The sequence below is a fragment of the Schistocerca americana genome, chromosome 7, assembly GCF_021461395.2.
Source record: "Schistocerca americana isolate TAMUIC-IGC-003095 chromosome 7, iqSchAmer2.1, whole genome shotgun sequence".
Taxonomy (NCBI): Eukaryota; Metazoa; Arthropoda; class Insecta; order Orthoptera; family Acrididae; genus Schistocerca; species Schistocerca americana.
This window is the reverse complement of record NC_060125.1, coordinates 551966197-552038285: the sequence shown is the minus strand read 5'-3', so window position 1 is coordinate 552038285 and position 72089 is coordinate 551966197. Positions and strand designations below refer to the sequence as shown.

The 72089-nt window shown below is 39.0% G+C and overlaps 1 protein-coding gene across 1 annotated transcript; it reads right to left on the bottom strand.

Moving 5' to 3' along the window:
* Positions 1 to 17566: 17566 nt before the first annotated feature.
* LOC124622325 (alpha-N-acetylgalactosaminidase-like) lies at positions 17567 to 71767 on the bottom strand. Its single transcript, XM_047148002.1, has 10 exons — positions 71746 to 71767; positions 71406 to 71565; positions 61408 to 61582; positions 60727 to 60901; positions 47089 to 47183; positions 46670 to 46831; positions 32079 to 32276; positions 25279 to 25443; positions 25107 to 25179; positions 17567 to 17833 (listed from the first exon to the last, which is right to left on the bottom strand). The coding sequence occupies exons 2-10, from the start codon at positions 71561 to 71563 to the stop codon at positions 17799 to 17801; spliced, it is 1236 nt and encodes a 411-aa protein (XP_047003958.1). The 5' UTR covers positions 71564 to 71565; positions 71746 to 71767; the 3' UTR covers positions 17567 to 17798.
* Positions 71768 to 72089: the final 322 nt, after the last annotated feature.

The window sequence follows — 72089 nt, the reverse complement described above, 5'->3', positions numbered from 1 at the left end:
TGAGCACATTGTATTTAATATGTCAATTATATAATAATCAACATTTAACAAGTAAGTGAAGCTTGTAAAAATTTATTCATATCTTAAAATATCTGAAAGTTTTATTAATATGTGTAGATTAATAAATGAAGTACTATGCAAAGTTAAGCTGATAATTGTAAATGACTGGTCTAGCATCAAGGGACATTTATTATGTTGAATTCGAGTTTTTAAGTATAGAGTGGAAGAGAATAGAGGATGAGTGAGCCTGGAGGGCAGGTAGCAAGTACATGCAGTATGTGATGTCATATACAGAAAGTGTATGGAACGAAATGTGTATTTATGTGTGATAAAACAATAATATAACAATCTGCAGAATTATGTGACAATATTTTGCACAATGTTAAGTTGTCTCTAAAATTTAATAGCTGTAGAGGCAAGAATTTCTGGACATATGCTGTAGTTAAATAATTACACCACAGTCATTTTAAGAACAGTGGCTTTGGTTAGCAACATGGTGGATCATATTTGAGTCATGAAGAAGTTGTGTAACATATTTGCCACCAGCAACAACATCTGCACAACTGATATAGGGTTACCATACACCCTCTCTTTCTCGGAGATGTCCTCCATTTGCACAAAGAAATCTGTTTGGGAGGATTTCATAAAAATCTACAAAAAGTTCTCCTTTTTGGGCTCAGAGAGAAATACACGAGATTTGAACAAATGAAATCAATCGTGGCTGCAAATAATCGCAAATGAATGCAACTGTAATGCTTTCGACAAAAAATCCATCTTTGATTTGGTAACTTTATTCTTGCATCATTGGCAACATCGTTAGGAAGTTGTGTATTCTGTATTAAACTGGTATGTTCTGCCCTCCACTTATGTTCTTTGGTGTTGAGTCCGCTAGCCTTGGAAGGTGAGACTACTGTTATTTATTTGAGATAGCAGTGTGTCTTTCGCATTAAATTAAGTTATGAATTTAAATACAAAATGCTGAAAAAAAGTCAGTGATTAATGATGTGCTTATGGTGAAATACAAATCATTCAAAAGAGGTAGAAACGAACAGGAAGCAAACACGTTTCGCATTTCCACGTGTAATGTAGCTGCCAGACCTAGGTTCATGCAAAATCTCAAGGTCGTCAGTCAACTGCAAGGCACCAAACCGGTCAATAATTGAATTTTCGATAGCAAAAACTTGACTTCTACTACTTCTTTCTTGCCGATTGCATCAACTTAGAAGCTTCTGTCTTGTTGCTTGTAGTGCCACCGCATACCTCCGCACACGATATAAGTTTCCAGACGATAAATGAAAACATTTCCGAGAGAAAGGCGACCAATGTGACGATCTGGCATTACGTCATTACGAAAGCAAATGACGAAAACGGGAGGTTTTCTTAGGTTTCTACTACATATTAACACATTTCGCATTTTCACATGTATGGTAGCTGCCAGTCCTAGGTACTTGAAAAATTTTAAGGTCCTCGGTCAACTGCAAGGCACCAAAACCGCCCAATAATTGAATTTTCGATAGCTAAAACTTGACTTGTACTACTTCTTTCTTGCCGATTGCATCAACTTAGAAGTTTCTATTTTGTTGCTTGTAGTGCCACCGCATACCTCAGCACGCGACATACGTTTCCAGACGATAAATGTAAACGTTTCCGAGAGAAAGGCGACCAATGTGACGATCTGGCATTACGTCATTACGAAAGCAAATGACGAAAACGGGAGGTTTTCTTAGTTTTTTACTACATATAAGCACGTTTCGCATTTTCTCGTGTAATGTGGCTGCCAGACCTATATTTATGCAAAATCGTAATATCCTCGGTCAACTGCAAGGCAAAAAAACCGGCCAATAATTGAATTGTCGATAGCTAAAACTTGACTTGTACTACTTCTTTCTTGCCAATTGAATCAACTTAGAAGCGTCTATTAAGTTTCCAGACGATAAATGTAAACGTTTCCGCGAGAAAGGCGACTAATGTGACGATCTGGTTTTATGTCATTACGAAAGTAAATGACGAAAACGAGAGATTTTCTTAGGTTTTTACTACATATAAACACGTTTCACATTTTTTCGTGTAATGTGGCTGTTGGACCACCGTTCATACAAAATCTAAAGTTTCTCGGTCAACTGCAGCGCACCAAAACCGGCTAATAACTGAAATTTCGATATCTAAAACTTGTCTTGTACTACTTCTCAATCGCTGATTGCAACTTAAGGTTCTATTTTGATGCATGTGGTGCCACCGAACCTCAGCACACGTCATAAGATTCCAGACGATAAATGTAAACGTTTTCGAGATAAATGTGACCAATGTGACGATCTGATATTACGTCGTTACAAAAGCAAATGAGGAAAACTGTTGGTTTTCTTAGGTTTGTACTACATATTAACACGTTTCGAATTTTTTCGGGTAATGTGGCTGTGAGACCCAGGTTCATGCAATATCCTAAGGTCCTCGGTCAACTGCAAGCCACCAAAACCGGCCAATAACTGAATTTTCGATAACTAAAACTTGACTTGGACTACTTCTTGCTTGTCAATTGCATCAACTTAGAAGCTTCAGTTTTGTTGCTTTTAGTGCCAACATATACCTCAGCATGTGACATAAGTTTCCCGACGATAAATGTAAACGTTTCCGAGAGAAAAGCGACCAATGTGGCGATCTGGCATTACGTCATTACGAAAGCAAATGACGAAAACGGAAGGTTTTCTTAGGTTATTACCTCATATTAACACGTTTCGCATTTTATCATCTGATGTGGCTGCCACACCTCGGTTCATTCAAGATCTTAAGCTCCTCAGTAAGCTACAAGGCACCAAAACCTGCCAATAACTGAATTTTCGATAACTAAAACTTGAATTGTACTACTTCTTACTTGCCGATTGCATCAACTTAGAAGCTTCTGTATTGTTGCTTGTACTGCCACTGTGTACCTCAGCACGTGACACTAGTTTCCAGACGATACATGTAAACGTTTCCGAGAGAAAAGTGACCAATTTGACAATCTGGCATTATCCAATTTCGAAAGCAAATGACGAAAACGGGAGGTTTTCTTAGGTTTTTACTAGATACTAACACGTTTCGCATTTTCTCGTGTAATGTGGCTGCCAGGCCTAAGTTCATGCAAAATCTAAAGCTTCTCGGTCAACTGCAAGCCACCAAAACCTGCCAATAACTGAAATTTGGATAACTAAAACTTGACTTGTACTAAAGTGCGCGTCATTTATGACGGCGGCCGAGTTTAGGTTCGTTCTGCGCATCTGACGTCACAAAACACAGCCAGCCAATAAACAGAGAACGACGTTGCCAGAGCTCGACTGCAATGCAGAGCACAGTTTTAGAAACATTCAGTCATAAATAAAGTAATTGAACAAGAGCAATGTCTTGATAGCAGACTTCCTATTATAGAAAGTTTGGAAAAAGCGTTCTTTACACCAATTGCTTCATATTCTATTAATTAATTAAACAAAACAAGCAAAAAGCCTCCTAATTCAGGCGATAGCAAGGAGAGGTGTTTGTATCATTCTCACTAACCATTTTTTCGCAATAAAGAACAACGGTCATTGTTTATTTCCTATTGTACTTCGACGAAACGTGAGTAATTCATAATCATACCAACAGTGTTTGTCAGTATTTTGCGTGATATTTTAAAGTTCTCTGGGAGATATATTAAATGAAGAGCTGTGTTAGTGTAATGGTTAAAGTGTATGGCAGCTAAGCAAAAGGTTCTGAGTTCAAACTTTACATGGTGCTTAATATTTTCTTTCTTTGAAAACAATATCAAAGTGTCTTACTTCATGAATTTTATTCGTTTGAATGTAATTTTTTGAAATTTCTAGTGTCAACTAAAATCGACCATACGGAAAGTATACGCTATGGACTTTTACCTCTGCAAACTCTTCAATATTTCGTGCAATGGTTTACTACAGCTAATGCTGCACAATAACTCCGTTGAACATCGAAGCAAAATTAAGCATTTATGGGGGGAAGGTATCAGTCAAGAAGATATGTAAAAATCAAATTTTTGGGCAAAACAGTTTTTGTGAAATCGAATGATAAAGTATGTCAAAGCAGTCGAAACACCATGTGTCTGCACAGGCGAGCAGTGCAATGATGACAAAATCGCGCACATCGCGGAATGCGGGGAGCACGTCTCTGTAGCAGCGAAAGGGTTAATGCGGCCGAGGTGGCTTTACTTCATAAACTGCGCGCTCCCCCCTAAATGTAAGTTTGGGAACTATACTATGGCGCTGCTTCTCTTGGCGCGTACAACTGGCAATGCAGCAATCTCCCACGTCTGGGTGGGCACGCGCGAAATGCCAAGATAAAAGAATTGAACTATAGTTCCTACTTGCCGATTGCATCAACTTAGAAGCTTCTATTTTGTTGATTGTAGTGCCACCGCATACCTCAGCACGTGACATAAGTTTCCAGACAATAAATGTAAATGTTTCCGAAAGGAAAGCGACCAATGTGACGATCTGGCATTACGTCATTACGAAAGCAAATCGTCGCTAGGCAATGAAAACCTCGTAACTCCATCTGACAATGAAATCCACGTAACTGCATTATCAAATGTAGAAAATTATGCCACATAGGCTGTTGAAACCTTCCTTCTTCGAGTTGAACGGTCTTGCCATCTAGCGGCAATAATGAAAAACTCACATCTCCAGCGATATGTAGTTTGTGCTGTAAACCTCGCATCTCCGATAATCGCCATTGTTAGTGTGCAGGGCGAACACATACTCCGAGATTAAAACGTTTTTTGATGTGATAGTAACTTTTTTGACTGACAGACCCAACACTGCTTTATTGCTACAGGTACGTGTTAGTATTTCTAGGTAATTATGTATTGTATTTTAATATACAGAATTAATAATGACCTCGTTAAATACAATGTTGACTTACGAGTTTTTCATCGCGCGTAAAGCAGTCTACACTCGGTACATACGAGGTTCTAATTTTAGAACTGAACAGAATCCTATACATTCTACAGTAACTACTTTGTTTTCAGCTATGGGTAAAAAGAGTAAATTCACTCTTCACCTTGTGAAACAAGCCGACAACGGATCATATCGTATAAAATCACCGGAAGAAGATTCTAGTCAGGTTCCTCCTTGTCCTGTACCAAAAGAAAGGGTAGACCTACAAAATGAAGGTAAACCGTAGTTTATATTGTTGTAACTGGAAGTAAGATCCTTGTTTGGAAGTTGAGGTGATTAAATTATTTAAATGTTATTGATGACGTTATGGTTTACACTACAGGTAATGCGGAAAAAGAAGCCAATACAGAGGCGAATTCCACTTCTGAGTTTGAAAGTCTTTTCGAACACAGCAGCGAGGATGATATCTCCAGTGGCAGTAGTGATGCGTACGATCCCGATAAAAACAAAAATGACCATAGCAGTAACAACAGCACGGAAGACGACGATGACGACGTTGATGTGGGACTAAAAAGTACTAAGCAGCGCCATAATAGGAAAAGCAATCAATCACTTCAAAGTTTGCAGAAAGAAAAACGTACGGGGGGACAGGATTATTTAGGAATGCAAAAAGATGAATTTGGCAAGAAGAGACCAACAATGAGCAGAAGTAGGAGGGAAATGAAACCACGATGTACTTGTAAACATTCTTCCTTCAATCGGAACAGGAATTGCAAGGATATTACAGAAGAGCAGAGACAGCTAATATTTAATCATTTCTGGCAGGATATATCTTGGGGTGAAAGAAAATTTTTTGTTAGAAGCCATGTCTACTACGTTCCAGTTAAAAGACGCAGAAATAATTCAGAATCTAATAAATCTCACCGTTCTAACACACTATATTACAATTTTGTAATAGAAGGACAGAGAAAAACTGTCTGCAAGACTATGTTTCTGGATACTTTGTGCTTAGGCGAATGGAGTGTCAGAACATGGGCATCTAGTGCATCAGGAAGAACGCTTGCAGAAGAGGAGAGACCAACGAAAGTTTCAGGTGGACGACAATCAGCATCAGATTTTTTTGCAGAGTTGCCGAAACTGGAATCGCATTACTGCCGTCGTTCTTCCACAAAACTCTACTTGGAACCTAACTGGCAGAGTAAATCAGAACTACATAGGGAATATATACAATTTTGCAAGAAAAGAGGACAAATCCCAGCTGCTTACAAACAGTTCTGCGAGGTTTTCGATGAAAATAATGTTAACTTATTTTCCCCTAAAAAGGACCAGTGCGATCTTTGTTGTTCTCACCAGACAGGAAATCTGTCAGACAATGAATACTCTTTGCATATGGCCCGAAAAACTGAGGCAAAGGAAGCGAAAAACAGTGATAAATTAGGATCAGCCTGAGTGTTTACAATGGACCTTCAAGCACTTCTCCTTTCTCCCAGACTAAAAGCATCTGCACTGTACTATAAAAGCAAACTGAAGGTCCACAACTTTACCATCTATGATTTAAAAAGTAACGATGGTAATTGTTACGTTTGGCACGAAAGTGAAGGTGGACTAACAGCTTCGGAATTTGCCAGTATAGTCGTGCATTTTATAGAAACGTACGTCCAAAATGATTCAGAAGCTATTTTCTATAGCGACGGATGCACGTACCAGAGTCGAAACTCAGTCATCAGTAATGCACTGGCTTATCTCGCCAATCAGAAAGGCATTACAATAGTGCAAAAATTTCCGGAGAAAGGTCACACTCAAATGGAGTGTGATTCTATGCACTCCACCATAGAAAGGAAGTTAAAAAACAGACACATTTATACTCCTGCTGGCTATGTAGAAGTTTGTGCTACCGCAAGACAAAGTCCTAGACCTTATGTTGTCAATTATTTGGATCACACGTTTTCCAAGTCCTATGATAAACTCTCGTTGTATTCGTCTATTCGGCCAGGATCCAAAATTGGGGATCCAACAGTGACTGATATCCGGTGTCTCAAGTATGATCCCTCCGGAAAAATGGAATATAAATTGAAATTCAGCGATACATGGGAACTACTTCCAAGAAGGATGTCAAACATACCCAGCTCATTTACAGTGCCCCCTCTCTACAGTTCACCACTAAAGATCAGCGCAGAAAAGTTTACGCATTTGCAACAACTAAAGCTAGTCCTTCCTAAGGATGTGCATTTATTTTATGACACACTGCCTCACATTTGTAATGATAGAACATGTCCGTGTCTAAAAAAATGCAGCCGAAAATAAACTTGTTTACAGCCACCTATGACTGTCAGTGTAGCAGCAATAGTAACAATAATAAATGTTAATAAACTGCACAAATGTTTACAGTAAGAAAAGGTTAATTAAAGCTAACATCATTGTTTGTATGTTTTTTAAACACTGTAATTTATTAACATCCAGATTCCAATATTTTGATCAAAGTGAAATTATTCATTTCACTTTATATCTGTAACAATGTATCGTTACAGACGTTTCATAATACACAAGTAATGCAAAATTTAAGTAAGTTTAAAAAAAAAAAATTCATTTCAATTCTTAACCGTGCACTCGTTACATGCCTCTTATCTCCATCACTACCAAAAAAAAAAAAAAAAACTGTGAAAACCTCGTAACTCCAAAAGCCGGCAGACAATTTGAAGTGCATAATAAAGTCTTATGTACCAATGACCGGATCCATATTGTGTAGCAGAAACCACTACATTTGACTAATCAGGTCCTCATGTGATTTCTATAATTAGTTTTTTGTTTCTCCTGTAAAATTTGACCAATTTGAGTTACGAGGTTTTCACTGCCTAGCGACGAAATGACGAAAACGGGAGGTTTTCTTAGGTTTTTACTACATACTAACACGTTTCGCATTTGCTCGTGTAATGTGGCTGCCAGACCTTGGTTCATGCAAAATCTGAAGGTCCTCGGTCAACTGCAAGGCACCAAAACCGGCCAATAATTGAATTTTCGATGGCTGAAACTTGCCTTGTACTACTTGTTACTTGCCGATTGCATCAACTTAGAAGCTTCTGTTTGTAGTCCCACCGCGTACCTCAGCACGCGACATTAAGTTTCCAGACGATAAATGTAAACGTTTCCGAGAGAAAAAGTGACCAATGTGACGATTTGGCACTGCGTCATTACGAAAGCAAATGACGAAAACGGGAGGTTTTCTTTGGTTTTTACTACATATTAACACGTTTCGCATTTTCTCGTGTAATGTGGCTGCCAGACCCCGTTTCATGCAAATTTCTAAGGTCCTCGGTCAACTGCAAGGCCCCAAAACCGGCTAATAATTGAATTTTCGATAACTAAAACTTGACTTGTACTACTTCTTACTTGCCGATTGCATCAACTTAGAAGCTCCTATTTGGTTGCTTGTAGTGCCACCGCATACCTTAGCACGTGATATAAACTTCCAGACGATAAATGTAAACGTTTCCGAAAGAAAAGCGACCAATGTAACGATCTGGCATTACGTTACTATTTATTTATTTTATTTTTATTGATTTATTTATTGTTCCGTGGGACCAAATTAAGAAGAAATCTCCATGGTCATGGAACGAGTCAATACATGAAATTATAACATGATAGTTGAAACAGATAAAATGAAATAAAAGAAACGTATTCAGGCGACAATTCGTAAGTTTTAATAAAGAAAATCAACAATGTAACACTGGAATTTGCTCAATTTTTCGCCTCTTCCAGGAGCTCCTCGACAGAATAGAAGGAGTGAGCCACGTGGAAACTCTTCAGTTGAGACTTAAAAGCGTTTGGACTACTGCTAAGAATTTTGAGTTCTTGTGGTAGCTTATTGAAAATGGATGCAGCAGAATAGTGCACTCCTTTCTGCACAAGAGTCTGGGAAGTGCATTCCACATGCAGATTTGAGTTCTGCCTAGTATTAACTGAGTGAAAGCTGCTAACTCCTGGGTATAAGGTAATATAGCTAACAACAAACGACATTAAAAAAAAATATATACTGTGAGGGCATTGTCAGAATTCCCAGACTATTGAGTAGGGGTCGACAAGAGGTACTCGAACCCCGTTTTTGAGCCAAAAATACCCTTTTTGAATCAGAAGAATTACCCCAAAAAATAATAGCATATGACATAAGCGTATGAAAATATGCGATGTATACTACTTTTCGTGTTGAACTGTCGCTTATTTCAGATACTGTTCTAATGGTAAATAAAGCAGCATTTAGTTTCTGAACAAGATCCTGAACATGGGTTTTCCACAACAGCTTACTATCTATCCAAACGCCTAGGAACTTTAACTGTTCCGTCTTGCTTATGGTATACCCATTCTGTCTGATCAAAATATCAGTTCTTGTTGAATTGTGAGTTAGAAACTGTAAAAACCGAGTCTTACTGTGATTTAGCGTCAAATTATTTTCCACAAGCCACAAATGTATTTCATGAATTGCGTTATTTGATAATGTTTCAGTATTACACACAAGATCCTTCACTACCAAGCTGGTGTCATCAGCAAACAGAAATATTTTTGAATCACTTGTAATACTAGAGGGCATATCATTTATATAAATAAGAAACAACAGTGGCCCCACCACCGACCCTTGGGGAACGCCCCACTTAACAGTGCCCCATTGGGACTGAACATAGGTACCACTCTCAATATTGCGGAGAATTACCTTCTGCTTTCTGTTCTTAAAGTAAGAGGCGAACCAATTGTAAGCTACTCCCCTTACTCCATAATGGTCCAACTTCTGCAGTAATATTTTGAGGTCAACATAGTCAAAAGCCTTCGTTCAAAAAAAGAAAACACCTAGCGTTCGCAACCTTTTATTTAATCCGTCCAAAACCCACAGAGAAAAGAGAATATAGCATTTTCAGTTGTTAAACCATTTCTAAAACCAAACTGTACATATGACAGCAAATTATGTGAATTTAAATGCTCCAGTAACCTTGTATATACAACTTTCTTGATAACCTTAGCAAACACCGATGGCATAGAAATAGGTCTATAATTGTCAACATTATCCCTGTATCCCTCTCAAAATACACCGAGGGTCTCACTGAAGCCTTCACTGACCACAATTATCTACCCAACCTTGTATAAAAACAAATCTCCCATGGCTTATCTTTCCAGTCTCCCACCACCTCCCAAAGCCCACCACCTGGCCACAGAGGAGCATTCCCCTCGTAACTCAGTACCACCCAGGACTAGAGTAACTGAATTACGTTCCCTGCCAGGGTTTCAATTACCTCTTATCGTGCCCTGAAATGAGAAATACCCTGCCCACTATCCTTCCCACCCCTCCCACAGTGGTATTCCACCATCCACCGAACCTACACAATATACTCGTCCATCCTTACACCACCGCCTGTACCATATGGATCCTTCCCACCAACACCAGCTTTTCTGAATTTCACGGGTGGGAACTTTCCCTGCAATACATCCTATGTTCCCGTAACCCTCCTGGCCTCAGCCTTCGTTAGTCGCTGTCCTCACACATCCAGCCCCCTGTTCCCACTCCAGCACTACACAGCTGTCATTCCACCACCACATCCAGTCTTTTTTTATTTATTTTATTTTATTTTTATTTATTTCTCTCTATTTCTCTCCTTTTCCGCTACTCCCCCCCCCCCCCCCCTCCCCACCTCACGCCTGGCCACTGTCCAACCTGCAGCACTTCACTGTCTGCCATCTCCACCATACTATCCCTCCCCCTCCCCACCCCAGCTTCCTCCTTTCCTCCACTCAGTCCCCACTCCCATCATGGACTGGTGCTATTGCTCGCAGTGTGGTTTCAGTTGCCTGAGATTGCAGTCATGTGTGTGAGTTGAGTTTGCATGAATGTGTGTGTGTGTGTGTGTGTGTGTGTGTGTACGTATGTGTGTCTGTTGTTGACAAAGGCCATCGACCGAAAGCTTTAAGTGTGAAAATCTTTTTGTTGTGCCTACCTGCCACTCAGTATGTCCACTATATAGTGCGCACAGAAATTTTTACAAGATGGAGCAAGGTTCTAAAATTGTCAGTTTTGATACACCATGTGATCAAAAGTATCCAGACACCCTGAAAAACATACGTTTTTCATATTAGGTGCATTGTGCTGCCACCTACTGCTAGGTACTCCATATCACCATCCTCAGTAATCACTAGACACCCAACTACATGACCACGTTCCCTGGAGAACCTCAGCTCCATGGAACTCATGGACTTCGAATGTGGTCAGGTGATTGAGTGTCCCTTGTGTCATATGTATGTATGCGACATTTGCACACTCCTAAACATCCCTAGGTCCCTTGTTTCCAATGTGATAGTGAAGTGGAAAAGTGAAGGAACACATACAGCACAAAATCATATGGCCGACCTCATCTGTTGACTGACAGAGGCTGCAGACAGTTGAAGAGGGTCATAATGTGTGATAGGCAGACATCTATCCAGACCATCACACAGTAATTACAAACTGCATCAGGATCGACTGCAAGCACTATGAGAGTTAGGCGGGAGGTAAGAAAACTTGGATTTCATGGTTGAGTGGCTGCTCATAAGCCACACATCACACTGGTGAATGCCAAAAGATGCCTTGCTTCATGTAAGGAGTGTAAACATTGGATGATTGAACAGTCAAAATACATTGTTTAGCGTGACCCCTTGTTGTTTTGCATTGCACTATCACAGCACAGACCTGCATTGATGTCTTAAGAACCTTCCTGCTTCCCACTTTGAAAGGCAATTCGGGGGTGGTGATTGCATTTTCAACATGATCGAGCACATGTTTATAGTGCACGGCCTGTAGTGGGGTGGTTACATGACAATAACATCCCTGTAATGGACTGGCCTACACTGAGTTCTGACCTGAATCCTACAGAACACCTTTGGAATGTTTTGGAACGCTGACTTTGTGCCAGGGCTCACCGACCGACATCATTACCTTTCCTCAGTGCAGCACTCCATGAAGAAAGGGCTGCCATTCCCCAAGAAACCTTCCAGCACCTCATTGAATGTATACCTGTGGGAATGGAAGCTGTCATCAAGGCTAATGGTGGGCCAACACCATATTGAATTCCAGCATTACCGATGGAGGGCCCCACGAACTTGTAAGTAATTTTCAGCCACGTGTCTGGATACTTTTGGTCACATAGTGTATCATGGGTTCAGTGACATTGAAAATGTGTCATACCACAACATCAAAATTTGACAAGAAGCACAGAAAATGTATTGCACCTAAAAATTGATAGTTATCCACTATTTTTAAGATAGAGTACTTTGATACCTAAACGGAAAGTGTATTTCAATAATATATGGAAAGTACATTTTTTCCACACACTGTTCATGAGTGGAAAAGAGAGGAAATAGCTTGAATGTAGTTCAGTGAACCCTCTGGCAAGCACTTAATTGTGTACTGTAGAGTAATCATGTAAATAGAGATGTAGATGTAGAAAATCATATTTTTCAACATTATCTCCATTCACTGTGACAGCTTTACACCAAATTGCTGGGAGAACCTGTATGGTCACATGGTACAACTGTACTAGTGGAAGCTGGAGCCTATGTCTTGCTGCATGAATAGCCTCCCCATCATCCATGTACTGCTTCAAGTTGAATGCATCCTTCATTAGGCCAAACAGATGGAAGTAGAAAGGTGCAAGACTGGGGCTGTAAGGTGGATGAGGAAGAACAGTCCCATGAAATTTTATGAGCTGCTCTCAGGTGTGCAGATGTCATGGAGAAGGAAAATTTCATTTGCATTTTTGTAGTGATGAGCACAGTGATGACATTCTTCAATTTCCTGGAAGTGGCACAATACACTTCCGAACTGATTGTTGCACCATGATGGAGGATATCAAACAGAATAACCCCTTCAGAGTCCCAGAAAACCATCCCCATGACTTTACTGTCTGAGGGTGCGGGTTTGAACTTTTGGTTCAGAGGAGCAGTGGTGGGGTGCCATCTATGGATTGCCATTTTGTTTCCAGTTCAAGTGATGAACCCGTGTTTAGTCATGTGTGATAATGTTACACAAAAAACTGGCAAGATCAGCCTCATAGGGAAAAAGCAATTCCACACAGATGGTCCTTTGTGTCTTCTTCTAGTCAAATGTTCAAATGTGTGTGAAATCTCACGGGACTTAACTGCTAAGGTCATCTGTCCCTATGCTTACACACTATTGCATTTCTGGATGAGGTATCAAATATATTACTTCCCCCTACTTATACCTCCTGAGGAGATCACCAATGTAAAATTAGAGAGATTCGAGCATGCACGGAGGCTTTCCGGCAGTCGTTCTTCCTGCAAACCATACGCGGCTGGAACAGGAAAGGGAGGTAATGACAGTGGCATGTAAAGTGCCCTCCACCACACACCGTTGGGTGGCTTGCGGAGTATAAATGTAGATGTAGATGTACTTAACCTAAATTATCCTAAGGACAAACACACACACCCATGCCTGAGGGAGGACTCGAACCTCTGCCGGGACCTGCTGCACAGTCCATGACTGCAGCGCCTAAGACCGCTCGGCTAATCACGTGTGGCTTTCTGCTAGTCACATAGGAACCCTGAGGACACACACCTTTAGATTACCCCAACTTGCTGATGAGTGAGTCAGCACTACCAAAGGAAGACATCCAGTTGTACAGCTAGTGTTGATTGTAGCCATTGATCATCTTGAAGGGGAGTGTCTGCACTTTCCAACATTCCATGAGTCACAGCTGTGTGTGGCTAGCCAGTACCCGGGAGCTCGAACAAGTTTGCGCAACCTTGCGATGATGACAGACGGCTTCCCTAATGGCTCACCATGCTTTTGTTCAGTGACAGGTCTCCAAAGACATTCTGCAAGCTCCTACGAATATCTGCAATCCTCTGGTTTTCCACCAAAAGAAACCCACCAGCTCTTTGTTTGGAACACACCTTTGTTGCAGATGCAATTTTGAAGGCTACGTATAGTGCCACCATCTATAGAAAGTTCATAAAACTATAGGGGTTAAAGCAAGAATATTCCACAATGTCCCACAACAAACTCAGCATTTTTCAACCAAAACTGCTGAGAAAAAAAAGTGTTGCATTACTTACTGAAGCACACTATTAATACTGTATTCAAACATTAGGATTGTTTTTCCTACTCATATGCTTTAATTCAAATTTTTCTACATTAAACAATAGCTACCATTTTCTTTGGTTACTGATGTCTTTGAGCTGTGGATTAAATATAGATATATACATGTACATTATTGGGTTCTTCAGAGTCTTTTACAGTAGTTGTGCCATGTAAAACTGGATGTAGAATTAGCAAGCCATTATAATCTTTATTGCAGGTGCATACGAACGAGTATCACAAGTAATATTATGCAAAATAGTGGCAGTTTATTGTTAACATTCTGCCATCCAGCAATACCACAAAATAGTGATCAATGGCCGGTGACACCACAGTGGTGTCGTGTGCATAGTATCACTCAGTGGCTGATGACACCACAGTGGGGTCATGAGCATAGTATTGGGCAGTGTCTGACAACAGCACTTTTGTATCTTTTGCATTCTGTTGGTGTTTTGTTGAGGTAACAATAAGTTACACATGTCAAAAAGTTTTTTGTTTTTATAGGTACTTGTGCCCTTTCATTGTGGCAGTCAAAAGAGATGATATGATTATTTACGATAAATGTGCAGAACAAAACTTGGAGTTTGCCACTACATCATGTATGTCTCATCATGATCTGTTTGACAGACTTTCCAGTCATGTAAAGCAACACCAACTAATAGGCCTATGTATTTCCAAAACCAATAAATGAAAACGAAGAAACTGCCATGTATGTTACAAAAACAAAGAAAAAAAGAACAATAAACTTAATGTGCAAGTCTTGTGGAGTTGGATTACATCTTGGAGACTGTTTTGCTACGTGTCATATAAAAGAGAAATATTAAGTACCAAAGAGAATGCAAATAAACAAATATATGAAACAAACAAATTTTGTATTTATTTACATATGTATATCTTAGAAATCCCATGAAAGTAGAGGAACAGGGTTAAGAACTTATGAGAACTAATGATGAGATTAGTAAAACGTAACAATTTATAATCTCCCGATAATATCAAGAATGGCCAGCAACAAGCCAAGTAATCCAAGTTAGTGCTGCCAGCGCCAAGTGAATAAATTTGTACAAGACGTGCGGATGGCAAAGTGTTAATACTGTGTACAGTAAGTTTCTATAGATATATTTATTGACTCAGTCTGCATCCATGAAGGTTCTCTTTCGTAATGGTATCTATGGAACAAAAATGATAAATGAACTGAATGAATGATTGTTTCTACACTACGCTGCAATAACACTAGTCAGGATGCAGGACTAGGAGACAACAGTGGTTTCTTGTTGTGTGTGTGTGTGTGTGTGTGTGTGTGTGTGTGTGTGTGTCTGTGTGTGTGTGTGTGTGTGTGTGTGTGTGAAGACAGTTTGATTAGATACAGTTTTCATTCATTGGACCCCAAAAATGGAATGATTCTCGTGGGCGTGGAACATGTCAAAAAGTATAACATAAAAAAATTGAATATAATACTTACTAGCCTGATCATTTGTCAGGAGATAGTTGAAATAGGTTAATACAATGCAGTAAAATTGAGCAGCTAATATTTACAGAATTAATGCGCTGTCAGAATGAAACACTGTTATGCACTATTAATAAATGTATCATACACAAAATACCTAATCTTGACTGTGGTGACCAAGTGTTGTCAAAACTGAAATCTAAACAATATTTTTACTTAAGCTGGCTTAACAGTCTCTGTTAAGATATTCATCTATGGAGTAGAAGGAGTTGCCTATCAAAAAGTATTTCAAACTCTGTTCAAACCATGCTTTATCTGAAACATCTGACATTAGGAAATTCATAATTGAATTACAAGGACCTATCCTTCTAAAATTTAACCAAATATTTAGATTCTGAGTCTGCAAATCCCTGTTACCGCTGTAGCAACCACATTTACTGAAACTAAAACTTCATTCCCCCAATAATTACACCTATTATGATTCATAATGCTTACATAATTGTTAATTATATACAAGGTCTGTTCAAAAATTTTGTACCAATGGTAAGTTGGAGTGAAATTCAGTTGGCATCCCTGCACACTTCTGTGTTTAATGTATAACTGCCATTTTTCAGTGCTGTATTGAGTAGAAAATTGTGTCATACAGTTAGCAAATTTTGGGATGGCAGAATTAGAGGACCAACATATCTGCATTAAATTTTCCATGAAACTCAAGAAAACCTTTACATAGATACACCAAATTATGCAGGAAACCTACGTTGATGAGTGCTTAACCCATATACAATGTAAAAAATGGTTCACATGGCTTAAAAATGGCCAGGTGGAAGTTAAAGGTCACCCTCATTCAGCATGTCTACTGATGAAGCTCATGTCAAGAATGTAATGAAACTGTGCATGCCAATCATAGATGACTGTCTGAGAGATTGCAGAAGAATTTAACATTTCAGTTGAATTATGTCATGAAATCCTGATACAGCATCTTCGAATGGATCATGCTGCCGCCAAGTTTGTCCCATGACTCATGAATCAAGACTGGAAAGATCTTCACCTCACAATCTGTGAAGAGCTTTTGGATTGCACAAATGAGAATGAGATGTCCCTTAAGAGAATCATAACTGGTGATGAGACATGGGTCTATGGTTATGATGTTGAGGCCAAGGTTCAATCTTCAAAATGGGTAGGGAAAGGTTCTCCAACACCAAAAAAAGTTTGTCAAGTCAGGTTAAATGTCAAAGCCATGCTAATAGTTTTCTTTTACTTTGAAGGATTAGTTCATCATTAACTTGTGCAATGGGGACAAACTGTTAATCAATGGTACTATCAGAAATAGTTGCAATGCCTGTGAGAAAATGTGAGAAAGAAATGGTCTGAAAAGTGCGAGGTGATTCAAGGCACTTGTATCATGATAATGCACCCGCACATTCAACCCTGTTAGTCCATGACTGCTGCATAAAAAACGAAATACCTGTGCTGCTCATCCTCAAACTCATCAGACCTGGAACCTGTGGACTTTTTTTGTTTATTTCCAAAGTTGAATACCCCATTGAAAGGAGAAAGATTTGCGATGATAGATGAGATAAAGGAAAATTTGCAGACAGCGTTTTGTGCAATCCAGCAGGAGGCATAACAAGACCACTTCTAGAAGTGGAAACGGTGTTGGCAGCAGTGTGTCGATTGTCGAGGAAAGTATTTCAAAGGAGACCATATACAATAAGTGAAAGGTAAGTGTAGAAAAATTTAGTGGGCAAAGTCCTGGGATGTTTCGAACAAACCTGGTGCTAATAGATAGACAGAAGTCTTTTTCCCCAACTGAGTTAATTTTATGCTGACTGTTTATGATAAAATTTATAACATTTTTAAATGTAAATAAATCTTAACAAATAATGGAAACTAAATATCATTAGTGATAGTAGTTAATGTAGTCATCAAAGGAAACTAATTGTAGCTGCAGTGTTTTATGGTAATATACAATTTGATTGTTCTCCATCTCAAATAATTTTTCCTAATGACAGATATATAGAAAATGGTGCAAATGTGTGACTAATTAAAAGAATTAAAGTATGTACAGTATTAAAAGTATTAAAGTATGTACATAATTCAAAGACTGTGTGTCACGCTAAAGAAAGGAAAAAAATATTCATTGTTGTAGGTAGATATTTTATTGTCTTACAACATTACATCATCTGTACTCTTTGGTAGACCTGTATTTCCTTAACTATTTGAATTGTACATTAGTAAAAATTTCATTTTTGTGTATAAAATTATCACAGATAATATCAGTTGTTTGAAACTGATAACTGTATTAAAATCATGTTGATATTTTGAAAAGAAAGACTACTCTGTGTATATATAAATTGGTAATATGCTATTATTCTATTACAGTAGCCCTGTAGAACTTCACACCTGAAAGAAGTGAAAGAAAAGCAGTAGTTAGAATTTCATGTCTTTCAACTCAAAACAGTTATTTCTTTTTGTGATGATATAACAGCCAAAGTCTAAATACGAAAGTCAAGAATGATGGTTTGAAAATAGGAAATAGTTTGACAAAAAATTTCTGAGCACCCATAGCTTGGAGAATAATTTCACTGAGTAGTGCACACACAACAAAGCATGTTACAATGTGGCAGCCATGGTTTATGATGTAAATGGCCATCATTGGTATACTTCACTGTAAAGAAACCAGTTTCTCTCTTTCATCTCATGTCCTGTTCATATACTTGAAAAAGTCTACCTTCCTTTCCCTTGCTTATTGTGGCATCCCGTATTCCCAGGGCTACCTGACATTCATCCCTTGTCAACAATATTAGGAGACATCCCAGCCTGGAGTTTCCATTGTTTGATCCATGTCATATATTTTACTAATATCCTTGAATATTCTCTCTGTTCTGACATTAACAGCTTGTGGTGCAGGCCTGGAAATGTCTGTGAGAAGAATTTATCTGCCATTGCACTGCTTCCAGCAATTTATCCTTTAGCCATTGTCCTGCTAAACAAGTTGCCAACAGCTACTACATTAATCACTGTTGCTATTCTATAACTGACCAAAATTCTTGGCAACATTTCCCATCTCTCTTCTTTCAATACAGACATATTTATTCCCCTGAGTACATCCCAAAATATTTGTGTGTTCTCTGCTTTGTTGTATTCTATAGTGGCTTCTCATGTAACAAGTGAATGAATTATATTGAAACAAATCTGCTACATATATTTTGGCTCCCCTATCTTAAGAGGATTTAGAAGCACTGCTTTGTTTTTTAGCATTCAAAATATTAATATTTTTTATGTTAAATTATAACAGTAACTATTTTTCTGTTTGCCTTCAATTGTAATCTATCAGTAAATTATATTTTTCACTAGTTTTCATCTCTGTACAATGTTGCCTCTTCTCACACAGCCCAGCAGTATGAGATTTTAGATAATTTTTTTATTTATATCATTATTGTTTGCTGTTGGCCCCTTTGAGCTGCAAGCATTTCTGTCAGAGGAAGGGGGGGTTTATTTTGCAGACTATATTTCATCCTCCACTCTACTCATGAATTGCAGTTGTTTACTTATTGTTAGTGAAATGTCTATTGAATCAGAAAATTTTTCAAACAATTAAGTATAAAAACCTTCTAAGGCCAAGGTCGCATAAGTATTTCTTTATTTACAGCAACTGGTTTTGACAGATTTTGCTGTCATACAGGTCCTCAAATTTTTTGTTACAAAACATGTTGATTGTGAGCTGGAACCTCATGGCCAGTTGTCAAGTTAGTGAAAAAAAAAAAAGGTAGCACATTATACAAAACGTTTGTCAGGAACAAACAAACCGTTTACTATCAAAATGCACCTTGTGCACATGGCCATGTCCATGTCCATACATGTAATGGTTCAAATGGCTCTGAGCACTATGGGACTCAACATCTGAGGTCATCAGTCCCCTAGAACTTAGAACTACTTAAACCTAACTAACCTAAGGACATCACACACATCCAAGCCTGAGGCAGGATTTGAACTTGCGACCGTAGCGGTTGCGCAGTTCCAGACTGAAGCGCCTAGAACTGCTCGGCCACTCCGGCCGGCTCCATACATGTAAGGCTCACAGATGATTGTTACATTGTAAAAATCACATTATGCAATAAAATGCATATTACCACAGCAGTTTATGTTAGCTTGACATGTTCTGTTCATTGACAATCCACGTTATACAGCATATATTGTAGTGTCAGTGTTGCATGTATAGTCATGGCCTTGTATGCTGTACCACCCAGTGGTCAACTACATTCTCGGCAAGAGTTTGGTGATGGCCATTCAGCCTCGTGGACAACTGGTTGGTAGTAATACCAACAAAAAAAGCCATGCAGCATTTGTGGCAGACTTTGTGTATGACATGGCTGCTTTCACAGGTGTTCTGACACCTGATGTGATAAGTCTGTAAGAAGACTGGAGTAGGAGGTGCTTAGTGGGTGGATTTGGTGGATCTTTTGGTCCCTATGGCAAGGTGTTAGGAGTTGGAGTGGTCTAAGGGTGGACTAGGATGTTGTTTAAGTTGGGTAGGTGACAGAAGACCACTTTGGGAGAGGTGTGAAGGATCTCTGGTAGAATGTAGCTTTTATCAGCACAGGATGAGAGATAATTAAAGCCCTGGTGAAGGATATGTCTCAGTTGTTCTGTTCCAGGATGATAATGGGTGATGATGGTGGTGCTCCTTTGTAGCTGTTTCTTGGGGGGTGATGGGAGGATTACAGATGTGTGAGGATATGGCATGGGGATCTGTCTATAGACTAGATTTGAGGGGGTTGGGGGGTGGGGGGTACTGCCTGTCTGTGATAGTCTTTGTGAGACCTTCAGTATATTGGACAAGGGAGTTCTCATCACTGTAGATATGTAATCCAGGATGCGAGGAGGAGGTGGAGAGAGAGCGGTGGGAGGAGGAGATGGCCAAAGAGATGGGGGAAAAACAAGATGGGGAGAGAAAGGGAGGCAGGCATACTTTGGTGATGCCATGGGTAAAACACTAGTTATGAAAAAAATTGATCTCTTTTGTTTATTAAAAAGCTCAAAAAGTAACATTAGTGTATAATGTCAGCCTCAATTGCATGGTTGAAGCTACAGTCGAAACTGTTCCCAGCTCCCCCCCCCCCCCCCCCCCCTCCCTCTATAATCACTACATAACATTCTTTGCCAAGATCTTCACCCAGGTGTCACTGCTAAGCCTTGCACTTGGCCTAAAAATATTTGTTACCTGATATTTTGTATCCAGTGAGTTCTGTACTAACTTGAACATTTCCTTGCTGTCACCACTTTCTAACAGAAGGGCCTCTTGGTCCTTTAATCTTCAACCACAACTTAGCTGAACTTGCCCTTTTTCCTTGTCTTGTCAGACTGGTCCTGAACTTCTTAATTAGTTCACAGACTAACAGAGCAGTGAAGCCCTTGGAAGATGTTTCGATTAAAGCCAGCAAAGTTCTAGCTTCTCTTAAACCTCTTGCATTATTTAACCGCAGTCTACCACATTCATAATCTTACTACTGTCAAATGCAGCTCTGAACTTCTTTCTCTTCTTCTTTTTTTGCCATACAGTGATTCATCACATTTACAAAGCATTTTTCTGAATGCTTATTCCACTATACGTATGCATCATGTGAATTGCTATTTACAAAAAAAATTGGGTATGAATAAATGATTGATACATGTCACCACTATAAGCTACTCATGAAGTGATTATACCATATTAATAAAAGAAAATGTAACATTGCACAAAAATTCATACATCATGTAAACAGTGTCTCCAGATCACATACATACATTTAAGTGGTTGAACATCAAATTTAATACTAGTGTGCACTTCTGGGTTGACAACAACATTGCAGTCATTGTTGGAAGATGAATCTTTGCATTAACATATGTCCTGATAAAGAATTTTTGTTGTGCCTTTTTATTATAACCCCCAGTGGCTGTCACAATGGAGGCAGATAAGCTGACATGGGTAGAACAGCAGAGTAGTTCTAAAAATCTGCCATAAAGGGCACACACATTGTATCATATGGGCAGACCTGCTGATGGATGTGTTTGCTTGCAAGTGGCAGTAAGTAGAGCAGGGAGTGGTCCTGTGAAGTTAAACTCCTTGGACCTAGCCTTGCACTTCATGCCAAAAGTTGTCATGTGCTCAGTTGAAAGCCACCCGCACCAGCCACATGCTGAGTATGTTTCAGTTCCCCAGTTGTTACTGAATCATCATTGTGTGAAGTACCCACCCCAACTATGGCAAGTAGCAGCAATGTCATGCGTTCTGCAGATACTGAAGTCTTGTATCTGGTCTGTGAGAATAGTAGATGATTCACATACCCTAGTTCATTGCACAACCACACAAAGTAGATTCAATCCTGATCAGAACAAGTGCCTTGGGTCTCAAATTCTGCCTATGATACTGCCTTATCTGTTTTCAGTTTTAAAGTCAACTGCTCTTTGAGTGTGGGTTGGGTGGAAACAAGAGCACTGTCTGGTGGAATCCGCAGGGAATACATGGAGGCATGACAAGACATTGGAAGGCTGTGAAGCAGGGGGAGCAGGGAAAGGGAAAGTTGGGCGGGTGCATTAGATAATGGCAAAGGATGTGGTTCAGTTGTTCCAGTCTGTGGTGGTATTGGTTGACTATGGAGACACTTCTTGGTAGCTGGTTCATGAGGATGGTGGGAGGATTTGGGGTGTGTGGGGAAAGGCACAGGAAATCTGTTTGTGGACTAGGTCTGTGGGATAGTGCCTCTCTGTGAAGAACTTGATGAGAACTTCAGCGTACAGGGCAAATGAGTTCTTGTACACAGTACCTGGATGGCTAGTCTGGATTGGAGAGACTTTTTGTTGTGGATGGAATGGCAGTTGTTGAAATGCAGGTACTGTTGATGGTTAGTGGGTTTAATGTGGACAGAGGTGTGGATGGAGCCATTAGAAAGGCGGAGGCCAACATCCAAGAAGGTGGCAAATTAGGTAAGCAGGCCCAGGTGAAGTGTATGGGAGAGTAGGTGCTGAGGTTGTGAAGGAATGTGGTTAGGGCTTCTTGACCTTGAGTACAAATCCTTCCCATCCCTCCTAGTAGTGTTCCATTGTCCATCCAACCTACACAACATCCTACTCCATCTGTATGCCACTCCCACTCCCAGCCCTTGCTACAGGGATCATACCCCTGAGGCAGACCAAGGTGCAAGACCTGTGCAATCAACCACCTAGCACCTCCTGCCCCAGTCCTCTCACAGGTTCATCCTACCCTGTCAGAGGCTGTGTCACCTCTGAAAGCAGCCATGTCATATACAAATTCTGTTGCAAACACTGCACAGTTTTTTTATGTTGGTATGGTTACCAGCCAACTGCCCACCAGGATGTATGGCCATCACCAAACTCTTGCCAAGAACAAAGTTGATCACCCAATGGCACAACACGCAGCTGAGCACAACATGCTCAATTTCAATGGCTGCTTCACAATCCAGATCATCTGGGTCTTCCCCTCCACCTTCTCTGAACTGTGCATGAACTATGCATCAAATCACAAGTTCCAGTGTGCCACTTAAATGTTAAAATATATATTTACAATACATCCTTCACCCCTGTAATCATCCTGGCCTCAATCTCAAGCAACCCTTTGTCCCCACACCCTTTACCCAGCAGTTTCCCCTTCCCCCATCCTGCCACCCTCTCCTAATTCATGTCTCAGACTCCAGCATGTACCGATCCCCACCACCCTCTACAATTGTGTGTTAAATGCCTAGCCCATATACCTGCTATCCCTCCCTGTCCCATTCCTAGCTGGCAAAGGAGCTGGCTCCCAGCAAGCTACTAGCCACAGTACTCCCTGCATCCCACCTCCCTCTCGCCTTATTCATCCCATCTGACGGTACCCCACCACAACCAGTCCACCTGCTGAACTACAGCACTGGCAGTGTGTGAGTGTGTACGTTTCCTGTGTGTACTTACTGTAGCTCATAAAAGGATAACTCTGAAAGCTAGCAAGTTTTCTTTCTTCTGTGTGTGTCTATTGACAATCAAAACTTCTACATTCCTGTGAGTGGTCTCCTTTAATCCAGAGTATTTACAGTCTTCAAGAACTTTCCTACAGCACAATGTTTTAAGTGTAGTATTGGTGATTATATACACTCATGCTCATAAATTAAGAATAATGTGGATACATGGTGAAACAACACTCTAGCAGATGGTTTGCAGGTTTAAATCACCTCGGGATATGACCATGTGGTGCATTTGACCTGCGGTTGTCACACGGTGGTGCTGGCAGCAGTCCACATATGCAGAGGTGTGTTGGTGCATGTCAGAGTACGGTGCAGTGAGTAAGTCTGCAGACATTTTCAGATGTGCTAATGGTGACTGTGTGTTGAAAATGGCTCAAAGAACCCATATTTATGACATTATGAGGGGTAGAATACTAGGACGACTGGAGGCTGGTCAAACACAGCAGGTCATGGCGTGGGCCCTCTGTGTGCCACAAAGTGTGATCTCAAGATTATGGCAACAATTCCAGCAGAGAGGATATCCACAGTGTACAACACCACAAGAAGACCAATATCTCACCATCAGTGCCCGCAGACAGCCATGGAGTACTGCAGGTAGCCTTGCTCGGGACCTTACCGCAGCCACTGGAACAGTTGTCTCCAGACACACAGTCTATAGACGACTGAACAGATATGGTTTATTCACACAGTACATGGTCATTGGGCCAGTGGTCCCAGGTTATGTTCACGGATGAGTCCAGGTGTAGTCTGAACAGTGGTTGTTGCCGGATTTTCATCTGGTGTGAACCAGGAACCAGATACCAACCCCTTCATGTCATTGAAAGGGACCTGTATGGAGGTCATGGTTTGATGGTGTGAGATGGGATTATGATTGGTGCATGTACACCCCTGCGTGTCTTTGACAGAGGAACTGTAACAGGTCAAGTGTATCGGGACGTCATTTTGCAGCAGTATACCCACCTTTTCAGGGCTGCAATGGGTCCCACCTTCCTCCTGATGGATGATAACGCACGGCCCCACTGACCTGCCATCGAGGCGGAGTACCTTGAAACAGAAGATACCAGGCGAATGGAGTGGCCTGCCTGTTCTCCAGACCTACACCATATCGAGCACGTCTGGGATGCTCTCGGTCAAAGTATCGCTGCACGTCTTCAAACCCCTACGGCACTTCAGGAGCTCCAACAGGCACTGGTGCAAGAATGGGAAGCTATACCCCAGCAGCTGCTTGACCACCTGATCCACAGTATGCCAATCTGTTGTGTGGCCTGTGTATGTGTGCATGGTGATCATATCCCATACTGATGTCAGAGTACATGCACAGGAAACAGTGGCATTTTGTAGCACGTGTGTTTCGGGACGGTTTTCTCAACTTATCACCAATACCGTGGACATACAGATCTATGTCATGTGTGTTCCCTATGTGCTATGCTATTAGTGCCAGTATTGTGTAGTGCCACATTGTGTGGCACCACATTCTGTAACTATCCTTAATTTATGAGCATGGGTGTATATGTACATAATCATAAATGTGTACAATTTTACAAATGTTAAGTCAAATAGTTTGATAGAACTGTGGTTTTAGCAAAGATATGTTATCTTAGTTAGAGTATTTTAGTTGAAGAAAAAGAAGCAGCTGAAATGAGAGTTAATTATGAGTCATACTGGGAGCAGACAGTTACCTGTTGGCACCACTCTGAACTGCAATGTGTCATTCTGGCTGATAATGAATGTGTCATTGCTGCTGAAGAGCTCCTACAACACAAAAAGTGCATTTATTTTATCTGTATTTACTTAATGTTTCAGAAATAATATGTAAATTATGTAATGTAGACTACAATAGATTTTTAATACCTGAAATGTGTAGCCATTGGGATTATTGAGATTCAACTCCTGTAAAGTAAATTGCAGTGGATATGGAATACCATCTGTTCGTAGACTCACAAATGCAACTGCATAAGAGTACTGTTCATTGACAACAGGTGTTATTGGTCGAATCCATATCTCTATATTTTGTTTCTGTGTACAGAAAAAAAAAGAAAAAGAAAAACAAATTACATCACATAGCTGATCTCCATATTACCTTGAGTGCTTCAAGCAAGTTAAAACCAAGTATAAAGTACATTAAAAAGAACAATGAATGTCACAGTAAATGATTAAAATACTGCAAGCTGGATAGACTTTCAGTTTGGAAAAGAAAAAGATAGATTTTTATTGATTTTGCTCTTGCAGAAGCTTTGCAGTAACTGTAGTGTTCTCACAGTTACATGGATGAACATTTTTATTTCATTCAGTTCTTATTGATCCCAGAAATTCTTATGTGTGTTGTTACAAAAGGATATGGGACAATTCACAGTTACAGTTTGTATAAATATAAAATGATCATATGGCATTATTGGCTGGAAAACCCCATTTGGGTGTGTTCACCCACCTGGTACAAGTCTTTCTATTTGATGCCATTTTGGTGACTCACACATCAATTAAGATGAAATGAAATGATTAGAACAATACAAGCACCCAGTCCCCAAGTGAAGAAAATGCACACCCAGTCAGGAATCAAGCCCGTAATCCAGTGATCTAGAGTCAGCAATGCTAACCACTAGACTACAAATTGCGGATTATGAATATTATGACTAGCTCATATTAAAGAAGACAACAGTTACATTTGTAGAGTGAAATAATTCAGCTAAAAGCTGATAGTATTTAAGGAAACATTTAACTTGGTTCTTCTAGATGCATAATAAGAAAAATAAATTTAGAATGAACTAAAACAGTTATTTTCTTACAAAGATTTACTTTTGTTATATTAGGTGCACATTCTACTGTACAAAAGCAGTTCTTACAAAGTAGGTTTCTTAATTTTTCTCTAAACCCTTGTCTATTTGACTTTAAGTTTTTGGGTAGCTTGTTGTATAGAAGGTCTGCCATGTACCTTACACTGCTGTGTCCTTTACATAGCTGTTGGCTAGTTATAGATAATGAGGGGCAGTTGATGAAAATTGAACACCCACCACAATGAGACTAAGTTATGGTTCCACTCAAAAAGAAATTATCATATGTATTAGGACATTTGTCCCACTCAAAGATGAGATGATCAGTTGCTGTTTCATAGAATGCAGTAAGCCACTGATGGCTCCACAATTGCACCCACTCTTGTACTACCAAATCTGACTGAAACCAATACCCATGCATGTCTTTCTTCAGGTCACCAAAGATGTGGAAATCATGTGTTGAAAGGTCCGGCTGTATGAAGGATGTTGCACTGTTTTCCAACCAAATAACTGAGATGCAGCCTTCATCTGATTTTGTAGGACAGGACTTTATCATGCACATAGAATGATTCCATCTGACAGCATCCCTGAGCATTCTGACTTTATGATGTGTCACCCTTTCTGCAAAGTCTCTTCATAGTGCTGCATTTTGATTGTGGTTCCACACTCAAGGAACTCAATGAGTAGAGAGCCCCTACAGTCAAAGAAGAAAGTCATCATGACCTTACTGGAACTTATGTGAACAGCTTTGAATTTCTTTTGTGGGGGATATGTGGGATGTTTCCATTGTTGGCTTTGCCATTTGCCCTCAGGTTCTCAAAGTGCTGTTGGACGGAATGATCTTGTTGCATGATAATGCCCACCCCCACACTGCTAGTTGGACAAAGGCTACACTTTAGGGATTTGGTTAGGAAACACTGCAACATCCTCACAGCCCAGATCTTCACCGTGTCATTTTCACATCTTTGGCAACCCGAAGAAAGACATGTGTGGATGTTGGTTTCAGTCAGATAAGAAAGTCCAAGAGTGGGTGTGGTTGTGGAGCCATCAGTGGCTGACTGCATTCTATGAAACAGGAGCTGATTGTCTCGTATCCCAGTGGGATAAATGTCTTAATGCATGTGGTGATTACTTTTGAATGGAACAGTTCCATGGTTCCGTTGCAACAGGTGTTTGGTTTTCATTTGACTGCCTCTTATATATGACTGGAATAACAGATCTGGTGATGGATGTCTTCATTTTTTTAAAAACTATGTAAATTTTCAAAAACAAAGCATACTGTTTCATGAATATAAATACAAGGCACTGGCAGGCTACTGAGCTTCAGAAATAGATGTTTAATGGTGAAGGAGTGAAGCATGTGTCTCATTATCTTAACTACTCTCTTCTGCATAGTGAATATCTTTGTATGAGATTGTGTATGTCCTGTCATCCCACTTTAAACAATATTTGAACATTTAAATACTACTCTGGCACTTGTGATCTTATTTGAGACATTGTCGTGACCAGCATGGGCATGAGGCAGTCAGCTCGCGTTGTACCTGTGTGACCGACTAGACAGTGCAATATCATAAAGTAAATCATGTAGCACAGAACATATTCACATTTCCACAAAGGCTTTGCTGCAATGTAGTTTGAATATTGTGAAGAATTAGACAAAAATATTTTCATAGGAATGTACTGAATTTGATAACTAATGGAAAGTATTAATGTTCGCATTATTTATGTACATGTGAGCATGAATAATTATCAAGATATTTGTGAGTGTGTCACTGAGAAACTTCAGTAACATTAAAAAACTGAACACTGCTTGTGTATAAACGTGTTCACCAACAGTACGATGCCAACATAGATGTCTGCAAGGGGGAGGCAAAACGGGCCATTTGCCTTGTCCTGGAATCTGGAGCACAAATTTTTATTGAAAACAGTATTCAGTATTCTCATGTATTTCTAGCAACTCTAGTAAACTGCGGATTTAACATTCCCAAGCACAACAGGAAATACTGTGAGTTTAATAGTCACTATATATCTTGACTTTTTTTATTGGCATGCTGTTTATTGGAAGTTATAGCAACTGCTTGGTATGGCACCAGTCTCATACCATTATTATTTCCTCAATATTTTGTCTGTAGCTTCCTATGATAAAAGAAAAAAATTTGAGATTTCAAGGTTGAAAAGACATGCATTCCAAACTCTTTCTCAGACTCAGTTATGTGCAACACAGTGCCACATACAGTCACAGAATTATGAATTTTGTGCTTCAGATGTCATGGCTGCATAATAATATGACAAACTGAAGATGTGAGGGCAGATCAATATGAGGGTGGTTTTGGGGGACTTCCCACATTCATCTAGTTGTATACTGACACTGAGTTACACTTTATCCAATCATCACAAAACAGCTTACAAAACATAATTTGTTCAGCTTCAGCTATACCAGTCTATATCAGGAAATAGAAATCATGAACTGAAAAACTAAAACTCCTCCCAAACAGGCCATGAAGGCCCAACGGTACCGACCGGCCACCGTGTCATCCTCAGCCCACAGGCGTCACTGGAAGAAATCATGAAAGCAATGTAATAAATTCACCTGTTAAATGCAGCATGCAAACAAAGTGTCTGCAGAGCTGAATAAACATTTTTTAAGTTATTCCCTCTTTCTCCACTCTTTGAGGAGCATAATGTCCCATTTTTGTTAGCTATTGCGATTGTTGTGACTTTAATTTTTACTTTTTTAATTTTCAGTGTCAATCTGACATTAGAGTGCAAACAGTACTTCTGTGAATATTTTCCACCTATGTTTTTAATTCATTGGATGCTGTGAATTTAATCATATTAGAATTTAAATTTAATATCATTGGATTGAAAAGGTAGAATCCATATTCACAGTAACAATATGAAAGATGCATTTTTTAGATGCTATTGAAATATGCTTACCACTTTGGTATCAAAGTATACAACCTTAAAAGTGCTAAGTGGATAGCTATCAACTGAAAGAGACAGAATAAGTTTGGTATACATCCTGTCAAAACATGTGTTTTGAAGTGAAGTAACTTTTTGTACTCTCTCTGAGAGACATGACCTAAGCCAATCATTGCATTCCTCCTAATTCCAAACATTAGCACTTTATCCATGAGTAATTCAAGGCTGATGAAATGGAAGTCCTTTGTAAGATTGAGAAATACTCCTTTTGTATACTTTCTGTCACTGATGCTCTATAAAATTCAGTTAGAAATGAAAGTAGGGCACCATGTATTGATCTCTCTTTACAAAGTCAAACTGGAGAGGAATCAATAAAAATGCTTTCTGGCAACTTAATAACATAGTCATATACTGCTTTCTCAAGAACCTTTGTTAGTTTGACACTGTCAGGTTTAGCTCAAGAGGGATCTGTAGTTATCAACATCACTCCTTTCTAAAGAGAGGTATTGGCCTGACAACAAGGAGCATTTTATTGTATCTGATATGGGATAAACATATTATAGCAGATTTGTTTGAAAAAGTAATCAGATATGCTATCAGAACCACATGTGTGAGTTTGGTTTCTTCTTTATAGCAGCTCAGATTTTGCCTCGTGAGAATGGATCGAGAAATAATGTTTTGGTGAATAACTCTAGCTCTGAAGAGAGGTGTAAAATAGGAGCACCAAGTGGTTGCTGAATGTTTCACATATTTCTTTAGGGACAGAGATTTACTTTTTGGTAGCATTAATACTTCATAATGTTTGTTGTGGTTGTTGATAACTGTGAACAGTTGTCAGGTCTTTGTCAGACCACACATATTGGACCAAAGCATTGGGGACATGTTCTATGTGTGTGTGTGTGTGTGTGTGTGTGTGTGTGTGTGCATGAACACATGTTTGATGCTGAGGTACTGTCAGAAATATCTTGTTTCTGTGCTTTTCATCAGATCAATACTTCATTTATATGCTGAGTGATTGTATTTCTTCACATAATTTACATTCCATCCAGTATTTTCTGTTATATTATAGGATGATAGAATAGTACCAGATAAACTGTAGTATATGTAACAATAACACAAGATATTAAAACTTATCTAAAGTCCTGATCCCAAGTCCTTAACAATTTTCTTATAGCCATAAAACAGAAAATGAGAAGAAACTTCCTGGCAGATTAAAACTGTGTGCCGGACCAAGACTTGAACTCGGGACCTAAGTCTTTCATGGGCAAGTGCTCTGCCAACTGAGCTACCCAAGCAAAACTCACAACCCATCCTCACAGCTTCAATTCTGCCAGTATCTCGTCTCCTACCTTCCAAACTTCACAGAAGCTTTTCTGCGAAGAGACGAGATACTGGCAGAACTGAAGCTCTGAGGACAAGTTGTGAGGCAAAGGTCCTGAGTTCAAGTCTTGGTCCAGCACACAGTTTTAATCTGCCAGGAAATTTCATATCAAGGCACACTCTGCTGCAGAGTGAAAATTTCAATCTAGAAAATGGAAACTGTACCTTATAATTTACTCCAGTAAATCATCTGAAAATAGTATCTACAGGGTCAAAGTTAGTTTTCTTATAGCAATTGTTATCGGCCAATAATATTGGGCTGGTGCACAAGTTCACAGCATTTTTATATGATCTTAATAAACACAACAGATAACATAAAAGAGACTTTAGTCATCAATAATATATTCTCCCAAACTATTTATAACAGTCTGTCAGTGCTCCGATAACTTTTCATTTCCTTGACTGTAGAATCACATGATTTTGAGGTAAAGAACTCATAAAGCCATGTTCGGAACACATTTTCATCCAGAAAGGAAGTTCCTTGAAGGTTGTTCAATAGAGACTGCAAAAGGTGAAAATCTGAGGGTGCAAGATCAGATGATTACAGTGAGTGAGCAATGACTTCCCAACCCAACTCCTGTATAGTGTTGTTTTTGAGTATAGCAGAATCCATGTGGGCATTATTGTGAGGTAGCATCGCTTCACACAGCCTTCCTGATCATTGTTCTTGGATTGCAGTTGCAAGACCTCTCAGTTGTTGGCAAAAAATGTCAACAGTGATGGTTACATGTAAGTGAAGTAATTTGTACTAGACCATACCATTGCTGTTCCACCAGGTAGAATCGTTTCTGGATGCACGTAGTTGTACAGGGAGTTGCTGCTTTGTTTGTACTCAGCCATTCCTTTCTTTTCCTTACGTTAGAATGAGGACACCATTTCTCCTCACCATTAGTGATATAGGATAGTAATGGTCAGTGTTGTGTGTGAGCCAATTGATGACGAGCAAGCAGAGATACGCATATGGCCACCTGCCAATTTTTATGATTTTGGCATAGAGCACGCAGTATCCATACACCTTCCACATTGCATCCAAATGTTGCAAAATGGTGGAATGATCACAGTTCATCACATTTACCAGTTCTTGAATATACTGACGTGTATCATTGTGGATTAATGCCTTTAAACGATCATCATCAGACCCCGAAGGTCTTCCTGAACATGGATTGTCGCTAAAGTCAAAATGACCCTCCTTAACATAAGAAAAATCATTTTATTGTCATGGTCTGTCCATTGGCATTATCTCCATGCATGGCACAAATGTTTCTGGCTGCCTCCACTGCTGTCACCCCTTTATTGAACTCAAACAGAAGAATATGTTGGAAATGTCCCATTATCTTCACTTGGAACTCCATTTTCTATCCACAGCTCCACTCAGTATCTCCAAATTGACAAAATGGCAATATGTAAACTCAAACAGCAACAGTTAACTACAAATAAAAATGACAATCAATGAATGTACCCATAGCAACCAGAATAGCAACATGCAAAACAAAAATGCTATGAACTTATGCACCAACCTAAGATGAACATTAAAAAATAAATAAAGTGCTCCTAAAAATATTAACTAATTACAATATTTACCTTTCCATATCTTCTACCTTGAATACCAAGTGGATCTTGATTGATGGCAATGGCATCTGTATTCTGAAGAACTGCCTTGAATTGTGGTTCAACAGCACTCAAGTCATTTGACATAAGTAATGGTGCTGCAAGTATGGCCCACACAGCCATCTGGACTTTACTCTGTTCCAAGCTTAGTCCATAATTTCCAATAATCAGCTAAAAGAAAGAAACAGTAACATAAGTGCAAAAACAGGAAGATATGTTAACAGTAATCCACAATCCATATAAATATGTTTCTAATTGGGGAAAAGGTTATATGAAACTTTGCTGTGGTACTGAATTACAATCTCTTAGTAAGCCACAACATACTGAATTCACCTATTTGCCTTGATTCATGGCTGCCAGGTCATCATGTGGGAGAAGTTCACGTGTTGCATTTCACATGAAAGATGTTTTCATGATCCTTGATGGTTGTCTACATCTACATCTACATCTACATTTATACTCCGCAAGCCACCCAACGGTGTGTGGCGGAGGGCACTTTACGTGCCACTGTCATTACCTCCCTTTCCTGTTCCAGTCGCGTATGGTTCGCGGGAAGAACGACTGTCTGAAAGCCTCCGTGCTCGCTCTAATCTCTCTAATTTTACATTTGTGATCTCCTCGGGAGGTATAAGTAGGGGGAAGCAATATATTCGATACCTCATTCAGAAACGCACCCTCTCGAAACCTGGCGAGCAAGCTACACCGCGATGCAGAGCGCCTCTCTTGCAGAGTCTGCCACTTGAGTTTATTAAACATCTCCGTAACGCTATCACGGTTACCAAATAACCCTGTGACGAAATGCGCCGTTCTTCTTTGGATCTTCTCTATCTCCTCCGTCAAACCGATCTGGTACGGATCCCACACTGATGAGCAATACTCAAGTATAGGTCGAACGAGTGTTTTGTAAGCCACCTCCTTTGTTGATGGACCACATTTTCTAAGCACTCTCCCAATGAATCTCAACCTGGTACCCGCCTTACCAACAATTAATTTTATATGATCATTCCACTTCAAATCGTTCCGCACGCATACTCCCAGATATTTTACAGAAGTAACTGCTACCAGTGTTTGTTCCGCTATCATATAATCATACAATAAAGGATCCTTCTTCCTATGTATTCGCAATACATTACATTTGTCAATGTTAAGGGTCAGTTGCCACTCCCTGCACCAAGTGCCTATCCACTGCAGATCTTCCTGCATTTCGCTACAATTTTCTAATGCTGCAACTTCTCTGTCTACTACAGCATCATCCGCGAAAAGCCGCATGGAGGAGGTCATTCTGTTAGAGATATTTCATTAAATTTGAACTCAGAATATGTTCTGAAGGAATGCCCAGTATATTACTAGGAGAGGAAAGCAAAGGAATTTCCCTGGGCACAGTAGCCTTGTTCAATTTTAGCAGTTTTTTTCATTTTCCATGCCAGTGACACAAATATGTATCTCACCTGTATTTGCAATGGTGCAAGAAGTAACTGGAGGAGTGCGCCCATATCTTCCTTAGTAAAGGAAGATTTGAGAATGGAAGTCAGTATTTTTGCTTTGCTGCCCTTGATTTCAGTTTCTGTGTTGTTCATGAGTGCCTGAACAGTATCTTTTATGCCGCAGACAGCATTTACATATGATCAAAATTTCTTTGTTTTGTGAGTTGTGTTTCAATAAGTTTGTCCTGTGGTAGTTATTGAAAGCTTCAGCATTGTCCCTTTGACAGATAAATGTGTTTCATTTAGCATGTATCTGTCTCTAACTTTGTGATTTGTTTTACACATATTATGCAGTAGTTACTAGTGTCTTAGAAGCTATTACCATCAAGAACTGATCTACTTGGTGCTTGATCAAATATTCCTTTAAACTTGAACCACAGTTCCTCTACAGCCTACATATTTTCCCCAGAACTAAAGTGCCATCTCTAAGAGGTCAGGTCTGTTCCCATTAGATCTAGCACATTTCTATCATGAGTGAGCTTCTAATCTCTCTCTACTAAGTAGTTTTCAGAGAGGACATTTAGTATAGGTTTACAGCATGTCTTGTCATGCTCTCCAGGAAAGTTAATTACTGGAAGATTAAAGTATCTTCCAATGAAGACAATGTAACATATACTAGTAAGCTAAGGTTTCATCTGTAGTTTTTGGTTATTAGTGCATTTCCAGCAAGGTACTTAAAGCTTGTTCCCCACAGATAAGTAGGATTCTCAGCCATGTATGTAATAGCTCTTTGGAGCAGGGTGTTTTCCCCAATAGACTGAAATATGCCATTGTAAAACCATTGCATAAAAAGGGGGATACGTCGGATATCAACAACTACCGCCCAAGCTCTCTTCTGACAGCTCTATCAAAAATTTTTGAGAAAGTAATGTATTCAAGAGTAGCCTCCCATATTTGTAAAAATAAAGTACTAACAAAATGTCAGTTTGGTTTTCGGGAAGGCTTTTCAACAGAAAATGCTATATACGCTTTCACTGATCAAATATTAAATGCTCTGAATAACCGGACATCACCAATTGGTATTTTTTGTGATCTCTCAAAGGCCTTTGATTGTGTAAATCATGGAATTCTTTTAGATAAGCTAAATCATTATGGTTTGAGGGGGGCAGTGCACAAGTGGTTTAATTCATACTTAAATGGAAGATTGCAGAAAGTTGAAATAAGTGGTTCATGTAATGTTAAAACAACAGCTGATTCCTCAAACTGGGGGGCTATCAAGTACGGGGTTCCACAGGGTTCGGTCTTAGGCCCTTTACTGTTCTTGATATACATTAATGACTTACCATTCCACATTGATGAAGATGCAAAGTTAGTTCTTTTTACTGATGATACAAGTATAGTAATAACATCCAAAAACCAAGAACTAAGTGATGTAATTGTAAATGATGTTTTTCACAAAATTATTAAGTGGGTCTCAGCAAACGGACTCTCTTTAAATTTTGATAAAAAACAGTATATACAGTTCCGTACAGTAAATGGCACAACTCCAGTAATAAATTTAGGCTTTGAACAGAAGTCTGTTGCTAAGGCAGAATTTTCAAAATTTTTAGGTGCGTCCATTGATGAGAGGTTAAACTGGGAGCAAAACATTGATGGTCTGCTGAAATGTCTGAGTTCAGCTACGAATGCTATTAGGGTTATTGCAAATTTTGGTGATAAGAACCTCAGTAAATTAGCTTACTATGACTACTTTCATTCACTGCTTTCATATGGCATCATATTCTGGGGTAATTCATCATTGAGTAGGAAAGTATTCATTGCTCAAAAACGTGTAATCAGAGTAATTGCTGGAGCCCACCCACGGTCATTCTGCACACATCTATTTAAGGATCTAGGGATCCTCACAGTATATATATTCACTTATGAAATTTGTTGTTAATAATCCAACCCAGTTCAAAAGTAATAGCAGGAGAAAGGATGATCTTCACTATGCAGGGTTAAATCTGACTTTGGCACAGAAAGGGGTAAATTATGCTGCCACAAAAGTCTCTGGTCACCTACAAAACAGCATCAAAAGCCTGACAGATAGCCAACTAACATTTAAAAATAAATTAAAAGAATCTCTAGATGACAACTCCTTCTACTCATTGGCTGAATTTTTAGATATAAATTAAGGGGGAAAAAACTTAAACATTAGTGTCATGCAATATTTTGTGTAATGTAATATCTTGTACAGGCATCTTTTATTAACCTGACACGTTCCACATCATTACGAAGTGTCATATTCATGATCTATGGAACAAGTATTAATCTAATCTAATCTAATCTAATGCAAGGGTAAGTCTTGGTCAATAGAAAGATCCAGTTATAAAGTGTTTTAAAACTCTTGATATAGAGCCTTGCCTAACAGTCTCTCATGTGCTTAAATTTCTTTCTCAATAACTTGTCCATTGCAATGGATACACTTCCTCCATTTTCCACTAATCAGTTCATTTAATATATATTTAAATTTGTCTCCATAATATCTTGTCAGTCAATCTTGGGTGTTACCCACTTCTGTACCTAGTATTATGTGAACTCCACTGGCAGAACTAAACTCTCTCAAAATAAGTTTTGTACCATCATCTTCACTTGCATGGCTTGTGATTTTTGATTGGAAACAACATTAATCAATGCTTCTTTCATTGCAGGAAATTGCTGCAAGGGGTGGACAAAAATATGAATAGATCATGAGAAATGAATGGTTGAACATAAATGCATATGCTAATCAAGCCTGCTGGTTGTTTTGTTGTATTTGACCATGAACAGCACTTGTGCAATACATTGGAACTGTCAGCTGTGGTCAGAAGAGTCTTGGTTTCTTTATTAAGCATTACAGAGTGGCAGGCTGCCCCCTCCCCATGTCCCAGGTTTTGTTTCTTTGAGGTGAGGTGGATGAGTGCATAGTTGTGAATGACTACACTTAAATCTGGCATAGGCTTCATTCAGTTGGTATAGGTTTTAGGATGTTGGTAGGTGGAGGTTTACAAGGCACAGCATAAAGCTAAATAGGTGTGGAAAATAGGTGCTCGTCCATCTTATTAGTCGAAGTGCAGTGGGTGGGAATGAGTTAAATTGTGGTGTTTCAAGTAGTTATAGGCAAGAGAGATAAATCATTCAATGGAGAATCTAGGATGGAATAATGACACTATTATGAAAAGGATAGATTGCTACTCAAAATATATTGGAGATGTTGAAACACAAACAGGCACAAAAAAAGACTGCTAAACAAGTAAGCTTTCAGCCAAAAAAACCTTCTGAATTAGACACACACACACACACACACACACACACACACACACACACACACACACAGAGAGAGAGAGAGAGAGAGAGAGAGAAAGAGAGAGAGAGAGAGAGAGATTCAGCCAGAGAACTGGTCATGTGTGTGAGAGTTCAGAAGAAGGCTTTTTGGATGAAAGATTACTTGCTTAACAGTCTATTTGTTGTGCTTGTCTGCAACTCAACATTTCCACCATATGATGAGTAGCACTCTATTATTTCCATAATACTGTCAGAGATGAATCATAGTCAGTTTGAATGCAGCTTACAAGTATCTCTGCTGATGTGGGCTACTTTATAATTAAAAATGTTTTTCCAGTAGTTACAGAAAAAACAGGTCTTTTATTAAATCATTAGCAGACTGCAGCGGCTGATATATGGTGTTTCTTGTTTCAAATTCTCTGAAGTGAAAAATTTGTGTGATTTCTTCTGTAGGAAGGACCAACTCTACCTACAGATATTCCTTGCAGGTGGGAGGAGTTACCTTTTGTGCAAAATACATTGTTTGTTGTTGTGGTCTTCAGTCCTGAGACTAGTTTGATGCAGCTCTCCATGCTACTCTATCCTGTACAAGCTCCTTCATCTCCCAGTACTTACTGCAACCTACATCCTTCTGAATCTGCTTAATGTATACATCTCTTGGCCTCCCTATATGATTTTTACCCTCCACGCTGCCCTCCAACGCTAAATTTGTGATCCCTTGATGCCTCAGAACATGCCATACCAACCGGTCCCTTCTTCTTGTCAAGTTGTGCCACAAACTCCTCTTCTCCCCTATTCTATTCAATACCTCCTCATTAGTTACATGATCTACCCATCTAATCTTCAGCATTCTTCTGTAGCACCACATTTTGAAAGCTTCTATTCTCTTCCTGTCCAAACTATTTATCGTCCATGTTTCACTTCCATACATGGCTACACACCATACAAATACTTTTAGAAATGACTTCCTGACACTTAAATCTATACTTGATGTTAACAAATTCCTCTTCTTCAGAAACGCTTTCCTTGCCATTGCCAGTCTACATTTTATATCCTCTCTACTTCGACCATCATCAGTTATTTTGCTCCCCAAATAGCAAAACTCATTTACTACTTTAAAAGTCTCATTTCCTAATCTAATTCCCTCAGCATCACCTGACTTAATTCGACTACATTCCATGATCCTCGTTTTGCTTTTGCTGATGTTCAACTTATATCCTCCTTTCAAGACACTGTCCATTCCGTTCAACTGCTCTTCCAAGTCCTTTGCTGTCTGACAGAATTACAATGTCATCAGCGAACCTCAAAGTTTTTATTTCTTCTCCATGGATTTTAATACCTACTACGAATTTTTCTTTTATTTCCTTTACTGCTTGCTCAATATACAGATTGAATAACATCGGGGAGAGGCTACAACACTGTCTCACTCCCTTCCCAACCACTGCTTCCATTTCATGCCCCTCGACTCTTATAACTGCCATCTGCTTTCTGTACAAATTGTAAGTAGCCTTTCGCTCCCTGTATTTTACCCCTGCCACCTTTAGAATTTGAAAGTGAGTATTCCAGTCAACATTGTCAAAAGCTTTCTCTAAGTCTACAAATGCCAGAAACATAGGTTTGCCTTTCCTTAATCTTTCTTCTAAGATAAGGCGTAAGGACAGTATTGCCTCAAGTGTTCCAACATTTCTACGGAATCCAAACTAATCTTCCCTGAGGTCGACTTCTACCAGTTTTTCCATTCATCTATAAAGAATTCGCGTTAGTATTTTGCAGCTGTGACTTATTAAACTGACAGTTCGGTAATTTTCACATCTGTCAACACCTGCTTTCTTTGGGATTGGAATTATTATATTATTCTTGAAGTCTGATGGTATTTTGCCTGTCTCATACATCTTGCTCACCAGATGGCAGAGTTTTGTCATGACTGGCTCTCCCAAGGCCGTCAGTAGTTCTAATGGAATGTTGTCTACTCCCCGGGCCTTGTTTCGACTCAGGTCTTTCAGTGCTCTGTCAAACTCTTCACGCAGTATCGTATCTCCCATTTCATCTTCATCTACATTCTCTTCCATTTCCATAATATTGTCCTCAAGTACATCACCCTTGTGTAGACCCTCTATATACTCCTTCCACCTTTCTGCTTTCCCTTCTTTGCTTAGAACTGGGTTTCCATCTGAGCTCTTGATATTCATACAAGTGGTTCTCCTTTCTCCAAAGGTCTCTTTAATTTTCCTGTAGGCAGTATCTATCTTACCCCTAGTGAGATAAGCCTCTACATCCTTACATTTGTCCTCTAGCCATCCCTGTTTAGCAGTTTTGCACTTCCTGTTGATCTCATTTTTGAGATGTTTGTATTCCTTTTGCCTGCTTCATTTACTGTATTTTTATATTTTCTCTGTTCATCAATTAAATTCAATATTTCTTCTGTTACCTAAGGATTTCTACCAGCCCTCGTCTTTTTACCTACTTGATCGTCTGCTGCCTTCACTACTTCATCCCTCAGAGCAACCCATTCTTCTTCTACTGTATTTCTTTCCTCCATTCCTGTCAATTGTTCCCTTATCCTCTCCCTGAAACTCTGTACAACCTCTGGTTTAGTCAGTTTATCAAGGTCCAATCTCCTTAAATTCCCACCTTTTTGCAGTTTCTTCAGTTTTAATCTACAATTCATAACCTATAGATTGTGGTCAGAGTCCACATCTGCCCCTGGAAATGTCTTACAATTTGAAACCTAGTTCCTAAATCTCTGTCTTACCATTACATAATCTATCTGATACATTTTAGTATCTCCAGGGTTCTTCCATGTATACAACCAAAATACATTATCTGATCAATATATTGCAAGGCGGTATATATGCAGCATGCAGGTAAGGTCACAAGTGTTATTTCTCCTTATTTTCAAAGTTTACAAAAAAAGTGGAGAGAGAGAGACTTTTGTACACAGTGATGAGGCTCAGGAGATACCAATAAAGCACTTGAGAGATGAATAAAAGTATTTGTATGTCACCAGAATAACAAAATGTCACACAATGCATGGGGATCAGTGATGACTGTATGGTGTGTTGTAAACATACATGGAGATTTGAAAATATAGTGTCTCAGACATGAATTCTGTAGTCTGTATCTTTAATTTTTTAAAACTTTACTGGCTTTAAAAGTTATGGGCCAGTAATACTGAAGATTCTTCTGTACTAAAGACTACAGCATGTAAGAGACAGGTAGAGAAGGTAGGCAGCTAAGGTAGACCACTTTAGACATATCAAGAGTGAGTAATTAGTATTGAGAAGTAGCTATAGTAGACAGCACAACACATTTTCTGATGTACACAGATAATTTTTAATGCTTATAGAAAATGATTGTATATTAACCAGATATCAGAGCTACATACCACTGTCCCACATTCAGGAGAAGATGGTCCATAAACATCAGCCTTACTTCACCAAATGTGAGCACACACATAAATAAGTATAGTCCATGTGTTTATTATTATGACTGTTATATCAAGTGCTCAAAAATGATGATGTTGAGCATTGATACAAACAACAAATAGGTTTCAGACAGACACAAGACTCATTGTCATTTTGTTGTAGACCTCTTGTTCCAATTTTCCACACAGACAAAAATGCAGAGGTGTTGTGTCTAGTGACCATGCAGGCCATTTTGTGTATCCTGACCTACTGATCCAATGATCTCCTAATGTTCTGTTAAGAAGGTCTACAATTATCTGTGTGAGATAGGCAAGATGTCCAACATACTGGTACCATATGGATTGCCTTATATCCAGTGAGATGTCTTCCAATAACTGTTGCCGCATATCTATCAGAAGCTGTAGACACATTTTGCAATTTAGAATCCCTTCAGTAAAACAAGGACCAATGGTGCAATTCTTGAAAAGCCCGCACCACATATTGATGAACCAAAGTCATTGTTTATTTTCTCTTAGCCGGCATGGATTTTCAGATTACCATTAGCATGTATTGCAAAATAGATTTTCCCATGGTTTGTAAAAGATATTTCATCTGCAAATACACTCATTCATAAAATGCTACATCTCTTTCCAGTTTTTGTAGGTGCCATTCAAAGAACAGTAATTGATTTTGAACATCATTGCTGTGCAGCTGTTTGATGGAGTTAGATGTAGAAAGGATGAATTGCAATGGAATCTAGTATTTGCAAAACACTCCTTTGGCTGGCCACATTTTCACATTATAGATGCCTCATTGTGACATGTGTATTGTGTATTACAGCTGCTAAAATGTTAGTTGTGTTACCGCTGCTAAAATGCTACCTCCATTTCTCTGATCAGTTGCTGTTCTCTTTGGTTGGTATATTTTATTCTTCACATTTACAGTTTCCTATTGAATGAGGAAAATGTATGAGAGAAGTATGAGGATGGAGATATAAATGAAGGAATGACCCAAAGTATAAGTAGGAAGAAGTCGAACACACGATGAAGAAAATGAAAAATGGGAAGGCCCTAGTGGCAGACCAAATCCCGATATAAGCATGGAAAAGTATGTGAGAACAGGGAACTGATATTTTCTGAGATCTAATGCAGAAGATCTGGAAAGGAGAAAGATTGCTATATGTGTGGAGAAGCAGTATACTGGTTCAAATATATAATGGAATACGGGATATCCAAAACTGTGGCAATTATAGAGGGATAAAACTGATGTCCCACACAATGAAGATCTGGGAAAGGATAATTGAGAAGAGGTTGCATCTAGAAACTGAAGTATGTGAAGAACAGTTTGGATTTAAGCCTGGAAGAGGAACAACTGACACAATATTTGCACTAAGGCAACTGATGGAAAGGCACAGAGAAGTACAAGGCAAATTGCACATGGCTTTTATTGATCTTGAGAAGGCATATGACAGAGTGCGAAGGCAAGAGATATGGAGATGTCTGAGAAGTACATGCCTGCCGGAAAAATATATCAGGGTGGTAGAAAACATGTGAAAAGGTGCGATGATACGAGTCAGGAGCAGTGTAGATGCACCAAAGGCATTTCCAGTGAGAGTAGGACTACATCAGGGATCTGCTCTCAGTCCATTTCTCTTTGACCTTGTCATGGATGTACTAGTCAAAGATGGGAAAAAAAGAGGCACCTTAGAGCATGATGTTTGCCGATTATGTTGTAATCTGTGAATCCACCCAGGAGGCACTTCAAGACAAGCTTGAACAGTGTAGAGAAGCTCTAGAGGAAAGAGGAATGAGAATTAGCAGGGTGAAAACAGAATATATGTGTACAAAGGATGCCAAAGATCTATATATTAACCTGCAAAGAGAACAACTGATGCTGATCAAGAAATTTAAATACCTAGGCTCTTACATGCAAAGTGATGGAGGACTGCAGGCTGAAATACAGCACAGGATAAATAGTGGATGAATGAACTGGAGGAAACTGACTGGAGAACTGTGTGAAAAGATAGTTGGCTGCAGAATGAAAGGAAAGCTTTACATGTCTGTGGTGAGGCCTGCAGTTCTGTATAGTGCAGAAATTTGGCCAATTACATAAGCCCAAGAGAAAAAGATGGATGTGGCAGAAATGAGAATGTTAAGGTGGATGAGTGGGGTGACATGAAAGGGTAAACTAAGGAATGAGTACATCAGGGGAACAGTGAAACTGGACCCCAAAGGGAAGAAGATCCAAGAAGGTAGGATAAGATAGTATGGACATTTGCAGAGAAGATGGGAGTACTACATGGGGAGAAGAGTTGAAGACGTAGAAATCAAAGGATGAAGGAGAAGACGAGGACCAAGAGAAGGATCCAGCAAAGCAATGCTGACCCCACATGATGTGAGAAAAGGGTGAGGTGAGATGATGATGATGATTTACAGTTTTATGAATTTCTTTTTGTAAATTTAGCAAAAATATTATTTTGAGGACTTGACACAGTCAGAAAATCTTTCAGCATACACCCAGACCACTGCTCTAACAGTTTGGTAACATTTGCCACAAATGGAAACAATAGCCAGTTTCCTGACTGTCATACAAATTATGATTGTCTGAATAGCTCACATGCAAGTTGTCAGATTACTGCAACAGCGGAGCTCAGTTTGATGGAGTTCAAGTACATGGCTAAACACATTAAGGTTATCTTTAACACGAAAAGGGAAGCACAATGCTGCAACTAAAATCTTTGGCCACTTACTCAGTGATGTAAAGTGTCTGACATATATAAAAGTAAAAACTGAAAACAAACTGAAAAAGTTTCTCCTTAACAACTCCTCCTGTTTCACAGAAGGAATTCTGTTATTGTAATGTGTAAATGGTGGTGGACAGGAATTACTAACTCACGTCTGTATATTAAAAAAAACAGTACTTATAGATTTCTGCATGGTACTGTATTTACAAATTAATTTTCAATGTGAATGTAAAATGGCTCATTCCACATCATTACAATTTATTGTGCCAAATGATCCATGGAACATGAAACTAATTAATTATACTTGAGTTATGTGTTTGCTTACATTTATCACTGCTGGGCAGGCACTCATGGGACTTTGTAAAGGAACATCCTCTCTAGCATTACTTTTCCTCAACAGAAGTAGTCGATACCAGAAATATTTTCGACTTTTAGACAGGTCAGTATTATCTCAGCTGATTTTCTAAAAAATTTCATATGATTTTGTACACATTGTTTTATATTTAGAGTTAAAATCTGTAAAAAGGAATTACCTTACTTTCCTTTTCACAATCAATTTGTACTAGCTCTGAATGTACAGTTGAAATTATATTTTTTTTAGAAACATTTGAAATTATGAAATATTTGGCACACTTAAAATTTCTGTTATTAATTACTCAATCTGATACTGTTTATTATGTTTATTTCTGGATTCTTTTATAAATTAATATAAATTCATTTGTCAAGAAAATTTGTAAATCCTTTGGAGTATTGTTATTGCTGCAGAGTGAGGAAGTAATAGTGGGCATGCCTCTGACGTGATCAGATGTGCTTTTGCATTTTGGAAAAATAATATTATTTTGGCTTTGTTAATGTGAAAATTCAAAAGACAGAGTGATATAGTAAAATATGAGAGAATAAATTATCATAAAAACAAAAAAGTTTCACGGGCATTCTTCGAAGTCAAATATGTCAATTGGAGCCATGAGAACCTCCAATGTCAAAAACTTCAGCTTCAAGAATAAGCTCCTAGACATACAGAACTGGAGACAACTATGAGAAAAGAAGATAAGTAAAAAGTTTTACCAATAGCAATAGTAGTGATGGCAACCTCTTATACTGATGGCAGGACTTTTATCTTGTTACAATATGACCAAGTTTCACAAGTGTTAGGTCATCCAAGTCTTCTTTGAATATCCTTTCAAATACCATTGAAAAAGTACATAGTTTCATATAAACCACAAAAAGTATACCTCATTATAGTCACTCATTCTTGATATACACTCCTGGAAATGGAAAAAAGAACACATTGACACCGGTGTGTCAGACCCACCACACTTGCTCCGGACACTGCGAGAGGGCTGTACAAGCAATGATCACATGCACGGCACAGCGGACACACCAGGAACCGCGGTGTTGGCCGTCGAATGGCGCTAGCTGCGCAGCATTTGTGCACCGCCGCCGTCAGTGTCAGCCAGTTTGCCGTGGCATACGGAGCTCCATCGCAGTCTTTAACACTGGTAGCATGCCACAACAGCGTGGACGTGAACCGTATGTGCAGTTGACGGACTTTGAGCGAGGGCGTATAGTGGGCATGCAGGAGGCCGGGTGGACGTACCGCCGAATTGCTCAACACGTGGGGCGTGAGGTCTCCACAGTACATCGATGTTGTTGCCAGTGGTCGGCGGAAGGTGCACGTGCCCGTCGACCTGGGACCGGACCGCAGCGACGCACGGATGCACGCCAAGACCGTAGGATCCTACGCAGTGCCGTAGGGGACCGCACCGCCACTTCCCAGCAAATTAGGGACACTGTTGCTCCTGGGGTATCGGCGAGGACCATTCGCAACCGTCTCCATGAAGCTGGGCTACGGTCCCGCACACCGTTAGGCCGTCTTCCGCTCACGCCCCAACATCGTGCAGCCCGCCTCCAGTGGTGTCGCAACAGTCGTGAATGGAGGGACGAATGGAGACGTGTCATCTTCAGCGATGAGAGTCGCTTCTGCCTTGGTGCCAATGATGGTCGTATGCATGTTTGGCGCCGTGCAGGTGAGCGCCACAATCAGGACTGCATACGACCGAGGCACACAGGGCCAACACCCGGCATCATGGTGTGGGGAGCGATCTCCTACACTGGCCGTACACCACTGGTGATCGTCGAGGGGACACTGAATAGTGCACGGTATCCCAAACCGTCATCGAACCCATCGTTCTACCATTCCTAGACCGGCAAGGGAACTTGCTGTTCCAACAGGACAATGCACGTCCGCATGTATCCCGTGCCACCCAACGTGCTCTAGAAGGTGTAAGTCAACTACCCTGGCCAGCAAGATCTCCGGATCTGTCCCCCATTGAGCATGTTTGGGACTGGATGAAGCGTCGTCTCACGCGGTCTGCACGTCCAGCACGAACGCTGGTCCAACTGAGGCGCCAGGTGGAAATGGCATGGCAAACCGTTCCACAGGACTACATCCAGCATCTCTACGATCGTCTCCATGGGAGAATAGCAGCCTGCATTGCTGCGATAGGTAGATATACACTGTACTAGTGCCGACATTGTGCATGCTCTGTTGCCTGTGTCTATGTGCCTGTGGTTCTGTCAGTGTGATCATGTGATGTATCTGACCCCAGGAATGTGTCAATAAAGTTTCCCCTTCCTGGGACAATGAAGTCACGGTGTTCTTATTTCAATTGCCAGGAGTGTATTTTGGATGGGCTTTCTTGGGGATAACATATAGAGGGGACAAGTAGCCACATTTCAACTTCAGGCATTGACATGTTTAAAATATTGTCTGCAAAATTTCATGGGAGTCACTTTGCAGACCAGAGAAATGTCAGTAGAAAAAATGTGCATGAAATATGAATCATCAAAGCATTTTTCTTAAACTAGTAAATCTGCTAGTTAGTTTTACATCATGTAAATCATATTCAGGGTGAATATTGTGATGGGAACTTACCAATTGAACTAAAATTGCATAGACTGTATGATAAAATGTTGGTCATCTACAAGTTTTTAACTAACTACTTATTTATGTTGGAGTTAAATTTTGAAATATTTGAGAAAAAAAGACATATCTAGATGGAAGACTGTAATTATTAGATGGATCACAAAATATATACTTATGAGCAGAAAGACATGGGTTGTGATGCTACATTGTAACAATGTTAGATCTATCAAACGTAGAAGACGACAAAATTTCAAGGAGGCAGAACGGCTGACCAGTATTTCAGTAGGTGAAAGTCTAAGCACTGCACACAGGCACATATAAACGTGCAAAAATCTAATCCAGCTTTCAACAATGTTAGTACCTTTCTCAGGGAGAAGAAAGAGATAGATTGGGGAAGTTTATACAGGAGGGGCAGGTGACTCAGATTCCAAATTCAGATGGCCCCACCTTTTGTAAGGGCAAGGGAAGACAAAGATGGAGGAGATTTCAGAGAGCTCATTAAAAGGAAATATTTTTTTTAAGCAAACAACCCTGCCTTATCTGTGTTTTAAAATCAGTATCATAAACTAGTTCAGCTATACAATGTTTGAATACCAATTCTATATAGCTTGCAACATCACAACATATTCCTCATCATTATTTGCCTGCAAAACTGTAAATTTATGTTTACCACACATCTTAATTTTTTGTTGTATTAAGTCTGTCTTATTTTTCACTTGTCACACTTCTTTATCTTTTGCATGAAATTCTGTTCTCAGACTTACCATGTCAGGGTCATTCCAGTGGCCTGGCCCAGCATGATGTGCAATTCTGTCTTGATTTGAAGAAAAGTAGCTCATTATGCTTGTAACACTGTTCCATGAATCATCAATATCACCATAATTGCGCCACAGATTGCAATATTGTTTTAAGAGCTCAAAATTAACCTGAAATAAAATGTGCAGTTTTGAACTGAATGATCACTAAATACTTAGGAAAATATAAAATAATTTTTTTTCTGTCTGTTTAGCTGCAGGGCTGTCTTTTTACTATCCTTTCACCTCAAAAGCTATTGTTTGGTTTCGTTTGTAGTTTATTTGTTTGACTAAATTATCTAACTGCTTATGCAAATAATTTGTTTTAATCATCCAAAATATCAAATCAATTGAAGAAAACAGGTGATAACATTAAAAACATAGCTTACCGGAAGGCCATCTTGCTCTTGATATACAGGCCAACTGCAAGAATACACCATAGGTCGACCAGTTGCATTCAAGTACATGCCAAATTCTGGATACCCTGTTTGAGATGTTAAAATTCTATTAGCTTGCAGTGAACAAAAATGATAAAATAAAACTGCAGACTTTGAGCATTATTTTGCTATTTGTTAAATACAGTTTCTTTGTCTTCAGTTTGTTTTTCTTTTCTTGTGCAGCATTCTACTTCTGCTTATCATATACCAAATTCTCCATCACTAAATGCTTATCGAAACAAAAGCTATCAATAATTCCTGCAATTATTTCTGTCTTCATTTTCCCATACAATTTTATTTTCACAGCTTACTTCATAATTACATTTACTAAGCTTGGATGTTTTAAGAAAAAGTTTCTTGGAAACCTTCTGACACATTAAAACTGTATGTTGAACCAGTACTTAAAGCAAAAACCTTACCTTTGACAGAACTACAACAATGAAGATGGGTAGATAAGTCATATCTGTATCAATAAGACAACTGTCTGTGAAAGGCTAGGATCCATATTCAAGTCCCCATCAGGCTTAAAGTTTTAATTTCTCAGAAGATCATAGAGTGCTCTCCTCTGTAGAGTGAAATATTAATTATGAAAACAAATCCCAGAATGTGACTGAGCAACTTCTCTGCTATATCCTTTTTTAGAGGGGTGCTGGTCATCAAGATGTGTAGGAGAACTTCTGAAGTGTTCAGAACCTAGGAGAGAGTTACGTTCAGAACTGAAGCTGAAAGGGCAGGCTGTGAGTTACGCATGGATAGAAACTCTGTTGGTGAGAGCATTGTTCTTAAAAGGTGTGGGTCTGTATTTGGCTTCTGCTCCAGCACTTTAATCTACCAGAAAGTTTCACAGTAGTGCCCACTCCAGTACAGGGTGAAAGACTCAGTATGGAACAGTTTGTTTGCTCTGTTCTTCTAAGTAGCAATTTTTTTCTGCGATAGTTGGATTGTTGACTTAGTTTCTGTCATACTTCTGTAATGTAAGGAGTTGCTCTCTCTGTTACAGGTCAACATTTAATGTATTCTGATCCCTACTACACCTTCTTATCTTTTTTTTCTTTTATTTTCCCAGTACAAAATTGCCTATAAGTAATTATTTATTAACCTGTAGAACATTGGATGTATGACTGGGTCATGTGATAAGTTCTCCATGATGCTAGACTGACCACCATTCTTTAGCTGAAATTTTCAAATTAGCCTTGAATCTGAATAATGATAATCTTCCTCATGCATAAGCCCTCATATTCTGAATCTTTCCTTTAGGTTTATTATTGCTTATTGAGCGTGTAAGTCTGCCACTACCATAGTAGTATTCCATTTTTTCTAGTATTTTTTATTTATTTTTCTGGCACTTTATTGTAAGGTATTAATATTTTCTGTTGTAACCCATCATCTTCTTCATTGTCATCACCATCACCACCATCATCATCATCTTCTGCTTCTTCTTCTTCTTCTTCTTCTTCTTCTCCTTTCAAGGAGTAAGTGATTTATCTGTTTCAGTCACAGAGGAAGTTGTTGGCAACATTTCATTGATTTTCCCATGAGTCAGACAAACCTGTGATGATTCGCGCTGTCCTCAGTATATATGTATGATATTCCCTCTTAATCATATCTGGTTATATTTGTTACACTTGAGAAGGGATGCTCAAGTGTTCTATAAGCAATCTCCTTTGTAGACTGCCTCCATTTTCCCAGTATCCTGCCAATCAACCTATGTCTGCCACCTACCTTCCCTTAGACTGAGCCTATCTGATCATTCCAGTTAATGCTGATATTCTTTTTCTTGCATTCTAGTCAGGTGTCAAAGCTGCCTGTTTTTATTTTTACTGATTCTATATTGTATTTTAAAAATATTCAATTCTTTCTGATCATCATCATTTGTAAATCTATCCAGTCTCAGGCAGACTTTTATGAGTCTCAGAAATCTTATTTCTGAGCCTTGTATCTTACCAAGATATTTAGCCTCTTCAGTGGACACTGCCTTGTAGGGGTACTGTCTGTGAGGTCAGAAAGGTTTGCATGTTTGAAACAAGCTGAGGCCTATGGCAGTGGTAGCACAGCTACTAGCAGGGTCTCCCATACTGGACAAACCTCAGTGGATGGACCAGAGGAAAGGTGTCCCAAAATGCCTCATCTTTCCCCTATCCACTTCTATACTCCTTCCTTAATTTGCTAGATTCCCAACCCAAGGTATGATTCAATCCGTGCCAAATCAAGCATGGCATGAAGGAAAATGTGTCATTAATGGAGCCTAAGTGATACCGGATATCCTCCCTGAGTAATTAGCTTTGCACCATGTGGGGTTCCACGGTGTCAACCCAATGGACCCTAATTCTCGTGGGATCAAAATGGAGGACATGGAAAATTAAAATAGAAACTCAGGGACTTGATGAGACAACTCCAAGAAGTGGAAACTGTTACTGAGAGGCTGGACCAGGACAAGATTAAATCCTTGTCTGAGATTCAGAGGATGAAATTCCTCAAAGTACAAAAAGAAAAGGAAGATAAAGAATGGCTTCCTAAATCTATATTGTAATCCCCAAATCCTCAAAAATTATACCTATTCAAAAAAGCAGATAAAAATTCACTTGACGCCGTCCTAAGAGAAAATCTCCACTCATTCCAAATTAATAATATAAGTGTAGACCAGATGTGGCTTAAATTCAAAGAAATAGTATTGGCACCAATTGAGAGATTTATACCAAATAAATTAACAAACAACAGAGCTGATCCTCCTTGGTACACAAAACGGGTTAGAACACTGTTGCAGAAACAACGAAACAAACATGCCACATTTAAACAGATGCATAATCCCCAAGATTGGCGATCTTTTACAGAAGCTCAAAATTTAGCACGGACTTCAATGCGAGATGCTTATAACAGTTTCCACAACGAAACTTTGTCTCGAAACCTGGCAGAAAATCAAAAGTGATTCTGGTCATATGTGAAGTATGTTAGTGGCAAGAAACATTCACAAACAATAGCAATGGAGATACCATCGAAGACAGTGCTGCCAAAGCAGAGTTACTAAACACAGCCTTCTGAAATGCCTTCACAAAAGAAGACAAAGTAAATATTCCAGAATTCGAATCGAGAACAGCTGCCAACATGAGTAACGTAGAAGTAAATAACCTCAGAGTAGTGAAGCAACTTAAATCACTTAATAAAAGCAAGTCTTCTGGTCCAGACTGTATACCAATTAGGTTCTTTCGGAGTATGCTGATGCATTAGCTCCATACTTAACAATCATATACAACCATTTGCTCAACGAAAGATCTGTAGCCAAAGACTGGAAAGTTGCACAGGTCACACCAATATTCAAGAAAGGTAGTAGGACTAAACCACTAAATTACAGGCCCATATCGTTAATGTTGATATGCAGCAGGATTTTAGAACATATATTGTGTTCGAACATAATGAATTACCTCGAAGAAAACTGTCTATTGACACACAGTCAACATGGGTTTAGGAAACATCATTTCTGTGAAACACAACTAGCTCTTTATTCACATGAAGTACTGGGTGCTATTGACAAGGGATTTCAGATCGTTTCTGTATTTCTGGATTTCCAGAAGGCTTTTGACACTGTATCACTCAAGCGGCTCATAGTGAAATTGCATGCTTATGGAATATCATCTCAGTTATGTGACTGGATCTGTGATTTCCTGTCAGAGAGGTCACAGTTTGTTGTAATTGACGGAAAGTCATTGAGTAAAACAGAAGAGATTTCTGGCATTTCTCAAGGTAGTGTTATAGGCCCTTTGCTGTCCCTTATCTATATAAATGATTTGGGAGACAATCTGAGCACCCGTCTTCGGTTGTTTGCAGATGACGCTTATCTATATAAATGATTTGGGAGACAATCTGAGCAGCCATCTTCGGTTGTTTGCAGATGACACTGTCGTTTATCGACTAATAAAGTCATCAAAAGATCAAAACAAACTACAAAACGATTTAGAAGAAATATTGGAATGGTGCAAAAAGTGGCAGTTGACCTTAAATAACAAAAAGTGTGAGGTCATTCACATGAGTGCTAAAAGGAATGCATTAAACTTTGGTTAAACGATAAATCGGTCTAATCTAAAAGCTGTAAATTCAACTAAATACCTAGGTATTACAATTACAAACAATTTAAATTGGAAGGAATACACAGAAAATGTTGTGGGGAAGGCTAACCAAAGACTGTGTTTTATTGGCAGGACACTTAGAAAATGTAACGGACCTACTAAGGAGACTGCCTACACTACGCTTGTCCATCCACTTTTAGAATACTGTTGTGCAGTGTGGGATCCTTAGCAGATAGGACTGAGTGAATACGTCAAAAAAGTTCAAAGAAATGCAGCACATTTTTTATTATCGTGAAATATGGGAGAGAGTGTCACAGAAATGATACAGGATTTGGGATGGACATCATCAAAAGAAAGGCATTTTTCATTGCGACAGAATCTTCTCATGAAATTCCAATCACCAACTTTCTCCTGCGAGTGTGAAAATATTTTGTTGACAGCGGCTTACATAGGGAGGAACAATCACCAAGATAAAATAAGGGAAATCAGAGCTTGTACGGATTGATATAGGTGTTCATTCTTCCTGCGCACTATACGAGATTGGAATAATAGAGAACTGTGAAGGTGATTCGATGAACCCTCTGCCAGCCACTTAAATGTGATTTGCAGAGTATCCATGTAGATGTAGATGTAGATAGAAACATAAATGGAGGGAACTAAAAAGTCTTGAACTGAAGACCTTAGAAAAGTTCTGTTCTAGAGTGAAGGGGGCAACCAGACTACTTCTGGCTCTAGGACAGATAACAAGAGAACAAGGCAGGAGTCCAGTACACTTTCTTCTCACAATAGAAGGATCCAGAAAAAGTCAAGGCAGGAAACAGGGAAACAGACCTACAGTGATGCAGTCTCTGTTTTTTGGATAGCAGCCAACAGGGACATCCATTGGTCAGCATCACCTCACAGCAGGTGGAGCTCATTCAGGTGTCAGGTGGCACTCCTTCCGAAGATTGTGGGGCTGCAGGTGGGGGGACGGGGGGGGGGGGAGGGGGGGACAGGGACACACACACACACACACACACACACACACACACACACACACACACACACACACACACACACACACACACATGTCTAAGATCCAAATTCAGGAGGGCCGATCTGGACAAAGATGTCCTTATCTTTGTATGTGAGAAGATGGGAGCAGTGGAGTGACTTAAATAGATGGTGCCCAAGATATCTCCATGTGAGGAGGTGAAGCTGCTCGTCAAGACAGCAGTTGAGCTTTTCATAACTCCATAGGTATCAATTTGAGAGTAAAAACTTCTCAACACTTTGTGGACCAATCTCAGGCCACAACTTTGTGTTAAAAAGATTGCACCTGAGTATAATATAACAAGACCTATGATAATTTATGGGACTACTGTATGGTGGAATAAAGTAAACCAGAGTATTGCTGCTAAGGAATTTGGAAACATGCAGAGATTGACCTGCTTCAGTCAAAATTAGCAGCACACCAACTGTTGGGGGGAGACTATGCTGGACATGCCCCCATTACATCTGTGAGTTACCATGGAGGCAGCAGCAGGAGCATACAGGTTAAAAACTAGAAATAACTGGATTCCCTTAGGATACCCAGAATCTCAAACCAACATAGTGAGTGTGGTAAATACAGGAATCGTTGGGGAAATGACAGCGCATCATACAATAACTTCCAGCTGCTTCAATAAACCTTTCAGTCTAACAATTGGAAGAAGGAAGCAATGAAAGAGTGAACAGCAACACAGGAGACATACTCTGATTTAGTGTTGGGTCAAAAATTAGATTAAGGCACTGGGGCTGGAATATATGGGGTGCAGCCTAGGCTAGAGACAGCAGTCTCTCTTAGTAAGCTGGCCACAGCATTCAGAGTGTAAATATCTGCTGTCACATTGTGGATTGAGGGGAATTTCCATAGATGCTACAAGGATTGCAGCATCTACATTTATTCAGAAAGGCAAGGAGCTCTGAAATATTTATCAGACCCTGCAGTGAGATCTAAGATCATTGCAGAGAGCCACTGGGAGAAAGCAGCAGAGTAAAGCTGCCGTGGTTACCTGGTTACTCAGGAATTAGTGGCAATGAACAAGCTTATAGTCTGGCCAGAACAGGCCTGATAACTCCATTTATTGGATCAGAACCTGTACTAACCATCTCAAAGGCAATGGCAAAATCAAAACTACACGGCTGGATTAGGAGGCAGCACGTTGAGTATTGGACTATGGTCCAAAAACAAAAACATGGCAAGTTAATGATGCTGAAGCCATGTTTCAAGAGAAGTTCTGTAACCCTGAACTTGAAGAGGAAACAGGTTAACCTTATGGCAGGACTCAGAACTGGCCACAGGAACTTTAAGAAACACCTACACACAATGGGTATAGAGGAACAAGTCCCAAAGTGTAGACTATGTGTTGAGCAGGATGAAACCACACCCATCTAATCTTCCAATGCAAAGCTCTGGAGGGCAAAAGACACAGAATATTCAAATCAGTAGAGCCTGAAGAAATCTTGTCTAGTAAGGAACTAGTAAAGGATATCCTACTATTACTGAAGGGTTCCGATTGGCTTTACTAGGCTCACAGGAGCAAAACTGCACAATAAACTTAGTTTCAATGTGGACAAAAGTGGGCTGAGACCACTGTTGTTTTTATTTTTCTGCATAAATCAGATCAAATCAAGATGTTTAGCACTCTTCAGATCATTCCATGTATGACCTGGTTCTTAATCATTTTGTGATAGATCTTGAGATCAATGTCTTAAGTTAATGTCACAGCCAAGATATTATAAGTGAGATACTTGCTCAATGGATCTATTTCTGTTATAACTGGATATTTGCCTCTAAAAGCCATAGTCCAGGTCTTTTGTGGAGAGAATTTCTATTATTGTAATGTGTAAAAGGTGGTGGGTAGGAATCTCACTTCTGTATATTAATAAATAAATAAACAAAAAATACAGCATATAAATATTCAACATGTAGCCATATTTACAAATTAATTTGTGAAGTTAATGTAAAATGACTCATTCCACATCATTATGATTTATTGTGCAAATGATCCATGGAACATGAAACTAACTAAGCAAGTAACTAGCTAATTATTATATGTTGAGCAGACCTGCTGAAGATAATAGACAGGTCTCTGAAGCTCAGTCTCAGTTTGTTTTCAAAGGATTTCTTTATGTTGTTCAGTTACATCTCTATACTTTCACTTTTCAAAACTGCCTGTGTATATTCAGGTAGTATTATCTGAAAATTACCATGTGGGGACCTACTTTCTTCCTGTATTTGGTAAACTTTATACATCTCAGATCCTGTTTTTGTAATTTTAGTTTGAACTTTTCCCCATCTTTTCCAAACTATGAAACTATAGTATAATGTGCACTTTTAATGTAATGGCCTCTAAACACATGGGTATCTCTGACTTTTGATGTCATTTGTTTGTTAATTATTATGTTATCAGTCAGTAAGTTTAGTGCTCTTGATGATCAGGTAACTTAAACTGTAAATTGTATTCTTATCGTTTACAGTTTGTTTACTTTAGAGCTATCCAAGGCTTTTGACTCTGTAAATCATTCTGTTCTTCTACATAAATTAGGAACTTACGGAGTCAGAGAAGTAGTATTAGATCTGTTAAGATCCCACCTTGCTGACAGCAGACAATGTGTAAAGCTGTATTATACAACTGGGAGACATAACAAAAAGTAAAATCATCTTATAGAATTCTTGTGGAGTCCCTCAGGGAAGCATTATTGGGCCGTTTTTGTTTATTGTGTACATCAATGATATAATAATTCCACAAAATTCAAACCTAGTAAATTATGCTGATGGTACCTCCTTCATAAGTTGGGGCTCTACAAAACAGTTAGCAGTGCAAAATAATGAAGTGAACATAGCCTCATCACAGAATATCTCACTGAAAACAAATTGGCACTAAATAAGGCAAGACAATTCTGATGGAGTTTCTGCTAAATTATAGATCAAGACAAGTGGATGAATAACCAGACCTACCAGTTGAAACAATTGATAAACCTAAATTCCTGGGTATTATAGTAGATGAACATCATACATGGAAGGAGCACATCAACTACACATGTAAAAAAAATCTCCTGTAACACCTACCTCCTAAAGCGCCTTTCTAGCATAATAGCGCAACCTGTTTTAAGACAAATCAGTTTTGGAATTATACACTCCTACCTGCAATATGGTATTGATATTTGGGATGGGGCCACAAACAGTATATATGGATAAGGCTTTTAGAGCACAGAAAAGAGCAGTTAGGATAATATGTAATATTAGCAAGTGGCAGTCCTATAGAGAATATTTCATTAAGTATAACATACTAACAGTGTATTCATTGTATGTTCTGAGAACTATACTGTTTGTAAAAGAAAATATGGAGCACCCATAAAATGTAGTAATAAAAGAGCAACAGATCATAGTCCATTTTCTGCTGGAAGACATTGCCAAATAATATAAAATTATTAAAAGGGAACATATTTAAGACAAAATTAAAGCAACTGTTAATTGATTAATGTTTGTACTCCATCAAAGATTTCTAATGTTTTTTTTTTCTTTTTTTTTGGTCATCAGTCTACTGACCGGTTTGATGCGCCTGCCACGAATTCCTTTCCTGTGCTAACCTCTTCATCTCAGAGTAGCACTTGCAACCTACGTCCTCAATTATTTGCTTGATGTATTCTAATCTCTGTCTTCCTCTCCAGTTTTGCCCTCTACAGCTCCCTCTAGTACCATGGAAGTCATTCCCTCATGTATTAGCAGATGTCCTATCATCCTGTCCCTTCTCCTTATCAGTGTTTTCCACATATTCCTTTCCTCTCTGATTCTGCATAGAACCTCCTCATTCCTTATCTTATCAGTACACATAATTTTCAACATTCGTCTATAGCACCACATCTCAAATGCTTCGATTCTCTTCTGTTCCGGTTTTCCACAGTCCATATTTCACTACCATACAATGCTGTACTCCAGACGTACATCCTCAGAAATTCTTCCTCAAATTAAGGCCGGTATTTGATATTAGTAGACTTCTCTTGGCCAGAAATGCCTTTTTTGCCATAGCGAGTCTGCTTTTGATGTCCTCCTTGCTCCATCCGTCATTGGTTATTTTACTACCTAGGTAGCAGAATTCCTTAACTTCATTGACTTCGTGACCATCAATCCTGATGTTAAGTTTCTCGCTGTTCTCATTTCTACTACTTCTCATTACCTTCGTCTTTCTCCAATTTACTCTCAAACCATACTGTGTACTCATTAGACTGTTCATTCTGTTCAGCAGATCATTTAATTCTTCTTCACTTTCACTCAGGATAGCAATGTCATCAGCGAATCGTATCATTGATATCTTTTCACCTTGTATTTTAATTCCACTCCTGAACCTTTCTTTTATTTCCATCATTGCTTCCTCGATGTACAGATTGAAGAGTAGGGGCGAAAGGCTACAGCCGTGTCTTACACCCTTCTTAATACGAGCACTTCATTCTTGATCATCCACTCTTATTATTCCCTCTCGGTTGTTGTACATATTGTATATGACCCGTCTCTCCCTATAGCTTACCCCTACTTTTTTCAGAATCTCAAACAGCTTGCACCATTTTATATTGTCAAACGCTTTTTCCAGGTCAACAAATCCTATGAAAGTGTCTTGATTTTTCTTTAGCCGTGCTTCCATTATTAGCCGTAATGTCAGAATTGCCTCTCTCGTCCATTTACTTTTCCTAAAGCCAAACTGATCGTCACCTAGCGCATTCTCAATTTTCTTTTCCATTCTTCTGTATATTATTCTTGTAAGCAGCTTCAATGCATGAGCTGTTAAGCTGATTGTGCGATAATTCTCACACTTGTCAGCTCGTGCCGTCTTCGGAATTGTGTGGATGATGCTTTTCTGAAAGTCAGATGGTATGTCGCCAGACTCATATATTCTACACACCAACGTGAATAGTCATTTTGTTGCCACTTCCCCCAATGATTTTAGAAATTCTGATGGAATATTATCTATCCCTTCCGCCTTATTTGACCGTAAGTCCTCCAAAGCTCTTTTAAATTCCGATTCTAATACTGGATCCCCTATCTCTTCTAAATCGACTCCTGTTTCTTCTTCTATCACATCAGACAAATCTTCACCCTCAAAGAGGCTTTCAGATTCAGATTCAGATTCTTTATTAGTCATTCAGCATTGTTACATACAAAAGACTTCGTCAGTTTTCACTTAACCTATTAATTTTACAAAAAAAAAAAAAAATTTACATATTTAAGTTGATATTGGGCATTTCTAAAAATTCTTCTAATGAATAGAAATGGATTAGTTAACATGAAGTTATGAACATTGTCTTTAAATAATTTGTCAGGCTTGATTGACCCATTTTTAGACAATTTGTTATATATTTTAATTGCCATATACTTATGACTATTGTTAGTTTTAGCTAATCTATTTTGTGGCAACAGCAGAGAAGTACACGTTCTTGTATAGTAGCCATGTCTTTCATTTGTTACACTTAAATTAGGTAGTTCAGCAAGTATGTAGTTAACACTGTCAAGAATATATAAATTAATTACTGTTAAAATTCTGTATTTAGTGAACAATGGTTTACAATGTGTTCTATTATCTACCTTAGCCATTACTCTGATTGCTTTCTTCTGGATCACCATAATTTCATTTATTTTTCTGCTGTTTCCCCAGAGTATTAACCCATACCTTAAAACAGATTGAAAAAAGGCAAAGTACGCTGTCCTTACGTACTCAAATGTCACACAACACATCAGTCTCTTCAACAAATATATAACTCTTGACAACCTAACCACTATGTGATCAACATGAGAGTTCCATGTTAGACTGTTATCAAGTACAATACCTAAAAACTTTGCCTTTTGTTTTTCTATTTTTGTAGCCTTTGATAGACTGAAGCACATATTCTGGGTCTTTTCCTCATTTAATAGCAGACCATTGGCATTAAACCATGATGTTGCATTTTCTTTTGCCAATTTCATATCACTTTCAAGGTTATCAAGTACATGGTTTACAGATAGAAAAGTTGTGTCATCTGCATACATATATGTCTTTACATCTATATTTCCTGGTAAGTCATTTATGTGTACAAGGAAAAGAAGTGGTCCCAATTTAGATCCCTGTGGCACTCCATGTTGAACCTTGAGTATGTTTGACAGATGACTTCCTGAACTCACCACCTGGTTCCTTTTATTGAGGTATGATTTGATGAGTTTTAAACTTTCATCTCATATTCCATAGTATTCTTTCCACCTATCTGCTCTCTCCTCTGCATTTAAACAGTGGAATTCCCATTGCACTCTTAATATTACCACTGTTGCTTTTAATGTCACCAAAGGTTGTTTTGACTTTCCTGTATGCTGAGTCTGTCCTTCGGACAATCATATCTTTTTCAATGTCTTCATATTTTTCCTGCAGCCGTTTCGTCTTAGCTTCCCTGCACTTCCTATTTATTTCATTCCTCAGCAACTTATATTCCTGTATTCCTGATTTTCCCAGAACATGTTTGTACTTCCTCCTTTCATCAATCAACTGAAGTATTTCTTCTGTTACCCATGGTTTCTTCGCAGCTACCTTCTTTGTACCTATGTTTTCCTTCCCAACTTCTGTGATGGCACTTTTTAGAGATGTCCATTCCTCTTCAACTGTACTGCCTACTGCTCTATTCCTTATTGCTGTATCTATAGCGTTAGAGAACTTCAAACGTATCTCGTCATTCCTTAGTACTTCCGTATCCCACTTCTTTGCGTATTGATTCTTCCCGACTAATGTCTTGAACTTCAGCCTACTCTTCATCACTACTATATTGTGATCTGAGTCTATATCTGCTCCTGGATACGCCTTACAATCCAGTATCTGATTTTGGAATCTCTGTCTGACCATGATGTAATCTAATTGAAATCTTCCCGTATCTCCCAGTCTTTTCCAAGTATACCTCCTCCTCTTGTGATTCTTGAACAGGGTATTCGCTATTACTAGCTGAAACTTGTTACAGAACTCAATTAGTCTTTCTCCTCTTTCATTCCTCGTCCCAAGCCCATATTCTCCTGTAACCTTTTCTGCTACTCCTTCCCCTACAACTGCATTCCAGTTGCCCATGACTATTAGATTTTCGTCCCCCTTTACATACTGCATTACCCTCTCAATATCCTCATACACTTTCTCTATCTGTTCATCTTCAGCTTGCGACGTCGGCATGTATACCTGAACTATCGTTGTCGGTGTTGGTCTGCTGTCAATTCTGATTAGAACAACCCGGTCACTGAACTGTTCACAGTAACACACCCTCTGCCCTACCTTCCTATTCATAACGAATCCTACACCTGTTATACCATTTTCTACTGCTGTTGATATTACCTGATACTTGTCTGACCAGAAATCCTTGTCTTCCTTCCACCTCACTTCACTGGCCCCTACTATATCTAGATTGAGCCTTTGTATTTCCCTTTTCAGGTTTTCTAGTTTCCCTACCACATTCAAGCTTCTGACATTCCACGCCCCGACTCGTAGAACGTTATCCTTTCGTTGATTATTCAATCTTTTTCTCATGGTAACCTACCCCTTGGCAGTCCCCTCCCGGAGATCCGAATGGGGGACTATTCCGGAATCTTTTGCCAATGAAGAGATCATCATGACACTTCTTCAGTTACAGGCCACATGTCCTGTGGATACACGTTACTGTGTATAATTTTAATGTTCTTGTGTTTGTAAACTGACTATGTCCATGACTGTTAAGTTATTACAGACAAATAAACCATTTATTTAATTTTTATTATTATTATTACTTCTTTGTGTCTGTTTCAGGTGTTAGCAGCAATCACTGAGCATGCCAGGAGTATTTTTCTAAAACAATCTAATGTGGAATTACCACCTACATCTAATTGTAGGAAAAATATATGCCAGGCTGAGATTCATTGGAAAAATCATAATGAAATTTAATTTACCTACAAATGAAATGGTGAATAAAACATTTGTTTGTTCATTCCTCGCACACTGCTGATCAGTCCGGAGTCTTTACTGGCATGATTAATAGATGTGATGCGTAAGATACAAAAAAGAATTACATATTTTGTCATGGGTTCATTTAGAGGACATAAGAGTGTAATGGGGATACTCTTCAGATTACAGAGGCAGATACTGCAGCAAGGACTTAGTGTGTCATGGATAGTTTTGTCCAAAATACATTCATGTCAATCCACGTTGTATGAGTGTTTTGGTTTATTTTTGTACCACTTGCTGCTACTAGCAAAAATGTATTATATTATCTGTTTGTTCTTCAGCTCCAGACAAACAATGAATTAACATGAAATATTATGATTCATGTCATGATGATGCCAAGATAGTTCTTGTTACTTCAGATTTACTGTTAAGAAAGTTACATATTTGAACAACATTGTTTATAGTTCTTGTTTCTCATGTTCTAAGTACAAAATTTCACAAATTATAAAATAATGACAATAATATAGTACACAAAAAATATGAAGCTATTTTTAACAGCTTAAAAATGAAGGGAGTGCATAAAGTTCTTATACCTTCATTCATATCTTTTGTGTCTGCATAACAACCATCTAGTTTCACATAGTCTACTTCCCAGTCAGCAAATGTCTGAGCATCTGTTTCCAGGTACCCCAGAATACCAGGATATCCAGCACAGGTATTTGTCCCATAGTCTTCATATATTCCAAATTTTAGACCCTTTGAGTGGACCTTTAAAAATACATATGATTGATATTTAATACACAGTTGATTGTTTAGTCTTTAAGCAAATGAAAAGGGATATGGAAAAAAATGGTACAATAATAGACATTCCAGAGCAAACAATAAACAAAAGTGGGGAAAGGCTGTAGCCTTAATTAATTCTACGTGTGGCACAAAGAAACATGTAACAGGACAAATGTGTTAATAGATTTCAAGCTATCACTCTTTTTCTACCACAATCATACTCCCACAGACATCCAAATGGGTCTACCCATAACTGGAACAACACTGACTGGTTATAAATCTGTGCCACTGTGGGAGGATGCATTTGGTGTGTAATTTCAGTAGAAAAAGAGTGATAGCTTCAAAGGTATCCCTGTGCTGTTATTTGTTGCTATGAACCATGCATGCACTCCGCAACAGGCAAGTTGTTGCCTTTTATCATTTCTGTTTATAGAGACATAAAATTACTCTCTAGGGGAATATGTAACTTGATATCAAGATATTCAACTCACATAATCAGCCAATGCTTTAATACCACTTGGAAAACGATCTGGATCAGGCTGGAGGCGACCATTTGCATCTCGTGATGATGCCAGCCAACAGTCATCAATAATGACATACTCATAACCAACATCAGCATATCCTTCAGAAACCATCAGGTCTGCTGTTCTCTTGAACAACTGCTCACTGAAACATGATTTTACCCAGTCTACTTATTTCCACATAAAAAGAGCATTCCCCTTTCAGTTTATTTGTATATAAGAAAAAAAACAAATAAATATATAAAATGTCAAATCCTTTAATTGCCTTTGAAGATTTCACTTGCAGTGGGTCTTTTTGAATAAATAACTAGGTAAATGGCAATAGCTTCAAGAAATTAATTCATGATAGATACACTCCATGAATTATGGTTATACTATACAGATTGTTGTCTATTCATAGTTGATTAGTATGAAAAATGTAGGCTATTTGTCACACAGCTCTGGAATCCTCGAGCAGAGTAAAATCCTTTACTTTTTATCTACTAACACATTTATTTAACAGTTCAACAACAATGCAAATTCCTTGTTGGAACAAAACCTAAAATAAGAAAAAGGCAACCACTCACCTATATCAGACTGAAGTTTGCAGCATAGAAACACATAACAACAAACAGTTTCAAACTCTTGCTCTTCTTGTAGCAAATGCCCATCTATTCACAGAAACAACCACACAGACATTCAGATGAACACTCTTGAAGCTGAGGCAGGACTAATTATTAATTACTGATTATTAAAAGCAGTTGCCTGGGATAATGGAGGTGAGGAGGGGATAGGGAAGGATGAACAAGGCAAGGAATGAGTAACAAAATTGAGCGGGGCAGGTCTTTTGACAGACAACTCAGAGACTGCATAACAAGACGAAAGCACTTCAGAGGCTAAGGTATATAAGAGATACAGAGAGAGGCAGAGTGAGGGGGAAGGAGAGAAAGATGGAGATGGAGAGTGAAAGGGGGGAGAGAGAGAAAGAGAGAGAGAGAGAGAGAGAGAGAGAGAGAGAGAGACTGCCCGCATGGGAGGAGACGGGAGTGAAGTAGTGGGACAAGCCAGTACACAATGTGGATGGGAAGGAGTGGGTGTGGACAGAAGATAAGGGAAAAGGGAAAATGATAGGTGAGGCAGTGGGAAACAGGCTAGTGGAAGCTTGGAAGCTGGATCAGTGGGATTGCTAGAACACGGGATATGCTGGACAGACAATTTCCGCCTGTGTAGTTCACAGAAAATAATGCTGGAAGGGAGAACCCAAATGACACAGCTGTTGATGTTATTTGTGTTGTATGCAGTATGTTCAGCAGCTGGATGATCACGTTTACAGTCTGCCACAGTTTGGTGGTGGCCATTCATGCAAGTAGACAGTTGGTTATTTGTCATGCCCACATAGAATGCTGTGCAGTAATTGCACCATATATAATAAATAACATAGCTGTTTTCACACATGAACCTGCATTTTATTGGGTAGGAAATGTTGCGCCTCAATTGTGGTAGTAGTGGTGGATGGGTGTAAGGGGCAGTCTTGCACCTTTGTTGAGAACATGGGAATTACCTATGGGGCACAGAATTGGGACCAGAATTGGAATAGGGATGGAAAAGGATATTCTCGAGGGTGGGTGGTGGAATGCTACTTTTGGTGTAGTGTGGGTAGGACGTTCCTCATCCCAGAGCATAACCAGAGCCTTTATAGAGAGATGCTCTGGGCCTAAGATGTGGATGAGTATTTCCAGCAACAGGGTGTGTGATTGTGTTAATCATACTGTAATGTGATGTACGATGATAATGTGTAGTGGCCTATAGACTGTCACACACTTACTTTTTACATCTTCAGCTATACTCTAAAAACAACCATGAAGTGCATGGAGAGGATATATTCCGTAGTACCAGTTCATAGGGGTTCTTCCCATTCCATTCACGTTTGGCGTGCAGGAACAATGATTGGTTAAATGCCTCTGTCCATGCTGTAATTATTCAAGTCTTGTCCTCACGATCCCTACATGGGCAATACATTGAGGGTTGGAGCATATTCCTAGAGTCATCATATAATGTAGGCTCTTGAAACTTTGTAAGCAGGCTTTCCCAGGATAATTTACACCCATTTTCAAGAGTCTGCTGGTTCAGTTTCTTCATCATCTTTGTGACACTCTCCCACAGATCAGACAAAAATGTGACCATTCATGGTGTTCTTCTCTGTATACGTTCAGTATCTCATGTTAATCCTATCTGATACAGGTTCCACACACTTGAGCAATATTTTAGGATGGGTTGCATGAAGTTTCATTATTTTTATGTTTTTTTATGAAATCTCATTTATAGACTGATTGCATTTCCCCAGTATTCTATTGATAAACTGATGTCTACAACACCTTACCCACAACTGAGCCTATATGCACAAATCTATTTCATATCCTTACAAAGTGTCACACTCAGGTTTGTTTGTATGAGTTAACTGATTCCAACTTTCTCACTGATATTGTAATCAAGGAATTCTATGTTTTTTTGTTTTGTGAAGTGCACAATATTACATTTCTGAACATTTAAAGTAAGTTGCTAATCTTTGTATAACTTAGAAGTCTGAATATTTATGCACCTTCTTTCAGAGAATGCTTCATTGTTGATAACTGCATCATCTGAAAAAAGTCAGTTATTATCAATATTGTCCACAAGATCATTAATATACAGCATGAGCAGTAAGGGTTCCACCACACTTGCGTGGGGCACACTCAAAGTTACTTCTACATCTGTCAATGACTCCCCTGATACAGTTTGAAATGAGACTTGCCCAACCAAGCACCGTGTTTCCAGTCATCAACAGCACAATGTCGGTGTTGGCGGGCCCAGGCGAGGTGTAAAGCTATGTGTCGTGCAGTCATCAAGCATACACGAGTGGGCCATTGGCTCTAAAAGCCCATGTTGATGATGCTTCATGGAATGGTTAGCATGCTGACTGTTGGGGTGTAACAAGACAGCCACGCCACTCGGAAGTAGCCGAAAGGCACGCGTTAACTCACGCAGGTTAGAGATAGGTCTGAAACAGGATACGTAATGAATGCTATAAAGAAAAGTACGTAGCTGCTGGAATACTTAACTTTAATCCATCCTTGTGGTACATCGCTCTTGACGATACAATTGAGACTCTTTAGATACAAGCTGTGTAAGGCTAATGGCGCCTTGCTAGGTCGTAGCCATTGACTTAGCTGAAGGCTATTCTAACTATCTGGTCTGCAAATGAGCAAGGCTTCGTCAGTGTGCATCACTAGCTACATCGTCCGTACAACTGGGGCGAGTGCTAGTACGTCTCTCTAGACCTGCCGTGTGGTGGCGCTCGGTCTGCTATCACTGAAAGTGGCGACACGCGGGTCCGACATATACTAATGGACTGCGGCTGATTTAAAGCTACCACCTAGCAAGTGTGGTGTCTGGCGGTGACACCACACTGACACATGTTGACGACCCACCACTGAAATCTGCAGCAATTTGTGGAAGGGTTGCACTCCTGTCACAATGAATGATTTTCTTCAGTTGTTCTGCAGGACCTTTTTCCAGCTGCACCAATATAAGAGATTTGATGTTTTACTGGATTCCTGATATTCAAAGTACACTTGTAAAGTGGTCATACAGGAAAATCCCATTTCATGGCTACCTTGGAGATGCTGTGTTCGATTCCTCATGTGCTGACTATAAGATCATGTTCAAACTCATTTAAATTTTCATGACCTGCCATTGTAGTAGCAGTAACTCAGTAACTGATCCAACAACTGTACCAGACACTTGTTGTCTTATATAGGCATTGCTGACTGCAACACCATATTCTGCCTGTCTACATATCTCTGTATTTGGTTATAATAGAGGGAAACATTCCACGTAGGAAATATATATCTAAAAACAAAGATGATGTGACTTACCAAATGAAAGTGCTGGCAGGTCGACAGACACACAAACAAACACAAACATACACACAAAATTCAAGCTTTCGCAACAAACTGTTGCCTCATCAGGAAAGAGGGAAGGAGAGGGGAAGACGAAAGGAAGTGGGTTTTAAAGGAGAGGGTAAGGAGTCATTCCAATCCCGGGAGCGGAAAGACTTACCTTAGGGGGAAAAAAAGGACAGGTATACACTCGCACACACGCACATATCCATCCACACATACAGACACAAGCAGACATGTCTGCTTGTGTCTGTATGTGTGGATGGATATGTGCGTGTGTGCGAGTGTATACCTGTCCTTTTTTCCCCCTAAGGTAAGTCTTTCCGCTCCCGGGATTGGAATGACTCCTTACCCTCTCCTTTAAAACCCACTTCCTTTCGTCTTCCCCTCTCCTTCCCTCTTTCCTGATGAGGCAACAGTTTGTTGCGAAAGCTTGAATTTTGTGTGTATGTTTGTGTTTGTTTGTGTGTCTGTCGACCTGCCAGCACTTTCATTTGGTAAGTCACATCATCTTTGTTTTTAGATATATATCTCTGTATTTGAATACACATGCCTATACCAGTTTCTTTGTTGCTTCAGTGTAGTTACCTGTTCAACACAGTATTAGTTTTGGTCATGTATGTTGATTATTTCTTTAGTAACTTAATTACCATTGAAGATAATTTCATATGACATCCTAAGTAAATGTGTCTAAAATAAGCTGATATTTTTGTCTTCAAATCAACACAATTACAGTTACTACTAAATGCACAGAAGGGTGACAGGAAAGTATGTGATAACTGTCGAGAGATCACACTCATATCCCAAGTAACAAAAATAATGGAGAATATACTGGAAAGATGAGAGAGAGAAAAAGTGGAAGGGTAGTTAGAAGAGGAGCAATATGGCTTTTGTCATGGTAGATCAACAGTGGACCCAATCTTTAGCTCAAGACAGTTGAGGGATAGACATTGGGAGCATGGGAAAAATCTGGTGATGACATTTCTTGACCTAATGAAAGCATATGACAGTGTTCCCAGGAAAAAGGTATGGGCAACCTTGAAGAGAAAGGGAGTTGGAAAGCAAACACTTGAAGTCATCCAGGCAATGTATGAAAAACCTGTAGTTGTGTGCAGACACCAGTTGGAAGAACTGAATGGTTTAAGAATGTTATTGGACTAAGATAAGGAAGTGTGATATCACCACTACTATTTATAATGGTGATGGAAGAAATAGTCAAAGAGATGAAGGAAGCCCATAGAGGAAGGGAGATGAAGCTGTTACTATTTGCTGATGATATTGTGGTGTGGAGAACAAGCAGTAAGGAGGTACAAAAACAGACAGACATCCTAAATGACAAGTTCGAGAACTATGGAATGAAATTTAGTGTGGAGAAAAACAAGACCATGGTGGTAAGCAGAGGGGATAGAGAGGGCAAGGGACCAATTCATATTAAGGGAGGGGATATTGAAATAGTGGACAACTTTAAATATTTGGGAAATGTATTAATGGGGAATGCTTGTTTGGAGACAGAAATTAGCAAAAGAATATAACAGAGTAGTACATTTTACCAGTGCGTGAGGGGCTTGGTGTGGGGAAGGGAAGTGCCAATGAGGTGCAAGCTGGTGCTATACAAGACTTACCTCACATCCATACTAACCTACGGCTCAGAGACTTGGACTATGACTGGAAGAGAGAAGAGTAGGATACAATACACTGAAATGAAGTTTCTGAGAAGTACACTAGGAAAGACATGGAAAGACAGAGCGAAAAATGAAGATGTTAGGAAGGAAGTTGGAGTGGAGAAGTTGACTGAAAAAATTGAAAAGAATAGATTAAAATGGTTTGGGCATGTGAAGAGGATGGGAGAGGGAAGAATACCAAGAAGAATGATGGAGTTCAAGATTGAGGGCAAGAGGCCAGGAGGAATACTGAGAACAAGATGGGTTGATACAACAGAGATGAGTTTAAGGAGGAGAAACCTGCTATCGAACCAAATTGTGGAAGAAGAATGGTGGAAAGACCGAGTAAAGTGGCAAAGTGCCATTGGTGCCCCAACCTGACAAGATGGTGGATAGAGGGGAAACGAAGATGATGATGATGATGATGACTAAATGCACAGCAAAGAAAATTGAGCTGCTTGATTATGAAAAGGATAGATTGCTTCTCACTGTAATGATGACACATTTAGTTACAGACAGGCACAGCAAAAGACTGTTGCCCATTGAGCTTTTGGCCAAAGCCTTTTTCAGAAAAGAAAACACAGATACATTCACTCAGGTAGGCACACCTCAGGCACACATGATCACTACTTCCAGATTGGTGCTTTCATTCAATGTGAGAGTTGCATTCTGGCTGGAGTGGCTGGAAATAGCAGTAATGTGTGCACAATGTGTGTCTCCTTGTGTGAATGAGAGTGTGTTTTCTTTTCTGAAGAAGGCTGAGGGTGAAAGCACAATGTTCAACTGTCTTTTTGTTGTGCCTGTCTGCAGCTCAGTGTGTCATCTTTATGGTTAGTAGCAACCTATTCTTTTCATGATGTTCTTGATATTCCAATCTGGACATCCCATTGTTTGAGCTACTTGACTAGTTTACTTATGTCTTCAAAGGGAAAATTGACATGAGAAACTATAAATTTGTGAGATGGAATTGTTGGCCAGCACACCTTCAGGAGTAAAAATATTTAGTACTGACAGGCAGTGCAGTGCCTGAGAGAAAAGGCAGCAGCAAGAGCAGTTGAGTCAACTAGTAACTTATAGCAGACTGGAATGAGGTGGACACAACCAGTGCTCTGGTCTGTAGCTGGTAAACAATACTGCATCGTTAACAGAGCAGGCACAAACCAGAAGTATCAAAGGGAGAAAGTGACCTCTGTGTCTCAAATACAGAACATGCACAGTGTTAAGGGACTGATGATACACAATGTGGGAACTGCCAGTAATGTCTGTCAGCATAGCCCAATACTAAGGGATGCAGCTGTGAAGTGTCTCTGCACAGGGGATCCATTTGTTCTACAAAAGCTGCAAAGCTCACTGGAGTCACCATTACAAACAGCTTGCTCAAGCATGGCTGAGATGCTGTTTCCACTTGTGGCAGGGAGCATTGTGAATGCATGTATAAGGCCACTGAAATCCAACTGCATGGATTCAGAAATGCACGAGACAGTAAGTTCAGAAGGACTTGATGTCCACTGAGCCTCATGTCCAGACTTAGAATTTGCTATCACTTTTCTGCTCAATACTTAGCCTCACGTACCTCATTCATGGGAACTTCAACTTTGTACTGAGTTAACTCTTGTGCCTTCAAGCATTCACTAAGGCAAAAATGAAAGGTAATCAACTGAAGTTTGCATTGTTGTACACAATGATCTTGTCAATGTTTCAGTTCTAAATATCCCAATAGAGAGTGATTCTCAAGAAGAAATGCACAATAAAAATGTAATTCTCTCTACAAATGACAAGCTATAAGTTGTGTAATACATCTAAAGTTACCAACATGTGAGGCACATAAACAAATGTATGCATCCATTTTATTTCCAAATTTACTACAAAACTAGAATGTTTAGACACGTCATAAATGAACAATGTGGAATGACTATCTCAGTGATACATGTCTCAGCTCTGTACTGTATGCAAACTAATGTAAAATGTTTCACAATAATTGCTCATTTCACAAAATAAATAATTTTGTACCAAAAGTTTCTTTATAGGTTAACATGTAACAACATTCTTGCAGCAATAAAATAAACATATAAACCCACTGAAGATATCACAAAAAGTGCACAAACATGTTTGGGTGAAAACAAAAGTACAAATAGTGTCTTGCATTATGCAGAATTCCTCTCCGATATTGTTGTTCATATTCCCTTCCCTCCCCATCTTTGACCTCCTACACACACTCTCTCTCTCTCTGACAAAACCCCTTCTCCAATCCCCCACCCCTTCTTCATCTTTGTCTCCTGTGGTCCAGACAACAAATGGGTCCCATTTACCCGGTGTGAGTGACCTGCCCTTCCTTTCCAACCTATTCGCTCTCCTCCCTTACAGAGAAACAATTAATGCTGGAAGCTAGGGTAATATGTATTTTCACTTGTGCCTACCGGCAGTAACAAATAGTTCATCTTCTGAAAATAAGTAATAGCCAGGAGTTTTATATTTGTATTCACTGCATTTTAATTTCTAACCTGGTTGGACATAAAAAATAGCAAACATAGTGTTTCACTTGCTGTATGATCCTGCATCTTTGAAGGGATAGGGAGCAACTGATTTTGGAATTGAGTGATGATTTTCACAGCACAGGTGTAGGAAGTCATTTGTTCTGCTATACAAATCACCCAGATCTACTACCAACAACAGTGCTTCCAGATGCTGTAGGTGGAATTGGCTATACAACAGATATTATGTTCTTAATATTCACCAGCTCTTAATTTATATTTATCTATGCATGCTTGTCTCTTCCTTCTTTTCCATTTTCTCACTTACATTCTTCACTAAGTGCCTCTCTGTCTGTTTATAAATGTTAGCTTATTTCCTTTCAGTTTATTTTCTCTGCTCTTTCTAATGCCACTTTCTAATCTTCCTTCTCCCTCTCTGTTTCTTGCTTGTCTCTCTTTTGTTATCTATTCACTCAATTTCATTTTACCAATCCTTTACCTTTCTCTTTTCTTCTCCTCCATATCCTTTTTACATTGTTATCTCTCTTCTTTTACTTACATCTGTAGTTTATATTCTTGCCCTTGTTTTTAAATATTTGTTTTCTCTTTACTTTCTCCATGTTCAGCCATCACAGTTTTTATTTCTGAATCTGGCCAACATGGACCTTTTATTATTTGTTTTTTTCTTTTTTACATCAACTTCTGTTCTTAACTTTTAACATTTGTAATATATTACTAGCAGTGCTTTATAATTTAAAACTGGACTTTTTGACCTCTTTTTTATTCCTCTGGACAATGTAACTTCTCCTCCTGTGTCTGCAGTGATTTATCTCTCTTCAGCATAACTCTTTTCTTTTTCTTTTTAAATACTGACAAATTAATTTACAAAATTTTAAAAACTCAAGAGTAACAATACTTTTTTAAATTTGTGGGACTTGTCAATGCACATCAGTTTGTTCTGTTTTATTTGCTTACAAATAAGTGCTGCCCCTCTATCATAAATATTGTTGGCAATCTTTTTATTATCATTTTGAGGCAAAGTCAACATTATTCAGTTTAAAACAGTTAACAATTAACTGTAGGTCTTTCAAATAATTTTTAATGGAAAATCATTAACTCAAAATCACTGTTTAAAATCTCCCAATGTATAGATTAAATGGAATAGTAATGAGTTCAGCACACTGCAGTCCTGGCTGTTGTCGACATTATGAACTTGGTGCCACTATCTCTTAATCTGGTAGCTCTTCATTTGGCATCACAATACTAAGTACAGCCAGGTCCAGTCCTCCCAAGGAAAAATTTCTTGCAGTACAGGAAATTGAGCCCATGTCCCCAGTATGAGGGTCTGTCACGCTGAGCAGACAGCTATGGATGTGGACTGATAATATGATTAGAGAACTTAATTTCAGTGACATGGTACATACATGTCAGTGTGACATTTTTTGATAATGAAAAGAAAAGTCAGATGACACATACCTATTACATCCTTATCTACTATTGAGGTGCAGTTCGGTACTCTAGTACAGAAAGATTTAATGAATGTAAAAAAGGGATTGTGTATATAGCCACAAACAGCAAATGAATAATACAACTGCAAAAAGTAAGAATTATTTTCAAACAATAACAAAATTTTCAAAAAATAAAAATTATTTTCAAACAACAGCTTTTAAAGTTTTTGAACACCTTTTTGATTTGCAGAAATTTTAAAATACAAATAAAGTTGTGCTGTGTAGTCAGTCATTAACATGAGCTGATAGTAGCTGTAACATGCAAAACTGGTTTAAACACCTTTGTATCTGTGTTCTCCTTCCACTGTGACTTATAAAGAACAAAATCAGTGAAAGAATGTAGTGTCTACTTCCGGAGAGGTGCACACATCAAAAGATATTAATGTTAATAATTAGTCAACATGTACTTACCTAATACATTCATCAGGATAGTTTGTACAGTCAATAACACAGCGAAATCTTTGCCATGCTAACCATCCCATTGGAGGTGTCAATGCCAAGCCATTATCCAAGGCGACTGAAGTTTCAGCCAGAATTAAAGAAAGAAGCAGCAATTCTATTCCTGCCATATCTGGAAAGAGTAAGACCAAATCAACTACCTGTTATTTGTAATGTGTCGGGTTTATAACGATATCCAAATGTTATCAATTGTTTCTTCTCTGTGTTATCTGTTTGATAATAATTTAATATTTTTAATGTAAAGATAATGGGTACTTGGAGAAGGTGTCCCCTTAAGAAGATAATACATAACAGAAATGTGAAGAGTTGTTTTCAAGTCTCTTTCACCTGCCCTCAGTTGAGGCCTTGAAAGCAACTGGTATCTGCTTTCTTTGATAGTGTAGTATTATCAAACCTTCTCTCTTGATATAATCTCTTGATAAAGTTTTAATGCTTCTTAATTGAGGTGAATGGTCATTTCAAGAGTGGTTCTTGAGAGGGCTGACTTTCCTAACAGATATGAGCACTATCAAGAGCTGGCTACAAAAACACTTTCAAATGCCCTAAATTGTGGCCTGTACAGGGTGATGTTATCTGTACTCCTTTCTTTTGTTTGCTGTCAACTACAGTTAAGTATTTAGTTCAACATTTATCAGG

Bases quoted from the DNA above. Each gene is read 5' to 3' on its own strand.
- LOC124622325 (XM_047148002.1), bottom strand. From the start codon at position 71,563: ATGGCAGGAATAGAATTGCTGCTTCTTTCTTTAATTCTGGCTGAAACT. The intron at 61,583-71,405 runs GTAAGTACATGT...ATCATGTTTCAG, and splicing joins TATCCTGATGAATGTATTAG to TGAGCAGTTGTTCAAGAGAA. The intron at 46,832-47,088 runs GTAAGCTATGTT...ATTTTATTTCAG, and splicing joins AAGAGCAAGATGGCCTTCCG to GTTAATTTTGAGCTCTTAAA.